We start from the raw sequence: 72089 nt of genomic DNA, 5'->3' as shown, positions 1-72089 counted from the left end.
CACATTTTTTTTAAACCATTTTTAACGGCTTAGTACCTGAGGTACAAATTCTTAACTGCTCTTGTCAATCTGGTATAATCCTGCTGCACTTAAACAGCTGTCATTGAACCACTCCTGAAGAAGAGCAAACTTGATGCAACCGTTATTGCTAACTAGGCCCATCTCCAACTTACCATTCCTCAGCAAAATAGTTGAAAAACAGTTTATTCTCAGCTTAATAACTATCTAACATCAAACAGTCTTCTAGACATGCATCAATCAGGTTTTCGGTCTCACCATAGCACAGAAGCAGCAATTATGAATGTTGTGAATGCTCAGCATATAAACACAGACTCTAAAAAAATTATCTGTGGCCCATCATATTTTAATAGAGAGATTGAAAAAGTGGGTCGGCTTATCTGGCCCGGTTCTAAACTGGATCTGATCCTACATTACAGGGAGTTCTTCTTCTGATGTAAAGTCTCGAATGTACAATTAGAGACTTTACCTCAGACAGGTGGACATCACATGTGAAGTAACCCAGTCCACTAGTTTTTAATCTCTTTATAAATATATTGTCATAATTATGATTCACAACTGTACATATCCCTATATCTCGATCATCGATCGTGTGAATGTATCAATATCATCGATACATTCACCATGTATCGATGTTATTCATGTATAGATGTCAGAGAACTTTTTGCAACTGGACAAAGATAAAACAGAAATACTCATCTTTGGTGCAAAGGCTCACAGACAGAAAATTGCAGATTGTCTCAGTTCTCTGTCTCTGGAGAGCAAGAGTGAAGCCAGAAAATCTGGGTGTAATCATAGACAGTGATCAAAATTTTTAAATCCATATCAATCAAGTCGCAATATCAGCCTTTTTGCCATCTAAAAAATATTTCAAAACTGAGGGGCTTTTAATCAAAAACAGACACTAAGAAATTATTTCATGCCTTTATAACAAGTGCTGTAATGGTCTATTCATCGGCCCCTCTAAATCAGCTGTGCACAGTTAATTCAAAATGTGGCTGCACGCGTTCTCATTGGAACTAAAAAATCTGATTATTACACCTGTTCTTGGAACGCCCTGCCTGAGGACCTGAAAGAGGCCCCTGCATTGAACACTTTTAAACGCTGGTTAAAAACCTTTCTTCTTACAACAGCTTATGCCTAGGTTATTGGTGTGTGTGTGTGGGGGGGGGGGGATTTGTATTGCACATTGAAAAATGTGCTATAGAAATAAAGTTTGACTTGACATCTTTGTCCTGAACCAAAGATGACCGCTGTCTTTTTTTTCTCTCTCTCTCTCTCTCTCTCTCTCTCTCTCTCTCTCTCTCTCTCTCTCTCTCTCTCTCTCTCTCTCTCTCTCTCTCTCTCTGCCACCCACACTGTTTGACTGTTTAATTGACAAGTGATCTCTGGGTATGCTTAGCACCAAAGTTGATGCCCCCCTTCAATTAATTACTTAATTAAAAAAAAATGTTTTAATTAGATAACATGAGAGAGAGAGAGGGGTAGACAGAGAGGGCCTGTGTCAGAGCTTATGATCCAGTCTCTAACTTATGCACGCAAAACACAATATTTAGTCAATCCATTTTCAAACAAAGAGAAATGAAACGGAAAAAATAAGAAAGGAAAAAGTAGGCTAATGATTTGATTTTTTCCTGCGTTGTCTCTCTGGAACATGTGAGGCGTTGTGTGCTGCCGCTCTAAAAGAGCCTTTGTCACTTGGTCAAAAAGCAGCTCGCACGTAGGAAAAAATTCACCATTGACAGCCAGCAGTGCCCAGCTGGACGTGTGAGAGGAAACCCATTCAGCAGTCACGCTTCCAAAGTAGAAAATGGGGGATTCCCATAAAACTGCTGGCCCTTCTGAAGCCAAACCCCCTTTTGGAAAAACACAAGGAATTCCGGAATATGAAATGTATATCTGTAGTCCAGTTACAGCTCTCAATCTTACTTAACTGGACTTTTGAATGAGTGCCCATCAGGGACCATGACATTACCATCAATTCAGGATGGAATCATTCTCCACTTACCATGTAATGCTACATGACCATATAAATATGACCAGTGCATCCATGTCAAATCACTCAATTATGACAGATGCATGGTGGGATCCTGCTTTAACTGTGCAGAGGAAGACTGTAGCGTGTAGCCTATCTATGTAGCCTATCCTATGTAGGGTTTGGCTCTCTGTGCTGGTTTTGGGACGCAGAGGGCAAATGTCACCATTTCCTGCTGTTATGGTTGAAAATTATAGGCATCACAGTCTATCACTGCATGGCAATGAAAACAGACCCTCTTCCTGCTTTCCTATGATTAGTGGAGAGGAGTGCCAACATTTTGAGAGCAAACAAGGAAGAGCCAATCAGCAGCTCCATATCAGAGTGAATGCTTATACTGGAAGGTCCTAATCTCACAGGAGGGATCAGGCACGGCAGGGAGATGGCAAAGCCATCACTGGTCAGGAGAGAAGCAATGTTAATAAAGGGAGCAAGGGGATCTTCATGTCAACAAAGATTTCCACCTTCAGTTTCATTGCGCCATAAATTAGAGGGTGGATTATAACCTCTGACACAGGAACTCTCTGTCTACCTCTCTCTTTCTCTCTCTCTCTCTCTCTCGTTATCTAATGATTTTTTTTTTAAATTCATCATTCATTTTATTTTTTGAGGGGGGGGGCATCAACTTTAGTGCTAAGCATTCTCAGAGATCACTTGTCAATCAAACAGTGTGGGTGGTGCTTGGATTCCGTTTCTGTAGGTGGCACTATTTTCTTCATCTTTGCAGCAGTGTGTGTGTGTGTGTGTGTGTGTGTGTGTGTGTGTGTGTGTGTGTGTGTGCGTGCGTGTGTGTGTGTGTGTGTGTGTGACGGGGCTTGTCCCGTTACGAGAGAGAGAGAGAGTGTGTGTGTGTGTGTGTGTGTGTGTGTGTGTCAGTGGGTGGGTGCGTGGGTGCACCAGTTTTTCCATTCTATTTCCATTGTGTTTGCCATCTTATCTTGTTTGCTTATCAGAGAGTTACTTTCAGAGAGTGTGTCTTTGTCAATGACGTGTAACGGCTGCGGCGGATGTAGCATTAGCATTCCGGCTCATGGAGTTAGCTACTACTACTATATGCAGGCAAATAGCGTTTGTGTTGAGGAAAGTAAAGTGAAAACAGCTCTTTGTGACTGATGGTACATGGAGGCTGGGTTTACCCAGGCTATGTGCTCCAGGATGGTTTACCCAGGCTATGTGCTCCAGGATGGCTTACCCAGGCTATGTGCTCCAGGATGGTTTACCCAGGCTATGTGCTATGCTGTTGAAATGATAGGAGTTTGTAAAATTGTAACAGATTGGTCTCAAATGTGGAGATTTTGACCAGAATCCTTCACATACCACCCCAAAAGCCATATTCATTGGTTAAAAGTGGGGAAAAAAGTGTTTTGGGGCTAAGTTACACTTTAAATATCACAATATTGCATATTAATCTAATTTCCTAAACATTTTTTAAACCAAATTACCCTACAGACAGAATACAATTTATTTACAGTTACTGATGAATCATGCTTGTTTATGTAGTACAATTATTAGTAAATCTATTTGAAAATACAAATGTTAATAAGATGTATGATCATCACAATATTATTAATTTATTTTCCTGAAAACAAAAAGGCATGTCCTGATAGTGTACATCTGATTTTAAAAGTATCATTATCATAAATGATACCTTTATCATTTACCAGAACATTGGAGACATGGTAGTACCGCCCTGCTACATTTTCAAAAAACAAATATATAAATAATACTACACAATAAATACAAGGCTTGAATTGACCCTGTGATCGGTGATCGTTGATATCGGTATCAGCAGATACTGCTTCCAGCGATCGATGATCGGCCCTAAAAATCCTGATCAGAGCAACTCTAATAAATCAGAGTCATGCATTTAGCAGAAGAGGTCCTCAGTAATATAGAAAGTCTGTTTTATCAGGTAATAAACATTATCAGTGCCTGATAATAACAATAAATGACACACATTATTCATCGTTAGGGGATGCAACCTCCATTCCGACAACCCCCCATTACGACAATCCTCTATTACGACATCCCCCCATTACGACATGACTCTATTACGACATGCCCGACGTGCCCCTATTACGACACATTTTAGTACTGCCATTCCGACAGTTTAGGTTAAAATACTATTTTTTAGAATAAAAACGATTACATTTCTGACACACAAAGATCAGCACCACGGATAGCCATCAGATCTGGTGGCTATCCGCTATTCACTCCATTAACGGGAGCTGTCCGCCACCGTGGTGCTGAAATCAAATCAATCGATGCTGGGAAAATCGATCACCCACAGTTTAGTCAGTGCATAATGCACATGCACGGCTACCTAATGCACTAATTCCCCGCTGCTGCTCGTGTGTATGTGTATATTTGTGAATTACCTTTTTCACAACGAAAACAAGGAAATGTAGCCTATTATATTCAAACAAAAATGTGAAAGATTAGACGACAGGGCAAATTAATTTGCTGACCTGTATGTATCTAAGACCACATTGTATCCCCCTGACTTGTAAAACAGTATCCTCCGCCTCCAAAAAACATATAGCCTACTCAGTCTGAAGTTAATTTAGCTTGGCCATTTTGCACTAATAAGCAGGTTTATGAATCAGACAAAACAGCTGGTACAAACTATGAACATATGCACACATACCGGTAGGCTACATACAAATATTAAGGTGACGTATGTGTGTGGATGTGTGGATGTGTGGAGACACACAGCGCTACTGCTAGGTGACATCTGTCCGCATGCGGGGTGGCTGTATACTCTGCGGCCCTCCATCACCATCTGCAGCGAAGTCTACTGCACTCCAGCAGGAGATGGTGTTCTTCATGAGGGGACCTCCTTGAGCTTGTGTCATTGTTTAATCTGTTAATCAACCTCCGTTCGTTGCAGGTAATGCGGATACAGGAGAACCCAGCATGTGACATCCCACTGCTATATTTTTTGTTCAAATAAACCTGGTTTCGTTTTCAACCGTGTGTTGTGAGAATCATTGAACATTATAATTTAAGGGTGTCAAATCTACATACAGAGGGTCCCAGGGAATTGATATAATTGTATAGATGTATTCCTAAGAGTACTTATTTTACTGCGTGAAGTGTGTGTGAAGTGTGCGTAAATTGTGCGTAATGTGCGCCTCAAGCATGAGCATGAGGCATGTGTGGATGTGTTTTTTCAACACAGTCTCAGAGAAAATTGTATAATACCAACGTAAAATTTAGAGAAAAAGATAGGTAGTCCTACGTGCTGAGGAGGGCATAGTTTCTATCTGTTGCGAAGACAGTGATCCCCCAAGCATGTCTTGCCGAGACAGAAACCGCTTCCCCCGCCAAGTTTGATCCAGTTGAGCCAGTGGACAGTGAAACATCGTTATTCAAGTGTGCACCAAAGACAACTTCACGCGGTGCAGCGTGTGTTTTTATCATTTCATATTTTGAGATTTATATTATTTAGCATTCATTGGTGACAGCAAAAAAAGAATTAAATTGTGCAGGGAAAATCGTGTATTTAGGCTACTGTAAATATGACAATAAACACTTTGAATCTTGAATACGTTCCATGTGCGCTTTATGTGCAGTCAAAGTCAAAATTGCGGCTGTTACGCATCGAAATCTTGCGTAAGAAAAATGCCAGTAAGAATAAAAGTAGGCATAAGTATGAGGAATAACAGGTCTGTGTCTATATGTGCTTTGCACAGTATACAGCACCCAGAAAATGTTTCAGGGCACTCAACCCAAGGTTATTATCGTTAACTAAAACTAACTAATAAACTGACACTAGGGAGGGTAAGGACATAGGCCCCTACAGTACCACACACACACACACACACACACACACACACACACACACACACACACACACATATATACTGTATATAGGGACACCACCAGGTCCAACACCATAGGAGACATCAGGAGACGTCAATCTTAACACCAACAGTGGGTAGGCCTACCATACGGCCAATACGGTGGCGCTGCTCTGCTGGCGACTCGGGCTCTAGTGCTGCAGCAATCGCACACGGCTTTTAAATTGTTTAATTGTTTTAACTATTATGTTTTACGTTTTGTGTCTTATTTTGTAACGTAAACCTTGCCAAATTGCACTATCGGGGAAGAGCAAGTTCACTCGGGACAATACTTCGCTTGTGGGTTAGTGGCGCTAGCTAAATCACCTAGCTAGCATCTCAGCTAACAGCCTACACCCTGAGAGGACAGAGCTCGGCTACTCAGGAACCCTCCATTAAGAGCCTGACGACCCAGGAAACCTCTGGATTAACGTAACGTAACGTTTCCTGGTTGCGAGAGGACAGAGCTCTGTGATTCTGGAACCCTCCTAAAGAGCCGGATGATCCGAGAATTCTCTGATGGTGTTTGGTGTGGCGGGCTAGCACTGCTAGCTACCTCCAGGATTATCCCAACCAACTGGAGGCCCGGCTAGCCTAGCCTCATCAAGCTAGCTAACGGTGGGACCCGCATCGGGGATTATCGATGCTGAGATGGCGGCATTTGTGACTTTATTTGTGTTGTTCTTGATGGTCGGCGAGCTACTGTGGAAGAGCGGGGCCGAAGCTCTCTCTACGGGCTCGGCTATGCTCCGGGTCTACCCAAGGGACGCTCTGCTCGCTCTCCGGCATAAAGGAGATACTCCGCCTGAGAATCTCCCCGAGGCCGTGAGGGGAAAGCCGACGGAAGGTGCAAATCGGAGGAAGAGAGGCAGGAGAGGAGGCGTTAGACAACGGCTCCGGCGGAGGGGTAACAGGCCCCCACTGCCTTCAATCATCCTCAGCAACGTAAGGTCGCTGCATAGTAAAATGGATGAGCTCCGGATAAACATGAGATACTGTCACGAATACAGAGACTCTAGTATTATGGTGCTGACTGAATCATGGCTTCGTGAGGACATGACTGAATCGTTGGTGGAATTGGACGGTTTTTCCTGTATACGGGCGGACAGAGAAGCCTCATCGGGAAAGTCTAGAGGTGGGGGCATATGTGTTTACATAAATAACAGTTGGTGTAAACAATATACGATTAGAGATAAGCATTGTGACCCTGACCTCGAATTTCTGTGCATCTCTATGAGACCCTTCTATTTACCTAGAGAGTTTGGTAATATAATTATGTGCGCCGCTTATGTCCCTCCTAGTGGTAATGCACAAAGAGCAGCCACTCGCCTGGCTGATTGCATTCAGGCCCAAAGCCAGCGCACGCCTGGGGCCCCTGTGTTCTTACTGGGCGATTTTAATCACTGCAAACCTGAGCTAGCACTGCCAGGGTTTTACCAGTATGTAAACTGTAGCACTAGGAATGAAAAAGTCCTGGACAAATGCTATGGGAATATTAAAAGCGCTTATAAAGCTAAGGCCCTCCCCCCCCTCTCCAACTCCGACCACTCCACCGTCCACCTGATGCCTACATACAAATCCAAGCTCAAGTCGAGCAAACCCCAGGAGAAAATTGTGCTGCAATGGTCCGAGGATAGTATCGAAACACTGAGCGGCTGTTTCCTCAGCACGGACTGGAGCATTTTTCATGAGCAGGAGCTAAATGAGGCAACTGATTCATTAACGGACTACATCAACTTCTGTATTGACAATGTTGTTGAGAAAAAAGTAATTCGCCACTATCCCAACAATAAGTCGTACATCACAAAGGAGGTAAAAACCATCATCAACAAAAAGAAACTGGCTTTCAAAAATAAGGACAGGGTTGGGGTGGCAGCTGCCCAAAAAGAACTTAACAGGATGCTGAAGAAGGCCAGAGAGAAGCATCGGGCGGCACTGGAGGAAAGTGTCAGCTCAATGGACAGTAAAGGGCTTTGGGACTTCATGAAAAGTATCACTAATATGAAGCCTAGCAGGAAGCAGATTGTTACGTTGAATGATGTGGAAAAAGCTAATGATTTAAATGATTACTTCCTCAGATTCAATACAGACTCCTCCCAGGCAGCTGGAGAGGGATTCAATATTGATACTATCACATGTCATTCCTCTGATCGTCTTATCATTGACCCTAATCAGGTTCAATCTATTTTTAGCAAAGTGAGCATGAAGAAATCTAAGGGGCCCGACGGTCTGCCAACCGTCATTCTAAAAAAATGTTCTGCTGAGCTTGCCGACGCATTGTGTCCTTTATTTCAGAGGTCAATTGATAGTCACACTGTTCCTGATCTCTGGAAAAAGTCTATTGTAATTCCAATTCCTAAGGTCTCTTGCCCATCCTCTAACAAAGATTATAGACCCATCGCTTTGACTAGCTGTGTCATGAAATGTTTTGAGAAAGTCATAGTCAACTCTCTCAGGCTGGATGTGGCACCTTACATTGACCCTTGCCAGTATGCGTACAGGGCTGGGCGCAGTACTGAGGATGCTATCGTCAGTGTGACACATCTTATAAGTAAGCACTTAGAGAGGCCTGCGGCATACGCCCGGGTCCTATTTGCTGATTTTAGCTCAGCGTTCGACACGCTTAGACCTCATGTGCTTGCTCAGAAGCTGTTAACCATGCACGTTAACCCGTTCATTGTTAAATGGTTTTACTCGCTTCTATCTATGAGACCGCAACAGGTTACGGTTAATGGCTCTCTTTCTAGCACCAAATTTAGCAGTATGGGGGTGCCTCAAGGGGGCGTGAGCTCTCCCTTCCTTTTCACTGCCTACACAAATGACTGTAGGAGAAGTCATTCAAATAATACTGTCATTAAATTCTCAGATGACACAATAATCTTGAGCCTGCTGTGTGCAGATGACTGTCCCTCAGTGTATCACAGGGAGATTTCAGCTTTTGAGGCCTGGTGTGAGGAAAACAATTTAATCCTAAACACATCTAAAACAAAAGAAATGATCTTTGATCCCAAAGCGGTCAAAGTCCACGACCCAGTGGTCATAGGAGGGAGCTGCATTGAACAAGTTAGCTCCTACAAATACTTGGGTGTAAAAATCGATAACTTGTTCAAATGGAATATACACGTTGATTATTTGTGTGGCAAATTAGCACAAAGACTCCACTTTCTCCGAAGGCTGAGACTGTTTGGAGTAAGTTCCAAGATCATGCTAACTTTCTACAATGGAGTGTTGGGTAGCCTAATAAGGTATGGCATGGAGGCATGGTTCGGCACCCTCTCTATCCAGTACAAGTCTAAAATCAACAAAATGATAAAAACTGCTATGAAGATCATAGGGCAGAGGGACTTCCCCCCCCTCCAGACCATTTACGATAAGAAAGCAGTGAATCTGGCTCTTAAAATTTTGGATGACCCCACCCACATTCTATATCCTGACTTTGAGCTACTACCTTCTGGAAGGCGCTTCAGAGCCTGTAGCTTTAAGAGTAACCGCTATAAGCGCTCCTTCCTCCCAACATCTATAGCCTTATTAAATAAACTGCCTGTCCTCCCACTAGAGGGTAGAGCTCTGTCCTCTGTGAGGTCAGAGCCCGGCTACCCAGGAACCCTCCATTAAGAGCCTGACGACCCAGGAAACCTCTGGATTAACGTTTCCTGGTCGCGAGAGGACAGAGCTCGGTGATTCTGGAACCCTCCTTAAAGAGCCGGATGATCCGAGAAATCTCTGATGGTATTGGTGTGGCATACATGGTAGCTCACTCTGAGCTCGGCTGTCCCTGCAGCCTGTCTGGTCATGTGATATTTATCTTGCCTTAGTTAGTTTTATATTCATTTTATTTCATTTTATTTCTCTTATCATTTTATCTTTTTATTTCTTTTACCCTTTACTGTGGTTTTAATGTTTTTAGTTTTAAGTAACCATGGTTTTATGATGGTTTTGGTTTGATATGCGGTTTTGGAATTGTGCAATACTTGAAGTGCAATATTTGAATTTGAATACTGAAGTGCAATATTTGGGTAGGTAGAGTTGTTAACTCGTAGCCCAGGCTGTATCATGTACTATGTTGTCCTCTTGTTTACACGCCGTTTGTCTTCAGATGTACTGTACTGTCTGTTACGTTTGTCATTGCCCTATTGCTGCTGTACAAATGCCTAAGACAAATTTCCCTTTGGGACAATAAAGTTAAACTCAACTCAACTCAACCCGATGACCTGTGACAAGCCCCGCTGGTTCGTATATGTGCTACGTGCTGAAGTACGAACTAATCATTGATAACATTTATGAGATATCACTGCTGACAAGGTTCATGTGAGGAATTATGGATGCTATAAAGAGCGCACAGCAGTGCGTAATAGTCGTGCGTAATGACAGCTCTGTCACTGTCTGCAGCGCCTTCCTCCTGTTTATTCGCCTCTCACTATAATTGGCTTCAAAATTCATTGCTTGGGGTTGTTTTTGCTGGTGATTGTTTATCTGTCCAAATTCAGTACATTTTTAACCCTTGTGTACTGTTAATAAGACTCCCTTTATGTAGGCTACTGTTAGAGGCCAAAATTGCCACTAAAACAACTGCTGTAAAAATATAACAGACAAATAATGATTCTAACTCTTTAAATTAGGAACGAGAGAGATGGAGGGTGTCTCTCTCTCTCTCTCTCTCTCTCTCTCTCTCTCTCTCTCTCTGTCTCTCTCTCTCTCTCTCTCTCTCTCTCTCCCTCTCTCTCTCTCTCTCTCCCTCTCTCTCTCTCTCTCTCTGGATCTTGCTGGAGTCCCGACGCAACTGTCTAATTTACTGCGGTCAGATTTTTGGGAGGTCGAATTTATGAGATTAAAATAATGGGGCGGATCTTTGGGTAGTCTAATTTATGAGTGGTCGAACTATTGGGAGGCCCGACTGAAAGCTATGACCCCTATAGGTTCATCACAGGTAGAATTTATCACGTGATAAGAGTCAACTATTCCCAATTAAGTTAGCCTAAGTGCCATTAGCCTAGCAGAGTCGCAGCAGACTGGATGGCATACATCCAAGTTGCTAATAGCCGTGGAGGCAAATGTCTTATATTGGAAGACTACCGCTATGTGCGAAATAAAATGAGAAACGACATAATCTACTGGCGTTGTGCCCAAACCGGGTGCAAGGTTTATCTAAAAACCAGTGCATTTGATGTGCACGAGGACGATCCGCACATCAATGTGCTCACCCAACCTGGGCAACATGGCCATGCGGTGGAGGCGGATTTAGTGGCAACCACTGCTCTGGTAGAGACAATGCTTTTGCAGGTGGCTGCCGACCCGTCCCGCCCATCCAAGAGGATATATGACCAGGTAAAGTCAAAGTGAAAAGTATTTGTATAGCACAATAACATATATAGTGGTTATTCAAAGTGCTTTAGATGGGCTAATAACAGGCTATAGGCTACATCATTTTTTTTCATACTGCTCCAAGTCGCTTTATATGAACAAGACACAAACCATGACTTTATTAAACCAGGTCCTGGCCCAGGCCCAGGATGTGGCAGCTATGCCCCCATTCGAGGCAGTGAGGTCAAGGCTGGAGCGGAAGAGGGCCAGCTTCATGCCCCCCATCCCCAGAAACCTGCAGGAGGTGGCCGTGGAGGGTGCATGGGCTGAGACATGGAGTGGCGAGGATTTCCTCTCCAAGCACCACGAAATCCATGGCTTTCTGGTGTTCGCCACAGAGGACAACATAACCAAGCTTGCCCAGTGTCGCCAGGTTAGAATCCATCCCCCATGACACTTTTTGTCAGTCCAATGAAATAGCCTTATGATTTATGGGAATATTTTGTTTGAATATTTATGTTTCAGATATATATGGATGGAACTTTTAAAACGTGCCCTAGGCCGTTTTATCAGTTTGTTACCATCCACGGCCTTTACTTGGAAAGGACAATACCATTCGTCATGGTCCTCATGTCTGGGAAGACGGAGGCTATGTACCGGGCTGTGCTGAGGCACTTACAACGGAGGGTTCAGCGTCTAACAGGACAACGGTATGTGTGTGCGCGCACGTGTGTGAGCGTGTCTGTCTGTTTGTCTGTCTATGTGTGGAGGCCTATCGGCCTGCCTGTCTGTCTGTCTGTGTGCGTTTGCACATAAACTAACAATAACCTTTTTTATTTTCTGTCTGTCTGTCTGTCTAGATGGATGCCAGATCGAGCCATTACAGACTTCGAGATGGCAATGATGCAGGCACTGCGGGCAGAGGTGCCAACAGTCCACACCTCGGGCTGCTATTTCCACTTCTGCCAAAGTCTGTGGCGCAAAGTTCAGGAGCTTGGCCTGTCAGGTAAGTGGTCATTTATTAAAAGGAAAAATGATTATTTGGTGTGATAAATAGTAGGCTATAAATAAAATAATGTATTTCTCCATCTACATTTGAGCCATAGGCCTATTTATTAGGATACTTTTAAAGCATATCCTTAAACGTGAATAATGAAAAGATTAGCAAAATGGGGTCATCGTTTTTAATTAAGAGTTTGGCCTTTAATTAACACGGTCCATAAAAATTTGATGTAGCCTGTTATAATAATATAATAATAGTAATAATAATAATAATAATAATAATAGCCTAATAATAAGTAGCCTAGTAGTAGTGTTACATAACAATAACAATATATTTTGTTATGTTTTGCCATAAATGTAGATATTATTTAAAGCAGCTACGAGCAACTTTTTCGATTGTTATTAAACAGTATAAATTTAATATCAATGCATCACATCTTACCTCTAATAGTCGACGAGACCAAAGCCGTGTGTATCTGAGATTGCTCCCTTAGGTGATTATTAAGTCTATAGTCTGTCTAAACTCGCGCCAACAGGGGGCTCTCTAGAGCGACCGGACCGGGTAACCCGGAAGTGAAACGCGGAAGTGAAACCAGGAAGTGAAACGCAGCTGCCTTTTTACGCCGTTTGCGCTGCCTAGCAACATAACATAAACAATGTGAACGCCACGCATACTCGCGGGAACATCTCTCGTTATATTCTAACAGGTTTTTTGGAAGTTATTTTGTGGTTATGGCCGAAGTGGCTGCTGCAAACCGTTTCATTTCAATTCCTGATCTGCCCTGGCTACAGACACACTAACACTGGCCGATTCACTCGGGGTTCAAGCGAGACTACTCTGCGTTGGTATCGTCGACTATTAGAGGTAAGATGTGATGCATTGATATTAAATTTATACTGTTTAATAACAATCGAAAAAGTTGCTCGTAGCTGCTTTAAGTGTATTTTAAGCTGTTTCTTATTCCTGTTAATTCTCAGTTAGTAATTTTTACTTGTTTCCTTAACTTTTGCAGCTCTGTACCGGCATGACAGGCGGATCAAGAAGTAGATCAGGAAGGCCATGGCGGTGGGCTAGCTTCCACTAGCCGTTATGCGGCAAAACTTCCGATTGATGGCCGCCTCCCGACAGACCAGGCGGCTTTTACGTGTTCACCCAGAGCTGACGGATTTCATCCAGTACATGGAGGACACCTATGTGGGGGAGAACGCCCTCTTCCCCCCAGCTGTCTGGAATGTCTTTGGCCGTGGGTCAGATAATAGGACCAACAACCGCGTGGAAGGTAACAACTTACATTTATTTACTGTAGCCTACTATTTTACTGTCGTCATGCGTCATGCTCATGCGCACTCATTCATCTAGCCTATTGATTAGGAGACCTGAGCCCGGCCCAAGCCCGTTGAAAACCTCAACAATTAAGTCCAACCCGACCATGTACCATGTGTGCGGAATGTAGTTCTTTCTTACACATTTTGTTATTATTTCAGCTTTCCATCACAGATGGAACGCGGGAATGGAGCGGCGCCACCCGTCAATCTGGTTTTTCATCCGCCGGCTCAAGGATGAGCAGCGACTGGTGGAGGCCCAGTGTGGAATAGCCGAGCGGGGGGATCCTGCACCAATACAGCGGAGGAAATGGAGGAGGCTGGAGGAGAGGCTTCAGCGGCTGCGGCGGCAGTACGGCAGAGGGACCAGGACACTGGAGGAGTATTGGGAGGCTGTCCAGTGCAACATTGTCCAGTTCGAATGAACCACCATCACCACCACCATCTCCATCATCCTCCTGTATATAATTAGTGTATTTAGTGGTTAGTATTAGTGTTAGTGTGTATAATTAGTGTTATTAGTGGTTAGTATTAGTGTTAGTGTGTATAATTAGTGTTATTAGTGGTTAGTATTAGTGTTAGTGTGTATAATTTGTGTTATTAGTGGTTAGTATTAGTGTTAGTGTGTATAATTAGTGTTATTAGTGGTTAGTATTAGTGTTAGTGTGTATAATTAGTGTTATTAGTGGTTAGTATTAGTGTTAGTGTGTATAATTAGTGTTATTAGTGGTTAGTATTAGTGTTAGTGTGTATAATTAGTGTTATTAGTGAGTATTAGTGTTAGTGTGTATTTGTGTGTGTTTTAAGTAAATACTTGTTCTATTTACCGAATTGCATTTCATTTTTTTTGTGAAATTTTATACAAACACTCATAATGCCCCCGCCCCCTCTTAATTTGCAATGGTATGCGTTGTACTCACAACTATGTCACATGAATGTTGCATTAGGTTATTCCCTGCATTACCTCCCTGTATATATTCAGGTAGCTGTCCATGGTGCTGAAGGCAGCAGATAGATAGATAGATAGATAGATAGATAGATAGATAGATAGATAGATAGATAGATAGATAGATAGAAAGAAACAGAATCGAAAGTCCAAGCAAATTGGGTCAGTGGGGATTTTGGGAGCGACTGGAGAAGGGCTTTATGTCTCACAGCAGCTGCGATCACCTTGTTTCTCAAGTTTGAGGGCTACATATAGGCCTTAGGCCTACAAAGGGGGTCTCACAGGATCACAGTAATCAAGGAACATATCAGAGCCGGGGCGGGGCACATGACCGGGCCTTTAAACCCAATAAAGCTTGATATTATATCGCTTTAACATAGCCTACATGCCCGCAACAGCGGGGCTTACAAGCATTGTAAGAGGAGAAAAATACTATTTCTTAGAATAATAATGTTTACTTGCAGCAGGGTAACAGATTTAATGTCCGCCCCGACTCAGGTGTGGGGATCTTGTCTCTCGCTGTGCTGTAGGAGCAAACCGTTTTTTGACCGCAGTAAGATTACAACTTTAAAAAATGTTTGAAAGAAAAGTAACCAAATAAATTTGTAAGATTTCGTTTCTACAAATGGTAATTTGAATTTGGAAACATGTTTTGTTGACCTTTTTGTAATAAATTATTTGAGCCAACTGTAGCCTATAGTACATAGCCTATACGCTGTTTGACACACAATCCAAAGCGTTTGATTGTCACCTTCAGCACCACGGATAGCGCTATCCGTGCGTGTGTGTGTGTGTGTGTGTGTGTGTGTCTATAAATAAATAGAATAGGACACACACACACACACACACAGTGAGAGAGAGAGAAGCAGAGAGACCACCTGGGAATAGGCTACTGTCCTTCAATTTATTTTCTTTTTATATTATGATAATAATAGTAGCCTAGTGTGTGCGTGTGTGGGGAGGGGAGAGGGTGAACGAAGCCACGTCTGTGTAGCCTATGTACTGTATGTGGTGCCCTCCCGTCTTTAATCAAAACGAGCCTCGATTGACTGGCTGCCCCTGTAAAATAAACAAATAGCCTATAGCCTATGGAAATCAGTGGTTATCAATTCAAGTCGCAGGCGAAAACTGCAATGCAACTTGTGATGATAATAGCCTAGTAGCCTAATGACATTTATATTAATTACCTCATGTCGGAATGGTGGAATGTTTGGAAATAAGGTTACATGCTGCTATTCCGACAATGGAAAAAAAATTGTCGTAATAGTGGCACGTTTGAAAAAAAATGGAAATGCCACCACTCCGACAATTAGACGTCAATGTCTAAGTAGAGGCATGTCGGAATAGCAGCATGTAACCCATGGTTAGGGGTTTCCATTAGTCTACCTCTGTCAGATGTATTGGGAACCCCTAACCACGAATAATGTGTGATGAGTCTGTCGCCTTTATTCCTTAACATTTTAATGTATTTTGATGTGCTTGTTAACAGTGGTGTTTGCAAACAACATGAAAAAAGAAAATTATTGTAAAATGACTAATTTTTATCCAAACAAGTGAAAGATAATTGTACTTGTCCGAAGGGACAAGTGCCTCAAAAAGTTAATGTCAAGCTCTGTGAGACTCCACTGAATAAATAAAGGTTAGAGAAAAAAGTGAAGACAAATCCAACTATACAGAACGACTGCTTGTTTAATTCATGTCTATTGTACGTTAGTGTCTTAATACTTCTATTTCTGAGCCCTGTCCTGTTATTTTATTCCATTTACCTCTATCTGTTTCCCTTCTTGTTTCATTCTTATATATTTTTATTTTATTACTTTTACCTCGATCATCTATTGTTCTGCCCTTTGCTCTTTCTTTTTTTAATCTCTCTTGGCTATGAAGCACTTTGTGATTTTATTTTGTTGCATTATGTATATAGCACTTTTTAAAAGTGCTACAGTATATAAATAAAGATTAGATAGCATGCAACACTTGAGCTTCTGCCTGAACAGACTCCATTCATGCTGCTTTGTTTATTGCAACCTCCTATCAAGCTGAACCTGATCATTGATGGGGTTGCTGTAATAAAAGACCAAATAAAACAAAAGTCCACTCCAAAGGAAAGACATTTTAATCTGTCAATCATCAACAACAAGGCATTTTAATCTGTCAATCATCAACAACAAACAGTTCAACATATTTGTCAATATTCTGTGTTAAATATCACAATATTACAGATTAATCTCATTTCCTAAACATTTTTTTAAACAAAATTACCCTACAGACAGAATACAATTTATTTACAGTTACTGATGAATCATGCTTGTTTATGTAGTAAAATTATTAGTAAATCTATTTTGAAAATACAAATGTATGATCATCACAATATTATTATTAATTTATTTTCCTGAAAACAAAAAGGCATATCCTGATAGTGCACGTCTGATTTTAAAAGTATGTAAAATTACCCGACTGTCCAGGAAATACTGGATCTCAAGATAGTAATGATAAAGAATTATGATGAAATTAGTTACTTAAGAAAAGTATTCCACATTATCATTTTATACATTAACTTTCATGTCATACCATATGACAATTTTATAGGCACTATACAACATTGATGAATAATTGCAGATTCCTTGTTTTTGGTAAAGTGATTAGTAAATCTACATGGTAATACAAATGTTAATATGCACACTCACATTAAGATGTACATCACAATATTACACGTTCATTTCATTAAAAAAAAAAGTCCATTACGTTTACGTTATTAGTGTTAGTGTGTATAATTAGTGTTATTAGTGGTTAGTATTAGTGTTAGTGTGTATAATTAGTGTTATTAGTGGTTAGTATTAGTGTTAGTGTGTATAATTTGTGTTATTAGTGGTTAGTATTAGTGTTAGTGTGTATAATTAGTGTTATTAGTGGTTAGTATTAGTGTTAGTGTGTATAATTAGTGTTATTAGTGGTTAGTATTAGTGTTAGTGTGTATAATTAGTGTTATTAGTGGTTAGTATTAGTGTTAGTGTGTATAATTAGTGTTATTAGTGAGTATTAGTGTTAGTGTGTATTTGTGTGTGTTTTAAGTAAATACTTGTTCTATTTACCGAATTGCATTTCATTTTTTTTGTGAAATTTTATACAAACACTCATAATGCCCCCGCCCCCTCTTAATTTGCAATGGTATGCGTTGTACTCACAACTATGTCACATGAATGTTGCATTAGGTTATTCCCTGCATTACCTCCCTGTATATATTCAGGTAGCTGTCCATGGTGCTGAAGGCAGCAGATAGATAGATAGATAGATAGATAGATAGATAGATAGATAGATAGATAGATAGATAGATAGATAGATAGAAAGAAACAGAATCGAAAGTCCAAGCAAATTGGGTCAGTGGGGATTTTGGGAGCGACTGGAGAAGGGCTTTATGTCTCACAGCAGCTGCGATCACCTTGTTTCTCAAGTTTGAGGGCTACATATAGGCCTTAGGCCTACAAAGGGGGTCTCACAGGATCACAGTAATCAAGGAACATATCAGGCGGGGCACATTAAGATGTACATCACAATATTACACGTTCATTTCATTAAAAAAAAAAGTCCATGAGCTGATCAATTGCATGTGTGATCGATTTTAAAACCATGAAAAGTAGCCTATAGAGAGAATACAACTTGTTTACAGTGACTAATGGATCACGGTTGTTTTTGTAGTGAAATTATTAGTACATGTACATCTACATGAATAAACAAATGTTAATATGCTCACATTAAGATGTTAAGGTGTGATCTATGAACAGGTTTCTAATCTAACTGCTGATAGTGTTGGTATAGTTAATGAGAAAGTTGTACTGTGGCCTCCATCTCTCAGCTTGGCTACAGTTCATGTTTGCTAGCCGGGGCAATGTCCACAGGCTGGTGGCACTGGGCCCAAGAGCAGCAAGGAGTTTATTCTCTCTCAGCAATTATTCTTATGGAGAAGGTGCTGCTTTTTGTACCCTTAAGGGGTGGCTATCGTTTTACCTTTTCACTACTTTTAATGAGGCAAACAAATTTATAGTAGGGACTAGTTTGTGAAGTGCGAGTACACGCAGTGGGGCATTTAATTTTACGTTCAACTTCTACAGTATGTGCAAGATATGTAGTACGTTCAGACTGAACGTCCCCCCCCCCCCCACACACACACACGTTTGACATTGTTATATATACATTGTGGGGAAAGAGACAAGACCCATCATCCTGGCAAGTCAAGGGAACTCTATGGGCCCTATTCTCCCACAAGCCTTCGGCGCTAAAACGGGCCTTAAACGCAAAAAAACGTGCCTTGCGCCTGTTTTGGGATGATATCAATATGGCTTTAGGCTGCCAAATGCGCTTTAGGCCGAATGGGCGTGGCACAGTCCCAGAATGGGCCAAAGTGGGCGTGTCGGCGCTAAATACCGGCGTACTGCTATCTTCCGACCTGGCGTTAATTTAGCGCCTTGCGCCTTTGAAAAGCAGGCCTATTCAGTGGGCCAGTTGCGCGGAGCGCTCCCCTCTGGCTCTCTCCCTCCCCTCTGGCTCTCTACTCTGTCACCCTTCTCTGTGTCACTCTCTCCCTCTCTCCTCACAGTCTGACAGGCACAATACCGACTGTCTCTGACTCCCTCGCTCAGAGTCCCATAGAAAAAATAAGCTGTAACTTCACTGCAATGTGAATGTCCCAACATGCATTGTGTTTCTCCATTTCGCTACTAAATAGCAACCAAATGAGCCGAAAACCTATATTAAGGGAGGATCTAAATAATGTGTAATGGTAAGACAACCTCCAATTGTAGAATATTTCAATATTGGACCAAATAAAACATCGAAATGAAAACACCACCCTATTTGAAACATATATGTCCTACTGGGGCTATAAATATCCCTTGTCGATTTAACGTGATTTAGATAAGTGACAGCGGAACGCGCTTCGGAAGCTTCTACTGTCATCTGCTATACTGTGATGTCCGCTCCAATAACTTGGCCCTACTCCACATTTAGTTTTACAATAAAAACACATTTATGCAATGACTTTACATAATGTAGGCTATATTTATGTGCATCATCCTTCCTGCAGCAGGCGAGAGAAAATGATATCTTTCTGGACAAACTTTCACCAATCTAATAGGCTATATTTTTCTAGCTGATGCGTTTAGAACATTATTTTCACTTTGATCTTGCTATAGTGTAGCGTTTTTACATGCTTGCAGTATTTCAACTGCAGTTATATTGGTTTGAGAAGCATCATAATATGGAATAATAGCCGATATATGGAGACAGACGGGATGAAGGGAGGTGGGGGGGGATCAGAGGCTTGGGTTTCGTCTGGTTTTGCTGGACCACTGGAATGGAGCTTAAAAGGCAAGCATGCGATTCGTTTATTGCACTTATCCAATGAACTGACGGTGCATAATTTTACGCTTAAAAGGCGTGGTTGTAATGGTTGAGGCTGCGTCTAGTGCCAAGACCAAGATATCAAGTGCGCTGGTCCACGCCCACTGATTTGCGCTGCGCCAGGCGCTCGGCCTAGAAACAGCGCCGATGCAACGATAGGGACCACTAAGCTTATTTTTCCCTCTCGACAGAAGGAGGCATATTTTGTAATTTACCAATGCTGTCAGACCCTGTTGGAGGCGCTTGGAGGAGCTTGGTGGATAATTAAGCTAAAAAGAATACCCATGTCTAAATTATATAAGCTCTGTTTTAGGTAGCACTAGCTATATTGCTAAAGTCGCATACAAAAATATCATTTACCAGAACATGGGGTACACGATAGTACCGCTCTGCTACATTTTCAAAAAACATCGGAAACCTAAGTTGTTCGTAAAGTACATCGTAAGAACCATCTTAAGGTTATGGTCGGGGTCCCAAAAGCTTCGTAATTAACGATCCTTTTAAGAACTTGTTGCAAATTATGAGTGCTTCTGACCACTCTTAGAAAATATATTTTGACTGCCACTGATGATTGCAGTCTACAGTAGAATGCACACAATATTTACAACCACAATTAAATATTTAGTAGACTAAAAAAACACCAAATGAAAACATTTAAAAACTAGGCTATGTGAAATGTAAGCTACCTATTTTCAGAGCATAATCAGGACTTTCATTGTTGATTGAATTAACTTCAGCAATTTGAGTTAGTGGGGAAACTGAGATAAAATACAAAATGGGTGATGTGTGGCTGTGTGTAGTTTGACGGCTGTTTAGGAAACTTTGAATAACTTTGCAACATGTTCAATCAACACAATTCATGTGTTGTCATATCTACTGTACATATACATGTATATAGTCTACATGTATTCTCTTTCTGTATTTCTTTTATCATTTTAAGAAGCCTTTTTAAAAACACATTGGCAAGGGACTTCAGATGAAAATTTGCCTCTTGGCTAAATCTGGCATATTTACAGTTATGATTGATTGATTGATTTTATTCGACAATATAAAAATAGATACACAATATGAGCTGCATGTTCAATTTTAAAACTGTCAAGGATAACACAAGAAAGCTAGTATGCTTATTTCATTGTAGTCCTTGCAATATTAATATGTACTGTCACCTTTAAAGAAATTAAACTGAAACTGAAATACCACCATCTTTGTTTCTTTGTGATTGCCTTCATTTTTTAAATCTAATCTCTAATGGTATGCTAAGCACACAAAATATTATTTCACACAAAATATATAATATTACACAAAATATTATTTTGTGTATTTTCAAGGTTTTGACAAAAAGCACATTTATGTGGAAAATAATGCAGTAAAGTAAGCCTACAGTCAACCATAAACAGAGTATTTCTAAACTGGACAGCAGGACTAACATTAGCCTACATTTACATACGGAAGGAGGAGTGCCCAATGTATGTTCTCTCCATAATTCAAATCCTTCTAAAGGCCTTCCTCCTCTGGTGTGATTGGTTGGTGTACAACACAACGTTAAGCATTGGAACATGACCAGAGATGCTTAAGGTAGGGCACTCTTAAGTGCTGTTTTGGGCATTGCAAATCTACAACCCTTTTTAAAATTGCTCAGGACACCTCCATAATAACTGAGAATGATTGTTATTGGGAATTGTGTGTTTATCTACAAAGCACTTGTCTCCTCCTCATCTGTCTGACACAGAGACACTGAAGAGTAAAAGCCACTCCCCAGCCCAACCAGAAACTCATCCAAATACTCAAACCCAAAAACAGGGTAGAGTGATTCCCTGAATGTGGAGTGGAAGGTGTGGATGTGGATCAGTGTGCCAGAGGAAACTCTGTAGAAGGACAGAGAGCCGGTAGGCCAGTCCAGATACACTGCTACTCTGCCAGAGTCAGAGGAGTGGGGGGAATGCATGGCTATTCTTACGTTATTGTGAAAGACAGAGTAACGATTATCAGAACAGACAAGACTCCAGGACATTTCATTACACCCAATCCTGGAGTCTTCACCTCTCCTGCTGATTCCTGTGTAAGTCACTCCTATATCAACCCCTCCTTCCCACTCAACCTCCCAGTAATAGCGACCAGTCAGATCATTTTTACACAGCTCATTTCTACACAGCAGCTGTTGACAGTAGACAAATCTCTCTGGGATATCCTTATATGGTTGATTCGCTAGCACAAGTGTCACTTTTCTGTTGCCTTCAGACAGGAGAAGGTTTCTGTGTGCTGTGTTTGGGTCCAATGTGAGTTCACAGGCATCTGTTGGAGAGAACAAGACACAATACGCCATCAGTTTCTGATATAATAGACCTACTCTTTTTCTTTTACAGGATAACGCTGGTGTTTTGTAATTAATTTCTTTCCCAAAATAACGAATTTGTTTTGCCACAAGTCCCGTCCTTTTTGCCATTGCCCAATGAAGCCATGATTGTCCCAGTACCCATATTATAAAACTCCATTATATATATATATATATATATATATATATATATAATGTATATATATATATATATATATATATATATATATATATGTATATATGTAAGTTAATAGCAGACACCAATTGATCCAATTTAAAGTCACTCACCATCTTCACTATTCCATGCACAAATTACACAGAATCTGGGAAATTTGGGATTCTGGCCAAAATATTGGACTGGTACTCTAAGGCCTATAACCCTCCAGCCGGAGGCAGAACTCGCCATCTTCGGCTGCTCGGTCCTCTCTGAACTTCCCTATAGCTGTGCAACAGTCTCTGACACAGGGGACAACTGTTGCCAAAAAACTCATTTAGAATTTATGGAAGTCCTCCTCTTCACCTTCTTTCCAACTGTGGTTGATGGACATGACCTCTGTTATAAGGATGGAGACACTTAGGTTCCTGAGGACCAATTCACTTGAAAAGTTTTCAAAATTTGGGACCTATTTCTAGCCTACCTCGACGAGGGGTGACGGGAGACTAGCCTGGCTGGTTTCTCATGGACCCTTTGCGTGGGATCCCAGGCACAATATCTCTCATAAGCACGTTATGTGCGGCTGGTAATCACGTAATATTGAATGTTGATAATATATGTATGTTTATTTTTCTTTTCTTGTCTTGTGTCTGACCGTTTTCATCTGTCTTGTCTGTGCATTGTTCCGAAAAATTGAAAATAATATATTGGGGAAAAAATTACCTGACTTTCAGGGGAACAGTTAATCCAGCAGCACTGCACATAAATATAAGTGTTTCTATGTTCCCTCAGCCCTGTTCCCTCAGAGCAGTACCTAACCCTAACCTAATCTACACTTTAGGGGACCCCAACTGCACCTCATGGAAAAGCCGGTTCAGATGCTGAGGGAACATACAGTAGGGCCTGGGGAACATAGGGCCTGGGGAACATAGGGCTGACGGAACATTGAGCTGAGGGAACTAAGGGATAACCCCACTGAAACAGCCTTCTTAAAGGGATAGTTCGGTTTGTTTGAAGTGGGGTCCTATCAGCTAGTTTGATACACTAACTTAATTAGGTACAGTGGTCTGCAGGCTGGGCGCAGTGTGGAACGAGAGCCGACACTCAGAGCAGCACCCAAACCAGCCTTTTCTCTGTAAGTACGGGGGGTCAACAACTAAAACGTAATTTAGCCACCTAAAACACCTAAAACAACGCCCACCTAAACAAATCAATATCTGTGTACATGCACTCTCTATTTTGACAATTTTCAGCGCTTTACTTTTCCGCAAAACAGCAGTTTCATTCGGCACTGCTTTTTCTCCCAACCGTACAACTACCGTATTCCTCCGCTAAAAGCCTGCACAGAGCCGCAGCACTGGATTACTCCGCAGTTATTTGGGGGCATTTTATTTCTCTCGGTTTGTTAGTGAAGACACAACAAATAGAATACACGAACGAAAATATGAGTGATTTTAATAGCGAGGATGATATGCCATTCACCTTGGTGACAAGAGGATGCAATTATGAACCAGAGAGAGAATACAGAAGAGGAACTTTTGCAGAGTGAACAGGCAGAGAGATGCGCCTGCTGCCTAAATGCCTGGGTGCCCTGCAGACCTTTTTCACCATTCCCAGGATAAATTGTGGAAAACGTCCCAGACCAGAGAGGCCAGGTGACTTGTTGTCTCTAAAGTAAGTCAGTGTTTTGTCTCTCTTCTTCTAAGCCTTCCTGTTTTGTAAACCGCGGCTCTGTGCTCTGTGCAGGCTTTTAGCGGAGGAATCTTCTTGGTCTTCTTCTTGGTCTTCTTGGAATGTTCTTGGTCCTCTGATCCCCAACATCAAGTCGATGTCAGAAAATGTCACACCCCAAAGAATGCTTAATGCTTAATGTCTCCTAGGCTTTGGAACAGCCTCCCCCTGAATAAACGGTTTAATACAATTATTGTATTTTACAGTACTGAATAAACTAAATACACACTTACACTTCTTCAGACCTGGTTTCATCCTCTGTTCTCCACCATGGTCCATACTTGGGGAATAAACAAAGTCAGATTAGCAGATTATCTTAGATGATGGAAACATGGACATTAATAACCTTCGATATGAATGAGTTTTCATACAGCATCAGTCGTAACAGCTGTTAGACATTAACAAATATTCCTGACATTCTCAGTGTGAGAAAATGTGTCTGAATCTCAGCAGCCTTCTAGCAGACATTGCCTCTCCATTAGAGAGCTGCAAACCCGAGGGTACCCTCGCGGGCCCCTCGGGCCTGGCCGTATCGGGCTGGGGCCGGGCTTTTTTTTTTTAATGAATTGCTCCAAGCCGCCGGGGCTGGGTTCGGGCCCGTTTCAATAAAAAAATAAAATGAAGCTGTATTACTCGCTTTATTTTACACAGCAGTGTGAGACCAAGAGGAGGAGGAGCGCACAGACACGCACACACACACCATCCCCACACACACACCCTCACTGTGACGTTAGTCTGCCACTCCAGTCCACAATCCACGTCATGATATGCTTCAGTCAGCGTGCTGTTACTGTCAGCGTAAAAAACAACAACAAAACAAGCCGCATGTGTCCGTGTCCGTGTCATCAGAGAGAAATAAGATTGATGGACATAAAACAAAGTTTGCGAGGGGAGAGTTAAACAGTCCCCACTGCAGTAGGGAAAGCTCTACTATTTCAACCTGTTAAAAACGAACCCATCTAGTCACGTCAAGTCAAGTCAAGTTTATTTATATAGCCCTAATTCACAAGTATGTCAGAGGGCTTCACAGAGAATATGTCTAGCTAATTCTAGCTGACACAACAGTAGCAAATTACAGAATGAAGATAAACAATTGATAGAGAAATATAGAAAATATAGAAATATAGTATAGAGCAGAGAGGAGAGCAGGGGGAATGTGAGAGAGTGATGGGGTGGGGAGGGAATGGGAAATGTTGGAGAGTATAGGAGGTGGGGAAGGAGCAAGAGGAGAGAGCAGGAGAGGGGAAGGGGGGGGAGCGGGGGGGGGGGTGTGGGGGAGAGGAGAGCAGGGGGAGGGAGGAGGTGGGGAGAGACCATACATTGCATGACTCTAATGTGACGTTATTCAATGCAGCTATAAATGGTAAGTCGGCTGTTTTAATTTTGATATGCTTGAGTGACATAATGTTTTAGTTCGTGGGCATTGTTGCTGTTGGCAATTAAACGATCTAGCATTCTCTTTCGCGAGACAATGGGCCCTATTCTCCCACAGGCCTTCGGCGCTAAAACGGGCCTTAAACGCAAAAAAACGTGCCTTGCGCCTGTTTTGGGACGATATCAATATGGCTTTACGCTGCCAAATGCGCTTTAGGCCGAATGGGCGTGGCGCAGTCCCAGAATGGGCCAAAGTGGGCGTGTCGGCGCTAAATACCGGCGTACTGCTATCTTCCGAGCTGGCGTACATTTAGCGCTTTGCGCCTTTGAAAAGCAGGCCTATTCAGTGCGCCAGTGTCAAGGAGTGCTCTTCTGCCTCTCCCCTGTCACCCTTCTCTGTCTCTCTCTGAAACCAGGCCTATTCAGTGCGCCAGTGCTCTTCTGCCTCTTCTCTGTCACCCTTCTCTCTCTCTCTCTGACTCCCTCGCTCAGACAGACACAACACATAGCAGCACCCAGCTTCCCATAGGAAATAGCAGTTGTAAGTTTACTGCCTGTGAATGTCCCTGTCCCAGCATGCAATTGGGTCCTCCATTTCGCTACTAAATAGCAACCAAATGAGCCGAAATAGATATAAAAGGTAGATCTAAAATAATGTGTAATGGTAAGACAACCTGCAATTGTAGAACATTTCAATATTGGACCAAATAAAACATCGAAATGAAACACCACCCTATGTGAAACATATATGTCCTCTTGAGCCTATATATACCCTGTGTGGATTTAACGCGATTTAGACAGCGGAACGCGCTTTGGAAGCTTCTACTGTCATCTGCTATACTGTGATGTCCGCTCCAATAACTTGGCCCTACTCCACATTTAGTTTTACAATAAAAACACATTTATGCAATGACTTTACATAATGTAGGCTATATTTATGTGCATCATCCTTCCTGCAGCAGGCGAGAGAAAATGATATCTTTCTGGACAAACTTTCACCAATCTAATAGGCTATATTTTTCTAGCTGATGCATTTAGAACATTATTTTCACTTTGATCTTGCTATAGTGTAGCGTATTTACATGCTTGCATTATTGAAACTGCAGTTAGATTGGTTTGAGAAGCATAATAATATGGAATAATAGCCTATAATGCAGACAGACAGACTGGATGAAGGGAGGGGGGGGGGGGTGCAGAGCGTTTGGCTTTCGTCTGGTTTTGCGGGATCACTGGAATTGGAGCTAAAAAGGCAAGCATGCGATTCGTTTATTGCAGTTATCCAATGAGCATGACGGTGCATAATTTTACGCTTAAAAGGCATGGTTGTAATGCTTTAGGCTGCGTGTAGCGCCAGCACGACGATATCAAGTGCGCTGGTCCACGCCCACTGATTTGGGCTGCGCCAGGCGCTCGGCCTAGAAACAGCGCCGATGCAACGATAGGGACCAATATGTCTGGATTCTGATAGGCCACGGTAGCGTGTGTGAGAGGGGGAGATAGAGAGATAGAGAGAAAGCTGCGGTGGTTGTCTTTATAGGCAACACCAAGGATCGCGGAACCGCCCGGGCCACACGGGCCCGGGCCCGGGTACATTTCAGTTCCCCCCCCCCCCCCCCCCAAAAAAAAAAAAAAAAAAATAGATTTTTTTTTTTTTACAATTAAACCTCATTAACTTATTACACTCGACTGGTTGTTTTTCAGATGTGATGTGAATCTAAAGTGAACTAAACAAGTCAGATCCACTATAAATGTTTTTCAGTAGATGCTGTGATGTAGCCACAAGAAAGGTGCAATATTAATGTTTTTCAGGAGATGGCGATGTTGCTAGCTATAGGTTCTAAACAAGAAATATGGTTCAAATGTTTACAGTAGTTTTCCTTTCTTGCTGCACTACAATGTTACAATGCTGTGAGACAGGCCCGGCGTTGGAGGGGGGCCTGACCGGGCCGGGCCCCCCCATTCCCTAAACTGCCCCCCCCCCCCCCCCCATTCTTTTTTTTTTTTTTTTTTTGTGTGCTAAAAACGTTTTTCCGTTTTTCTGTTTTAAAGTTTAAAACGGAATCTGGCTGTCATTAGGCATTGATTAACTGAATGCTATTGCTAACTGTTACTTTGAACCTCCATTTGCAATGATTCTGGCTGGATATTAACTATTGTAAATTTGTCACAATGAATGCAATTTGTGCACAATGTGTAAATACATTTAATATTAATTGTTTAGGCCTAATTATTTGTAAAGTCACAACACATTAGAGATGTGTGTAGTTCTTCATAGATTTAGCCTCTTCATTTTGCTCTCAAATGCACCAGGTTGACGAATTTTACTTTAAAATGTACAAAATCTTCTTCCGGGGGAGAATTCCCCCGGACCCCCCTTGGGTAGCTTGGCCCCCCCAAGCTAGGGGCAGGCCCCCTCTGTAATTTGGTTCTGGAGCTGGGCCTGCTGTGAGACGGAGCTAAACACAAAAGATGCAATATTAATAGTTTTTCATGAGATACTCAGTATTTAATACTAATACTAATAATAGAAATGGAGAAGATACTGAATAATGACATCACAACAGTATAATCCTAATGTTAATTAAAAATTAAATATTCTTCTAAATATGGATAAAAGTCCAAAAAACATAAAATTTTCTTCGATGCTGCCGAGATTCCATTCCTTACAGCACCCCCTACTTAATAATAGTTCCAGCGCGGCTGCGAAAATATGGTGGCGCATTGTGTCAAGTGTACTGGCTCGGGGAACGGTCCGGCCCCCGGTCCCTTAGGTTTCTGACAATGTGGCCCCCTGAACAATTTAGTTGAATAGCCCTGCTGTAAAACGCAGTCGCACTCATATTCTGGTTTATTTCAAGAAAAACATTTTGGCTCGTTGAAATTAATTGGCTCGTAACTTTAAAATCTACAGTAGCAGCCATATTGGCTGGTGATAAAAAAAAGTTGAATCTCAAACCCTGCAGTGAGAGCAGGTGGTGACATAGGAGTGAGTGAGAAAAGGAGCAAATATGATTGTTAAGACTGAACATCACAACCGTCTAATCCTAATGTTAATTTAAAATGAGATATTCCTATATGAATCTGGCTTCAAACGACCAAAATCTTTATATGATGATAATAATAATAATCAATGATGGTGGTTCACAGACGTGTGTGTGTGTGGGGGGGGGGCGCGACACGCCCCCCCCCCGACACGCCCCCCGCCCCCCCCAAGTTCAGATGCGTTCCGCTATCCCTGGGCAACACAGTCTAGCAACGTTTTGGACCAACGAGTTCAGCAGCGCAGCAGCATGCACAGAGAGGGAGAGAGAGATGTGTCGTCATATCATGATATTTGACGTCGGGCCTCGCGGCGGGCTGGGGCCGATTCATTTCATAACTCCTCGGGGCCGGGCCGGGCACGGGCAAAGTTTCAGGCCCGCGCAGCTCTCTACTCTCCATACCTGAGTTTCTTCAGTCTCCAGTCTTTCTCCTCCAGTCCAGCAGAGAGCAGCTTCTCTCCTGAAGCCCCTGGATGATTGTAGCTCAGGTCCAGCTCTCTCAGATGGGAGGGGTTGGATGTCAGAGCTGAGGCCAGAGAGGTACAGCCTTCCTCTGTGATCAGACAGCCTGACAACCTACACACACACAAAAAAATTGCTAAATAGTCATTGATACATTTTCTGAGCTGCTATTCAAGGACACAGTGGGCATGGAGCCTTTTCCAGCATGAATTGGGTAGAAGGCAGGTAAAGACCCTGGACAGGCTGCAAGGCCATCACAGGTTTAAAACAGTCAATAACACTTGTATGCACGCCTATTGGCAATGTAGATTCTCAAATCCAACCGGCTTTCATAATGTTGGACTGTGGAAGGAAATCAAAGCACCTGAAGATAATCCACACAGGAGAAAATACCATGGACCTTACTGTGAGGTGTTTAACCACTGAGTCACTGTCCTGCCCTCAAAGGAATCAGTAAACTTGGCTTTTGATCTTGTCTTTCCCCCCCAGAAAGAATGCGAGCTGCTGCACATTGTACACGTTGGAGACAATTAAGTCTTTTGACTGATGCACAGAGGATGGCAGGAGTCTGAGCGAGAAGACATAACATTACCTTACCTTACAACATTTATCTAACTTCTATTCTATTCTATTCTATTGTTTTTTATGGTCTCTATGTTTATAATTCCCTATCTGAGTTTGAGCAACTGTAGCATGACAAACAATTTCACTCTGGGATCAATAAAGTTATTCTGATTCTGACTCATGGTTGACTTCCGGATTACAAAATAATAAAAGCTATCTAATTTCATGTTATCCTGCTTATCTAAGTTCAAGTAATTAGACCAAAGTTTCTTGCAACTGGCTTTATATTGGCAAACAGAGTATCTAATTAATGGTGAATCAATTTAATAACATTAGGTAGGCTGAAGAGGACTATTTCTGATTTGGTGTCATTTAGTTGTCTTGAATTCTGCAACATCCAATACTTAATATCTGTGAGGCAGTTTTTGAGCGTCAATAGGTTTTTACAGGCAAATATAATGTCAACTTAACAGTGAATGTGCTTCTTATGTGAATATTGGTAAATTCAAGTAGAAGCAGATAAATGGAGAATAATTTCAGGCCTGGAATTGAACTATGCAGGAACCCAGTGACTGCAGAGAATGAAGATGAGTTATCTATCTTGACTGGAAACATGCTAGTGGAAAAATAGATGCTGCTACAACTTCAGAGAAAGTTTTGCATGGAGTCATGGGAGTCACCATTCTGGCTAGCTTATTGAACTACTCCAGAAGGTATAAAGAGATGCAACCCCTCCCACCAAATATCTGACAGAGACATGACCATGTCACTGTAGCTGGAGACTCAGTGGTGACAATAAATCTGTCTGAAACCGACAAGTTTCCACAGTCTTTTGAAGCACTAAAATAATGACTGACTGAGGCCAAATCTAGAACAAAGACAAGTGTTAGATAAATGTTGGAGCTGATCCTGCACCTAATTAAAAACAGAAAAGAATATTGTGCAAGAGTGTTCCTGATAGTGGTTTAGCCTGCATCCAATTGAGAGCAGTAGCAACTCAGTTTTGTTGAACTTTTGATGTTAGTCAGCATGGTGCCAGCAAGGTTATATTTTGCTTAAAAAAACAATATTCTGGGGCATATACTTTTTGTAATTTCTCTAACATTGAGGGCTACTGACCGGAGAGTTTCCAGTCTACAGTGTGGACTCTTCAGTCCATCAGACAGCTGCTTCACTCCTGAATCATGTAGGTCGTTGTTACTCAGGTCCAGCTGTTTCAGACTAGAGGATTGGGAGCTGAGAAGTGATGATATCTCCTTGCAGCATTTCTCTGTGAGATTGTTTTGATTAAGCCTTACAAAATGGATAGAATCAAAACAGAAGACACAAGATGTAAGAATAGTGTTCAAAAATCAGTTTAATTAAAGATTGGATTTAATTTGCTAAAACAAACCAATCATTAAATAAAATGAGCAACACCTGAGAATTTCCAGTTTACAGTGTGGTGGATTCCGCAGCAGCAGCTTCACTCCCGCATCCTGCAGGTCGTTGTTACTCAGGTCCAGCTCTATCAGAGTAGAGGACTCCCTGAGAACTGAGGCAAGGCCATCACAGCTTCTCTCTGACAGCTGACAGCCACTCAGCCTGAATGTGAATTAGTGATAAAGATAAACAAGATGTTTCAGATTTTCCATTTTCTCCTGTATGCAAAAATACATGTAATATATTCAAAAGAGGGCAGCACAGCAAAATAACATAATGACTCCTCCTTAAGGGAGTGTCAGTGCTCCTGGTTGTGAATACCCCCTGCAACCACAAGTCTTATGGGATGGCTATATGTTGGCCCTATGGTATTCCAGCACACCTGATCCAATGAAGGGCTTGATGCTCATTAGTTAAGTAGTAGCAACATATCTAGCTGAAAAGAAAGTGTATATGTATATGGATCAGTTGTGCAAGAGTACATTTGGGGAAAGAAATGCAGGATCAGGAGGGGTGTTAAAGGTTTGGATTAGACGGTTTTCACCAGAGCGCAACCCCACAGCACTTCCTTTTTCTCAGCATTCGGCAAACTGCAGAAATATTCACTCGACATCGTTACTTTTGTTTTCGCTGCTCAGCTGTATAGACGGTTTTCACGGAATGGTCAGTCCTGCACTTGAATTTTAATTTTAATTTTATGTCCATAGCAAACACTGCAACAGGAAGTGAGCGGGGGTTCAATTTAGAACGGTTTTGTTGTCAAATTAAAACCGTCTATACAAAATATCAAATATCTTCTTCTCTTAGTTAAAATTGGCTAAGTGGGTGGTGTCTGTGGCGGTGGTGTTGTTGACAGTGAGTCATGATTGTGATGTCATCAGTGATGTCACTTGAGCAATTGTGATGTCATCAGTGATGTCACTTGAGCAATTGTGATGTCATCAGTGACGTAATCAGTGATGTCACTCGAGCAATTGTTGTGAAGTCATCAATGATGTCACATGAGCAAGGTGTCTGTCAGTCATCATTTTTGGGAGCTCGCAGAGCGGGCGATTTCCATAACTGCAACCATGGTGCATCATCTCCAGTCTCCACCCTAGGAATTCCTAGTATTTTAAAATACTAGGCATTCTCGTGCTATGCCAGCTCGATTCCTATCCTCGCCGGCTGCACGGCCTCGCCCAACCTGCAGCTCGTCAAGCTTGCCCTGCAGCTTGCATACGCACGCCCGCCCTGCAGCACGACTGCTCTGTGGGCTCACTTTCTCCCTCGCCCGCCCTGCAGCTTGTCCGCTGTGCAGGCTCACTTGCTCTTATGACATCACTGATGATGCCACAATGCCTATGACATCATCAGTGATGTCACAATGCACAATTGCTCAAGTGACATCACTGATAACATCACTTCCAGTTGGGTGTTGGGTGACACTTCTTCTTGATGATGATGATGATGATGATATTGTAGCCTAGTGGGGTGACGTAGCGGATACACCACTAGTGTGGGCACTGATGTAGCGGGTGGGCTGATCCAGCCGGAGGAGAGTCTGTGATTAGGTGAATAAGAAGCACCTGTTGGCGTTCCGCGGCTGCTGGGCGCTTGTTGTTTGCCTCGACGGAGGACTGGAGTCTCGTATGCACTGCTGGGGTAATCTATACATTCAGGCCAGCGAGGCTGCGACAGGCTGGTGGGCTATTGCTGCTTTATGTCGGGTAAGTCTCTGCTGGACGTCAATGTGGGGTAGTTGTCTAGTAGTACGGACAGTAGCTTAATGAAACGATTTTGTTCTAGGAGCGCGAGCCCCAGTGTCGAGGAGGTGTCGTTCATAACGAGTGGCCGACCACAAACGTGTGTGACATGCTGAGGGACCACCCGTGCAAGGTACATGTGTGGCTTGTATTTCGGGGGGGGGGGGGGGGGGGGGGGGGTGGTTTGCTGTGTTCTGTATTTTGTATGTTGGTTGACCGAGGCTCCATGATTGTGTTTATAGGGGCTTCTTGCGCGTGCGTGAGCACCGTGTGCGCGAGCACCGTGTGCGCAGTGGGGGGGATCTGAGCAGGGTATCGGCTGTGTAGCTGGTGGGTTGAGTTGTATTTTCTCATATTGTGTTTATATTTTCTTTCTGTTTGGGTTTTGTGGGGAAGTAAGTGTTTGGAATTAATTATGTTTGTGTTTCATTTGGGTTGCAGCTAGTGAGCCACTGCCTTGGCTGGTTATGATTTATTTTGTCACTGATACATTAGTTTGATTTATTTATATAACTTACTGTAAGTCCACCATCTTACTGAGCCCTTAAACATAATTATTGTTGCTGCGTGCTATCATGACGTGGTGATATATGCAACAAGTGTCAACCAACCTGTGCTGTGTGGTGCTATGAGCTGTTTTAATTAAAACATATATATATTTTTGTCGAAAATAAAGATTCCTATTTTAATATTAAGCTGCTTCCTGGTGTGTGTGCCTTAACGGCGTTGGAACCTGTGACTGTGGTCTCTAGGTGCCACAATATGATAGCAAAAATGGCTGTTTTCATGTCCCACGCTGGCGTTACGTGGCCATTTAAGAATTAGCTTTACAGTTTTTGCAGTTCTGCAGTCTTTGGACTTCATAATTGGCCATAGGTTGCAGTGTACAAAATTTCCTCCTCACTTGGGCAACACATTTCGGTGAAAGTTGCAAAGCCGTAGCATGTATGCCTGATTTTTATGAATTTTCAAAGTTTTTAACTTTAGACAGTCGCTGTAGCGCCACCATCAAGACTATTGGTGCCAAATTCACGTCAACGAATTTTCGCATGGGACTGGTGGACCTTTGTGCAAAGTTTGGTTTATTTTCATACATGGGAAGTCCAACTTCCCGGGAGAATAATAATAATATTGGCAAATACAATAAGTGGCCGTGCTGCTTTGCTTCCCGGCCACTAATTACAATACATATATTCCAATTGCATATATTTATTATATGTATATTGCATAATTATAAGCATAGAGAAAGGCAGGAAAGATTGGGAGACAGAAGGGCAATGACATGGGACAAAGGTCCCAGGACAGATTTGAACCCAGGCCATTGTGGTGCCCTGGGTTTGTAGGTGCCATCAGTGGTGGATGAGTTGAGTTCCCTCCCCTTCCCTCCACTGATATGTGAAGCGCTTTGAGTGTCTTGAAAAGCGCTATATCAGGGGTTCCCAACCTTTTTTGGCTTGTGACCCTACTTTGACGTCGCAAAAATCTAGAGACCCGCGACATTCAAATTCCGGTACACCATCGATAATGTCATCAGTGACATCATCAGTGATGTCACATAGTATGCTTTTTTCCTGCAGAATTCTGAATTTAATCTGAGAATTCCGACTTTAATCTCAGAATCCCGAATTAAAGTTATAGGTCCCTATCGTTGCATCGGCCTAGTTTCTACGCCGAGCGCCTGGCGCAGTGGGCGTGGACCAGCGCACTTGATATCTTGGTCTTGGCGCTAGACGCAGCCTACAGCATTACAACCACGCCTTTTAAGCGTAAAATTATGCACCGTCATGCTCATTGGATAAGTGCAATAAACGAATCGCACGCTTGCCTCTTTAGCTCCAATTCCAGTGATCCCGCAAAACCTGACGAAAGCCAAACGCTCTGCCCCCCCCCCCCCCCCCCTCCCTTCATCCAGTCTGTCTGTCTGCATTATAGGCTATTATTCCATATTATTATGCTTCTCAAACCAATCTAACTGCAGTTTCAATACTGCAAGCATGTAAATACGCTACACTATAGCAAGATCAAAGTGAAAATAATGTTCTAAATGCATCAGCTAGAAAAATATAGCCTATTAGATTGGTGAAAGTTTGTCCAGAAAGATATCATTTTCTCTCGCCTGCTGCAGGAAGGATGATGCACATAAATATAGCCTACATTATGTAAAGTCATTGCATAAATGTGTTTTTATTGTAAAACTAAATGTGGAGTAGGGCCAAGTTATTGGAGCGGACATCACAGTAGCCTATAGCAGATGACAGTAGAAGCTTCCGAAGCGCGTTCCGCTGTCACTTATCTAAATCACATTAAATCGACAAGGGATATTTATAGCCCCAGTAGGACATATATGTTTCACATAGGGTGGTGTATTCATTTCGATGTTTCATTTGGTCCAATATTGAAATGTGTACAATTGCAGGTTGTGTTACCATTACACATTCATTTAGATCAACCTTTTATATCTATTTCGCCTCATTTGGTTGCTATTTAGTAGCGAAATGGAGAAGCACAATGCATGCTGGGACAGGCCAGACAATTTACAACTTATTTTTCCTATATGGGAAGTGTGTTGTGCCTGTCTAAGCGAGGGAGTCAGAGAGAGAGAGAGAAGGGTGACAGAGAAGAGGCAGAAGAGCACTGGCGCACTGAATAGGCCTGGTTTCAGAGAGAGACAGAGAAGGGTGACAGGGGAGAGGCAGAAGAGCACTGGCGCACTGAATAGGCCTGGTTTTCAAAGGCGCAAATCGCTAAATTTACGGCAGGTGCGAAGATATCAGTACGCCGAGATTTAAGGCCGACACGCCCACTTTGGCCCATTCTGGGACTGCGCCACGCCCATTCGGCCTAAAGCGCATTTGGCAGCGTAAAGCCATATTGATATAGTCCCAAAACAGGCGCAAGGCACGTTTTTTTGCGTTTAAGGCCCGTTTTAGCGCCGAAGGCTTGTGGGAGAATAGGGCCCATAATCTCAAAGATTTGCATGGAAAACAATTAAGAGTCACTCACAATGTTGATTGAGGCTATGGTCTATTGATGGAAGCCTTTGCAGTATATAGTGGCATTATGTGACATTAGTAATGTCACATAATGCAACACTGTTTGGATGTCACCTGCAATTATCACTTATTGCCATAGGTGTCACCCAAGAGAACTAAACTGAAATCTAAGATATTATCACTTTAAACTTGGAACTTAAAGGAGGACTTACCCCCTAGATATGTATCAGAACAGTGATTTGAAAATACCTATGGAAAAAACCAAGAAATGACATATGCTCTTGTCTATACTATACTCTTTGGCTGTGTTCAAGTCAGGATTTTTTTTCGGAAATCGACACCATTACAGTTTGCCTACCGCCTCAAAAATAATTTATTTGAGAGGGGCAATATCTTTATAAATATCAACAACTAGCCAACGCTGGTGGTCTGTATGGAAACAGCGTTGCTTTACTCATTCATGGCCAGTTTAGGACTGCCAATATTTAGCACAGGCCAAAGATTTTCATAATTGTTGGTCATCTTTCAAGACCCACAGTAAATTATCTATTAGCACCAAAGTGATTTGCAATACCTCAAAATGAAGATGTACGTCTCTGGGTTCACCAGAAGGAAAAAAAAGTGCGCTTTTAGCGTGTTCTGTACTCTACTTATAGCCATTTATATACACCCTGTTTTCACCAAAAAGGTCTCTCTGAGAAGAGAAATTGCAGAAAATTGCATTTTTGTAAAGGACACTATCTCAGGCAGAACTCGCTCTCAATTATTTTATTTTGAACTGTATTGACATCAGACATGTAAATATTATTCGTTATGACACAAATGACAAAAAAAAAATATATATATATATATATATATACATGAAGTGCTTTTTTTACATTCAACAATACAGTTTACTCAGTGTGAGTGAGTGTGAATGTGTGTGTGTGTGCGCGCGGGGCCCATGTGTGTCTCTTTACATTACATTACATTTCGTCATTTAGCAGACCTAAATGACCGTCCTGACCTCATTCTGAGATGTGGGCTCACAATCGGCTCCTCATCTGAAATAAAAGCAACATATCCTCAGTAAACTATATAATCACATTTAGTACAGAGACAGTGTAGTGTACTAGTGTCTCAGTAAACTATACGATCATAGAATGCAGAGATCAGTGTAGTCTCTCTCACACACACACACACACACACACACACACACACACACACACTCCTTACCGCGAGATCATCCGGGTCCTGTCGCATTGGAGTCCAGTCTTCCTCGCCCTCACATGGAAAGTGGCCGTGCTGCTTGGCTCTGTGTGAAAGCAATTTCTGTGGCGAGGCTGCTGTTCTCCTCCTCACAAAGTTGTGACTCTGTCTTGTCTCTTTCGGGCTGGCACACAGGAACGGGGTCCAGGGACCAGGATCGATCATGTTGGTCACGGGTTTGACTACCGCGAACAACTGATCCATGTCCGCTGCCCTGCAGCAAGGCGACCAGTTCGTGCAGCGCGCCTAGGGGCGTTTCAATGGCGTTTCTCCTCTCTGCACAAGGAAGCGTTTCTCCGTTTTCTGTTCTTTCCTCCTGCTCAATTTCAAAACAACAGCTGCAGTATGTGTTTGTTCACGTGTTGTCGGCTTTGTCTTTGAGGCCAGGGACCTGATACCATGTCACAGGCTGGGGAAGTCTTTGAACTACGCGCTGCACTAATAAAAACTAAAACACGTCAAACACGTCTTTGGCTGGGAGGCACATTCCTGATAACACGTTAAAGACGTCTTTGGCCATGAATGAGTTAAAATGGTTGAAAGTTATATAAATTTGGTAATTCAGTGGCGAACTAGAAATTTTATTATTTTTCTCCATGTGTGTGTATGTGGCGTCTGTACCTATCGCTAGAGCAAAGTGAGGCGAGGCTCGTTACTGCAGCACACCGCACAATAGGACAAACCCCCCGCTCTGGGGTAACACAATGCGAGATTTCTCCACGTCATTCCCTCGTCCAACTTGCCATGAAGTCCCTTTTTAATTTTAGTTTGGGGGCTTTTCGTGATTCTTGTTAACACGTTCACTGCCAATGCCGAGTTGACTCGTCCCAAAAAATCCAACGGTTGACTGCCATTGACGAGTCAAGTCGTCAAAAAAAAAAAAAAAAAAATTTGACGGTGGGACGTGGATCAACGCCCCCCACGTCTCCTATAAAAATATGGGAGCCACCGAACGTGTACAACCCATTCCACCGACCCACTAAGTGGCGACAGTGCTCTCCAGACTAGAAAAAGCCGAGCCAAAACTGCAGGGGAACGCGCGAGGAAACCATTCTCATACTGTAAAATGGATTGGCGAAAACGCTTTTTTTTTTTTTTCATTAAAGCCCTCTGGAGCCTGATACTAAGTGAGGTTTTTCCATCTTGCCTAGTTGTATAGGCTTTGGAGATGCACCAGATGCACGCGCTAAACCCACCGTGACGTCAGGATGTACCAAATATCCCATTCATTTGAGGGCACAAAAAAGCAGTGTTCCACCCTTAGAGGGCCCTTATGCCAGGTATGCTGCTGAAAAATGATACAAATGGTAAAATGGCAACGGTTTGGTGTCAAATGTGGAAATTCTGACCAGGATTCTTCACACATCACCCCCAAAGTCATATATATTGGTTAAAAGCTGAAAAAAAGTGTTTTGTAGGTAAGTTCTCCTTTAAAAACAAATCTCAAGTGACCCAAATCATCTTCAGTAGTATTAATTTGTGTCTGGTGTATATAAAAATATATATATCACCCGACCCTATTTTAATTCCAGGCGACCCCAGTTCCGGTCACGACCCTAAGGTTGGGGACCACTGCGCTATATAAATCCAATCAATTATTATTATTATTAGGGCTGTCAAACGATTCATTTTCTTAATCGCGATTAATCGTGCGATTAACTATAATTAATCGCGATTAATCGCATCTTTGTATCGCATGTTTAAAATGCTATTATTTTGCATTGCAAAGCATTTTTAATTAGATATTAATAATTATTACCAGTGTGTCGTGATTGGGAATCAAATGAATGCAAATAAATGTACTTTGTGATCTTGAATTTTAGATTTATTTTCAATTCAATAGAAGTGCAATGTAGACAGGAGGTCACAAAATGTCTACAAAATGCATCTTGAATAGAAAATAAATGCACAATAATTGTAAACACTCCAGAACGCTCCAGAACCGATACTTCCGGTGGCGGCACTGTGAAGCAGTCGAAACCCAAAATGACACAGCCGAAGAAGGCTGTGTCTGAGCTAAAAACTTTGGCACTTCCATGTGAATAATGGCTCAGTATTGGAAATTGTGTATTGATAACGTGTATATTGCGTGAAGCCATTGGAGCCGACCTCCCAGTGGTTAGAGGACCCGCACATCCGAGACTCTGAAGGAAGAATGAGCGATGAGTCTCGTGCTAGCTAGCTGGCTGCTAGCTGGCCGCTAGCTACTTTGAGGTGATGGCTCGCCTCAAACTCGATGTACTTCGGTGATATTTTAATTCCGTTTTACACAAGGTGCAAACTACGGCTCTTGACTTATCCACTGTGCCATTTGGGAAGTAAAACGAGCCAAGCGTATTGCTGTCGTTCTCTTCCATGCCTCTGCCTGCACAAGCAGGAGACAGGAAACCGAACGGCTTGACTACAAGGACGGGTGCGCGAAGGGACAAAATAGCGACATGCGATTAACGCGATTAAAAAAAATAACGCATTATGATCGGCGCGCGTTAACGCGCGATTAACGCGTTAACGCTGACAGCCCTAATTATTATTATTATTATTATTATTATTGTGATTAAATGATATGCATCTTAGCCAACTAAGCAACCAGGAAGGCCTGTGTCAATTTATGTACATATACAGTTATAGACAGTTTTCACTGAATTGTCACTCCTGTCCTATCTGTTATGTCAGTTTGTCCTATTGTACTAGCAAACACTGCAACAGGAAGTGGGCTGGGGTTGTGTTGTTGAATTGAAACCGTCTATATATCGACTTACAGGGAAATATTAGAAGCTTTAACCACTGGCAGCAGCCTCAGAAGAACCTCCTCTGAAGCAGAGTATTTCTTCAGGTCAAAGATGTCCAGCTTCTCTTCTGATGTCAGTAAGATGAAAGCCAGAGCCGACCACTGAGCAGGGGAGAATTTGACTGTGGAGAGACTTCTTCCCTCGTCCAGGTACTTTTGGACCTCCACCAAAAGAGAACCATCATTCAGCTCATTCAGACAGTGGAACAGATTGATGCTTTTCTCTGGAGTTGGATTCTTCTTGATCTTCTTCTTGATGTACTGGACTGTATCCTGATTGGCGTGTAATCTTCTTCCTGTCTGTTTCAGCAGGCCTCGTAGGAGCTCCTGATTGGTCTCCAGTGACAGACCCAGGAGGAAGCGGAGGAACAAGTCCAGTTGTCCACTCTCACTCTTCAAGGCCTTGTCCACAGCACTCTCCCGTTGTCCACTCTTCCAGGCCTTGTCCACAGCACTCTGGTAAAGGTATTTTACTCCTGATTTGTCTCTGAATAGTGTAGGCCACCTGGAGGCTTCTGACAGCAGATTGGCACCAGAGTCGTTGAATTTGACGATGACATGAACAGCAGCCATAAACTCCTGAATGCTCGAGTGGATAAAGCAGAACTGCTTGACTTTGAGCCCACGCTCCACTTTAAAGCTCTTCTGTGTGAACACTCCTGAGTACACTGAGACTTTTTTGATATCAATTTTACATTCTTCCAGGTCGTTTTCAGAGAACAGGTTGCCTTTCTCCAGCCGCCCAAAAGCCAGTTCTCCCAGAGAGCGAATCATCTCCACGCACTCTGTATTGCAGAAAGGATCCGCTTCCTCATCAGTCCCGTGATACTTGGCATTCCCCTGTTTGGCGTGAGCAATCAGGAAGTGGATGTACATCCCAGTCAAGGTCTTGGGCAGGTCTCCGCTCTTCTTGGTTTTCAACACATGCTCCAGAATTGTAGCAGTCATGCAACAGAAGACTGGAATTTCGCACATCATGTGGAGACTTCGTGAAATCTTGATGTTGGAGATGATTTTGCTGGCCAGCTCCTCATCTCTGAATCTCTTCCTGACATACTCCTCCTTCTGTCCGTCAGTGAAGCCTCTCACCTCTGTCACCATGTCAACACACCGTCGAGGGATCTTATTGGCTGCTGCAGGTTGTGTGGTTATCCAGAGGCGAGCTTTGGGAAGCAGTTTCCCGCTGATGAGGTTTGTCAGCAGAACTTCCACTGAGGTCTTCTCATTGACATCAGTCAGGGTCTTGTTGTTCCGGAAGTCCAGATTAACTCGACACTCGTCCAGACCATCAAGGATGAACACAACCTGGGGATTGTCAAAACTGCTGATTCCTGCTTCTGTGGTCTGAGGAAAGAAGTGACGAAGAAGTTCCAGCAAGCTGTACTGTTTCCCTTCCTGCATTAAAGCATTCAGCTCTTGGAAATTGAATGGAAATATGAACGGTATATCCTGGTTGGCTTTGTCTTCAGCCCAGTCCAGAGTGAACCTCTGTGTTAAGGCTGTTTTCCCAATGCCAGTCACTCCCTTTGTCATCAATCTTCTGGTTGATTCGTCTTTAAATATGTCTTCATATTTGATTGTGTTTTCTGGTCTCACTGGTTTCCTGGATGATGTTTCAATCTGTGTGACTTCATGTTCATTGTTGGCCTCTCCAGTGTCTTCGTCTGTGATGTGGAGCTCTGTGTTGATCTGAGGAAGTGTTGATTTTCCTGATGTTGCAGTAACCTCAAACATAGGCTGTGACTTCTCCTTCAGGATGGATTTCAGTTGAAGCTTGCACTCCGCAAGAATGGATAAAACCTCTGAATAAAAAAAAATATCAATGAGAGGATGCTACAGTAAATATAAGTCATATTTCTAGGTAAATATACAATTCCCAATGCCATGGTATCTATTCAGCTCATTACTGCTTAGTAGAGTACAATCAAGTCCTGTTCAAAGTATCTGCTCAGTATTCTGGTTCCCATGTCATCTCCATTGTAATTGTCACTTAAAAGGGTGTCTGACCCAAAACATCTGTGCAGCAAATCAACATACATAAAGTTAGTTAGAGACTCGTTAGAGACAAACACTCAGGGGTACCTGGCCCTGCAACCCTACAGTTTCAATGAGATAGGACAAGATAAACCTATTTTCTGACTGCCTGTCTTGGCTGCCTGAGATTCATCTTGAGGGAGAGGGGGAAGGTAAAGTGACAAAATGCAATGCTTTTTGTCACTCCACGCCATTTTGCTGGGGGTAGATCTGCCTGCCACTAACTGTTATGTCATAACTTACCTGCAGGTGTCTTCAACAGATCAATCCTGTTGATCTTCCTCAAAATCTTCTTGGTCAGCTGCAGAGTGTGTTCGCTGTAGCTCTGTGTCATCAGATCCACTACTTTATCCCTCTTTGCCTTCTCTAGTTTGCTCTTTGGGATGGCTCGTAAGCCTTGCAGGATGTCAGGCTGCTGCAGGTACCATTTGAACTTATTGAAGTCATCCTTTTCCAAATCCTCAAACATTGCCAAGAGATCTCCAGGCGTTGCCATCGTTCCCTGCTAAAATCAGAGGAAATCTTTGAATTGAAACAACATTTTACTATTTATCCCCCAACATATCGGCCTGAATGTTAGAACATACTTGAATGAATGAATTGAATACATTGGAATAAATTCCAAGCGGTGTTGTGTTGTGTTGTTCAGATTTCAAAGTAATTGGTACTTTTTTTCCAATATTTTATTTTGCAATTTTCAGAACATGGAGAACAAAAACAGGCTCAGACAAAAACAAACAAACAAACAAAAGCATATATCATCAACATTCCAATGTTACAGCGTGGTGCTACCAGCTGTGTCAAGTGCTTATGTGCTTGTAAGAGATGTGCATGGGATCCCACACAAGGGGTCCATGAAAGGTAAACCGGGGCGAGTTACTTGTCGCTTTTAACCTCGTCTAAGTAGGCTTGAAACGGGTCCCAGATCGTTGAGAATTTCTTAAGTGAATTGGTCCTGAGGAACCGGAGTCTTTCCATACATATAACCGAGACCATGTCCATCAGCCACAGCTGAAAAGAAGGTGGAGGGGGGGACTTCCACTCCTTCAGAATGAGTCTCTTGGCTGTTGTATGGCCGTAGAGAGGAGCAGAGAGGATTCTGAGCAGCCAAAGATTGCGATTTCCGCCTCCGGCTCAAGGGTAATTTTGTATGCCTTAGAGCAGGGGTTCCCAACCTTTTTTGTGCCAATTGGACCGGTAGATACATGGAAAAAGAAGTCGCAGACCGGTTGTCAATTTGAATGGTTCTAGTTATATATTTACTCACCAGGTGGTGACAAAGGGTAAATAACAGCCTTTTGTGTTGTATTGTATGTAGCCTACAGTATTTATGTTTTTGTTTCCACTACAAACATAAATAAACGTCAACTTGAAACTATGTTTCAACTACCACACACAGCCTATAATATTATAGCCTATGTTTATAAAATAATTTGACCGGGCTCGCGACCCGGTACCAAATGCGTTGCGACCCGGTACCGGTCCGCGGCCCAATGGTTGGGGACCACTGCCTTAGAGTACCAGAATCCAGATAGTGAAGGACAAAACCAAAAAGTGGCAAGGGAAGAAGATCTGCCTGTGGAGTGGACTGTGGATGATTTCAACAGGTTTCATCGATAACATATGTATTGTTCATGTTGCTGAGATACTAAATGAACACTTACAATTAACTTTTTCTTTGCTTATTTTCCATTTGTGCACTTCTACTGTAGTTTATAAGTCATCATCTGTAAATATATCCATACAGTACAGCTGTCCTGTAATTTGACAACAACAAAGCTATATGGAGCATATGTAGGCTTTCTCCTAAATTTTAGACACTTTATTGTATTTTAAATATTACAATTTCTGTAATGTAAATCAGGGTTCCTACACATTTTCAATTAAAAAAGTCCATCCTTTTCCAGACCGATTTGTTTTGAATATTTTACCCCTGCTAAATCTCCAATCTATTCAAGACATTACATGGTAATTATCAAATTCGTTTGTAATACTTTTTACTGCCTGCCTTAAAAAAAAAAAGCATTTAAAGGCTGCACAATATAGATGTATTCTGCTGGGGCCTGGGGTCCAAACGTCAGTCTTGCTGCTGTGGAAGACAGACATTGAGACACCACTCATTAGTTGAAGTGCATCACATGCAGCAATAACAAAAACAGTAATTACTTTCGGTTATGGGGTTTTCAACTACAACAACCACAAAGAAACAGCAGGAAAAGCAAACAGCACTAAGGAGGTCTTGTGGTGTGTGTGTGTGTGTGTGTGTGTGTGTGTGTGTGTGTGTGTGTGTGTGTGTGTGTGTGTGTGTGTGTGTGTTATCCTTGAAAGATGAAAGATGATCGAAATTGTAATCTCTAGAAGTGGGCAATTCACTCAGAAACATGGGCTGTACTTATAATGAAGTGGTGACACCAAGTTTCACATGCAATATAGTTTCTTACCAGCAACATGACAAACAATTGTGTCAGTAAGACCACCACCATCAAACGCAGACATTGTCAAAATAATACATCTGGATATTTGAGCATTGTTTACTGGTGATTTGCTAATGTTAGCCAATGTAAAAAGAATAACTTTGCACAAACCTTACATCCAAGAGCTGTTTCATCGGGAGGGCTTTCTTCCTCTGTGGCGTATCGTGTGGTCTCTCTCATACTGTAACTAGGAAAGGGTAAAGTTACCTAGCATAGCATCGATAGTCTCGACTCAGCCGTCTCGCGCAGTGCTATAGTGGTAAAAATAATACATTGGGTAAACTATACATTTCTAAGCAGCTTTCTCGCGCGTCGCACCATTATAAAAAGGTGGATAAACTTCAGTCGCAAGAGAACAACTGAAACTGAATATATCACTGTAATATCATTGTATTATTATCATTGTTGTTGTTTATTTTGTGTACTGGTGTGGACTAGCTACTTGTACTGGTGTGTTATACAGTATATAGAACCTTTTGAGGGTTTCTATGTAACAAGCTATAGAACCCATAAAGGTTCTATATAGAATTACTTTTTCTAAGAGTATGGAGTATAAATAATTATGCCTAAGTCAATCACAGGTTCACATGTTTAGTTATCTTTCCCAGAATAGCCTACAGAGAGAGACTTTTGACTTTTGATGTTCCTTTAATGAACAGTCAACTTATCTTTAAAAAACCGAGCGACCTAACAAAGCCAAAACCTAAACAAACTCAATTGCCTCGCCACCCACAGGCACACACACGCACGCACGCACGCACGCACGCACGCACACACACACACACACACACACACACACACACACACACACACACACACACACACACACACACACACACACACAGAGCAGGGATTAAAAAACATGCCAACAAACCCCACAGATGCACAGAAAGCCAGGTTAACAAAACCACACTACTCACACTCAAATACAAATGTCCAGCCCCTCCTCCCCCACAGTGCAGACTGCCCCCCTCAGCCCCCAAACACTGATGAAAGCCTCCACATCATTATTCATCATTACATAGTACATGTACTAGTGCTGCACGATTTGGGGTAAAGGTGCGATTAGCGATTATGGTGGACAATATTGCGATTGCGATTGTGATTGCGATATAATAAACAAGAGGTATCTAGGGACGTGCCGGCATGAGTTTTTGACGGTATGATAACCTTGGACAAAAATACCACGGTTTCACGTATCACAGACTAAAATACATGAAATATGTTACAATTTGAAATATATTAAAACTAATTAAATAAAACAATTTGAAATAAAATTATCTTTACAAAAAAATAAAACATTTTGAGACATTTGCCTGTCCCAAACATGTAAAAAAAAGAAACACCAGAAAAATAGAAACTGCACTGTGTTACAGCACATAGAAGATGGCTCAGACTGGCAAAGTTAGTTACATGTCTGTCGAGTAGTACAATGATACACCCCGTTTATTTATTTTGTAGCGACAGATGGCCTTAAACGCCACACTCACGTGACCCTTCTTGAGAGAGAGGTAACGTGCATATTTCTGCATACTTTATCGAGGGACCATGAAGGCGTCATGTGACAGGCTAACGCTAGTTGAAGCCTGGAGGTGCTGCTGCTGGCAGCTGCGACCATGGCTGCGACAGTGTTTTGCTATCAACCTTGTTAATCTCGCTATATTCTTCATCACAGCGGGTCATTACCCACTGTGCACTTAATCGTGCACTAGTTCTGCATAAGCACCTCCAGCTCTCTCCTTATTTTACTGACGTTCTCAGTAATCACACGGCTGTTTACATGCGTTTCTGAACGGCTAGCTAGTTGTTAGCATAGCTCGCTGTTAGCGATCATGGATGTTCTCTCTCTCCCTCTCGGTAAGATGTAACTTTGCTGCGCATAATATTACTTGTTTGCGGGAGTGCATGGGAGAAGCCTCCCGCTAGTGTTGATGCCCAGTGTGATGGCAGAGAAACGTGTGTTTGCTGCGTCGCGTGTAACGTTAGAGGACACACACACACACTCAAAAAGACGTGAAAAAATAATAATAATCGCACACTTTTGCGGTTATGTAATCGCACGTGCTGACATCGCGATTGCGATTGCGATTAGATTAATCGTGCAGCACTAACATGTACTCAATCCTGAGACGAGCTGTGACCATCCCCCTGACCATAGCCACAGGATCAGTGGGCCCAGCACCTCTCACCTTGTTCCTGCGTGTTAGCCAAATGGCTAGCTTAGCCTGCCCAAACAAGAAGTTCATCAAAGTGCACACCTGTTTCCTTCTGAGTGAATACACAGGCCCCAAAATGAAAACTTCAACACTGAAAAACTCACCCAGCTTCACACACAAACCATTCAGAACAGTAAAAACATGTACCAAACGGCGGCATCCATGAAAAACATGTACAACAGTTTCATTGGCATCACAGAAACAACATTCACTGCCGACCCCTGGAGTAACCCGGGCTAGGAACCTATTGGTCGCCAGGGTGCCATGAAGCACCCTCCACTGTAAATCACCAGACCTTTTAGGGAGAGGAAGCTTGTAGAGCACTCTCCACCTAAACTTTACAGGGCTCTGGTCCTCTATCACATCCTCCCACTGATGCTCCCTGACCTCCTGTAAGGCCCCCAGGTTCTTCACCTTAACACAGGCTGCATACAGAGCCTTGCTGCCAGCCTGTCTGAACCTCCCCAGGCTCGGAGTGGAGAAACACAGCAGCCTCCCTGCAGCATCCTGCCAACCCCCATCCTCAGCAGATACCTCCAGTTCTGGAAACGCTGGAGTCCCGTCCCCCTGTGGCACATTAAAGCAGTCCCGCACATTGTCCGGCAAGTTCCTCAGGACCTCCCTCAAGAAGCCCTCTACCAGTCTCAGGGAGGTCACCCCTGCCTGCTGTGCCAGCTCATGGGGGGATTTCCACCCCCCTCCCCCCGGAGACCACAGGTGGCCCAGCTTGGTTATTCCCCTGGCCGTGAAGCGGTGTCTCAGCATGGCAGAACATGTAGACCCCAGTGGCAGCAAAGGGTTGTGGAAGATGGGCTCCTCCCACAGCCATGGCCCCGGCACTACACCTCCCCCTCGTGTAGGCCTCAGCAGTCTCCAGGCTCTCAGAACAGAAGTGTAGAATCCTGAGAGCCCCGCTGTGTTCAGACCGTCCTGCTCTATCAGGAATAACTGGCGGTCCAGACCTAGACCACCAGCCTTCCGCAGCAGCGCACACGCCGGTTCCCCCCAACAGACACCAGCATGGTACAGCAGTCTTTGTGCCGCCTGGAGCCGAGAAGCTGCCACTCTGCTCTCCATATGTATCAGCCCTTGTCCCCCCTCCTGGACAGGCAGGTAGAGAACAGTGGCCCTCAACCAGTGATGGCCCGACCAGAAAAAATCCACAAGCTTCCTCTGGATTTCGGCCAGTAGGCCTCCAGGGGGATTGAGCACAGCCAGCTTATGCCACAGGGAGGACGCTACCAAGTTATTAATGACCAGCACCCTACCCCTGTAGGACATAAAAGGCAATAACCACTTCCACTTAGAAAGTCTGGCATCGATAGCCTGTAGCCTCTCCTCCCAGTTCTGTGCTACATACCCCTCCGAGCCCAGGTACACCCCCAACAGTTTCACACCTGTGTGACACTGCAGGCCCCCAGTTAGTGGTGGAGGCACCCCCCCTCCCACCGCCCACACTGCAGAGCCTCACTTTTACCCTAGTTAACCCTGGCAGAAGAAGCCCTCTGATAAGTACGGATGGAGGCAGTCCTCCACTGCGCTAGTGTCCCGCCCATCCCTGACGAGCACGGTCAGGTCGTCAGCATAGGCTGAGAGACAGACCGGCAGGCTAAAACCTAGCTGAGGTGCACAGACTCCCTGCAGCCTTCTCCTTAACAGACAGAGCAGAGGCTCTATGGCTAAAGTGTAGAGCTGGCCTGAAAGTGGGCAGCCCTGGCGAATACTTCTACCTACCTGCACCAGCCTGCTGAGGCCCAATCACCCACCTTGACAAGACATGAAACATTATTATACAACATTTTTACCATTGTACAGAAATGTGGCCCAAAACCAAAACTCTGCAGCACTTTAAACAGATACCCATGGTCAACTCTGTCAAAGGCTTTCTCCTGGTCTAGGGAGATAAGCCCAAAGTCCAGGTTGCAATGTTAAATCCAGCATGTCCCTTATTAGGCACAGATTGTCCGACATCGAGCGCTCAGGCACACCGTACGATTGATCCTGGTGTACCACAGACGCAATACACAAGTTCAGTCTGTTAGTGAGGCATTTGGCAACCACCTTATAGTCTGCGGTGAGCAGTGCCACGGGCCTCCAATTTTTTAGACTTGGGCAGGAGAGCCAGAACTGCACGTCGGCAGCTCAGCGGCAGCTCCCCAGCCCGAACGCATTCACACACCGCGCTATAAAAGTCCTGGCCGATAATGACCCAGAAGGCCTTATAAAAATCCACAGGCAAGCCATCAGCACCCGGGGCGCGGCCCGGAGTCATTTGGGCAACTGCCTTAGTCAGTTCAGCAAAGCTAAGCGGAGCATCCAAATCAGTCCTTTCTGAAGGTGAGAATTGAGGGAGGTCCTCCAACAACACATCAGTACATACAGAGTCACATACATCAGCACCATACAACTCAGAATAAAAATGCACAGCCTCATCTCACATTTCCCCAACCACTAGAGCTGTCGCGATTACTCGAGTACCTCGAATAACTCGAATAATTAAATTGATCGAGGCCAAAATGATTCGCCTCGACACGGCATTTAGAGAGACTGTTTCTTACGGACGCTTACTGGTGTGGCACAGCGCTCTTCCTGTGTAAACACGTGAGGACACAGACAGACCAGAGAGCAGCTATAGCGACTAGCGAGCGGACCCCGCAAAATGGAACGAGGCGACGGTGAAAGCAGACAGGAGGAGCCGGGAAGGGAGGAAGAACCAGGGCCGAAAAAGCGACCGAAACTATCTAAAGTGTGGGATCATTTCACGCTGAAAAAGGACACGAATTCAGTGGTGTGCAAGTACTGTAAGGCGATACTTGCATTTCACAACAGTACGTCGTCAATGCTGCAGCACCTGAACCGTAAACACCCAGTCTACACATCCACCAGCGCATCTACTTCGAGCGGAGCAAGGTAACGTTAACGTAACGTTAACTATACACAACGCTAATGTGTATGCTAATGATTGCTACTTGATATTAAGACTAGTAGTAGTTGTGCTGCTGGCTTGCCACGTTGCCAATATGACTATTAGTAAGTGCATTCACGCTGCATTTTTTTGATGTGGCTAGCTAGATGTGGCTAGCTCAACCTAACGTTAACCTAACGTTAGCGGCTAATTTAACAGCGTTGTGTGTGTGTGTGTGTGTGTGTGTGTGTGTGTGTGTGTGTGTGTGTGTGTGTGTGTGTGTGACTGTGTGTGTGATCACACTAGCCTGTTGGTGTGTGAGAGAGAGTGAGTGTGTGTGTGTGAGAGAGAAAGAGTGTGTATGTGGAGAATGTACATACATTTACACACCCTAGACCGGTCGACTCTTCTCATGATGATTGCAAACAACTATTTAATTGGTGCATTTTAGGCTCCAATTATTACACCACCTGACCTGTTATCTTGCTATTCTGATATTTGTGTCAATAATAGGCAACAGGTCTAGGGTGTGTAAATGCGCATTCTCCAGTTTTGTTATGAACTTACCTAATAAATATCAATATTAATTATTATTTCACCTCTTTTTCAGCGGATCACAGCGTACAATGGACAGCTTTATAAGGACGGGTCCATCATGTTCAAGTGAACAAGCAGCTGAGTTCAGCAATAGCATTTTGAATATGATTGTGACAGACATGCGCCCTCTGTCCATGGTGGAAGATAAAGGATTCAGAAAGATGATTGCGAGTTTCAACCCGAACTACACACTTCCCTCAAGGACCTTCTTTACCAATAAGATGGAGAAAAAGTATGAGGAGGTCAAAGGCAAGTTGATCGAGAGGCTTAAGACGCCAAACATGATGGCACTCACTACTGACATTTGGACAAGTGTAGCGACAGAGGCCTATATGGGGGTGACGTGTCACTTTCTGAGAGAGGATTGGGAAATGGAGTCCCACTGCCTTACAACCATGCCCCTTGAAGAGAGACACACAGGTGCACATATTGCAGAGTGGATTGAAGAGGTTATTGCCAAATTCGAAATTCCACCAGAGAAGATCAAAGCTGTTGTCCATGACAACGCGTCCAATGTCATATCAGCTGTGGCCATTCTGGGGAAAAAACATGGATGGGCATCAGTGCGATGTGCAGGTCACACCCTAAACTTGGTGGTGCAGGCTGGTCTCAAGAGCAACCCAGCTATCTCCAAGACTGTGGGTGCTTCAAGATCCCTTGTCGAACACTTCAAGAGAAGTGAACTGGCATGCACCAAGCTAAAGGCTAAGCAGAAGCAAATGGGCTCAGGGCACTCCAGTGATGAAAAAATGCTGGTGCAAGATGTAAGTACTCGCTGGAACTCTACTCATAAAATGTTATCCAGGCTGGTGGATCAAAGGTGGCCAGTGGCTGCTACACTCTCCGACCCAGCAGTGACACAGAGAGGGAAGCACTACCTTGACCTCAAGAACGAACAGTGGGACCTGATTGGGGAGCTGAGCGAGGGCCTTCAGCCATTTGTTGGAGCTACCGAGTTTCTGAGTGGTGAAAAATATGTTACTATCTCTGTTCTTCCAAAGATGGTGCAAGGTCTTACGAAATCCATCAAGAGTATTGCTTTTGAGACTACACCAGTAAAGGCATTCCAGGCTCATGTGGTAGAAGAGATCGCAACACGATGGGAAACAAACCAAGAACTATTTAAGTTTAACCCTGAATCGCCAAACACCATCCTGCTCGCTGCTGCTCTGGACCCCAGGTATAGAAAACTGAAGATCTTGCCTGATGACGTAGTCTTCAAGGTCCAAAGCACAGTGCAAACCATGGCACTTGCTGCCAAAAGGGAACAAAGGGCTCCGCCCTCCGGCACAACACAAGAAGACGGCGACACAGGGGCACGTGCCACTGCCAAGGATGCACCATCCTTCCTCGATAACATACTGGGATCAGACTCCAGCACCAGTGATGAAGAGGATGAGCAGCAGCAGTTACACCAAGCTGTGCAGAAGGAGGTCTTGATGTATTTTGGAGAACGTGCCCTGGCCAAAAAGGAGGATCCGCTGTTATGGTGGAAAACAAACGCAGCACGGTATCCAACGCTGGCAATGCTGGCAAAGTCCCTCTTGTGCATTCCAGCAACATCTACGCCATCAGAGCGCCTGTTTTCTGCAGCAGGAATCATTGCATCAAAGCGCAGGGCAAGCCTCAGTGCTGAGCATGTCGATATGCTCACGTTTCTTCATTGCAACCACGCATTACTTTAAAAGGTTACACCAGAGAGTGTTGTGAGGGACTTGGATTTTTTTTTTTCAATATTTTATATATCAAAAAATCAGCCCTCAAAGTCTTGGGACTTGACTTGGACTTGAGCTGAAGAAGACACTAGTTTAATACACACCAGTATGTGTAGAGACATTTATTTTTATTTATTTTATTTTTTAGGCACTGTTTAGCAAGGCAAGGCCCAGATTACGTCACTCACCGCGCTCAAATGTACAAGTCTTTAACAGTGTCAAATTTTTATCTTGTTCAGGTACACTGTAGTGGTGAAGGGCTAAAGGAAGTAGGCAGTGAAGGAGAGAGGAAGTGAAGTGGTGAAGGGCTAAAGGAAGTAGGCAGTGAAGGAGAGAGGAAGTGAAGTGGTGAAGGGTTAAAGGAAGTAGGCAGTGAAGGAGAGAGGAAGTGAAGTGGTGAAGGGTTAAAGGAAGTAGGCAGTGAAGGAGAGAGGAAGTGAAGTGGTGATGGGCTAAAGGAAGTAGGCAGTGAAGGAGAGAGGAAGTGAAGTGGTGAAGGGTTAAAGGAAGTAGGCAGTGAAGGAGAGAGGAAGTGAAGTGGTGAAGGGCTAAAGAAAGTAGGCAGTGAAGGAGAGAGAGTGTTGTGAGGGACTTGGATTTTTTTTTTTTTCAATATTTTATATATAAAAAAATCAGCCCTCAAAGTCTTGGGACTTGACTTGGACTTGAGCTGAAGAAGACACTAGTTTAATACACACCAGTATGTGTAGAGACATTTATTTTTATTTATTTTATTTTTTAGGCACTGCTTAGCAAGGCAAGGCCCAGATTACGTCACCTCGCTCAATAATGACAGAAAAAAGAAAAAAAAGCACTGGTTCATGTTAAAAACTAAAGCAGTAAATAAATATGTGCAATTACCTTCCTTGAGTTAATAAATACAGTTTTCTACAATTTAACTTGGTTGTGGTTTCCCCCTTTTTGCATGCAAGTTTGAAAGTGTTCCAATATAAACCACTAATGTGTGTACTCTTCCATTTTCCTTTGTTGTGAAGCTATCATACAGCGACCAGCGTGCTTGTGCACAGTTTACTGACATCACATTACAGGATTTCTGGGTCTTAAAGTTCAAATGTTTCAGTTATCTCCCGCTGCCATTTGGAAGCAGCAATGTGTGAAGTTGCCTCATGCAGCTGTAAGGTAAATGAACGATGTAAACTAGCTAGTAAGCCATTCATTCATATTATTTAACGGTTGCTGTACACTGGAAGAACTCAAACGTCAGGTTGAAAAGATGACACTGCCAGTTCTATGCAATTTAAAAATAAAAATGTTTTTTCTAAGAAAGAAACTAATGTAGTTGTTTATTTGAAGAGATTTATCTTATTTTTTGGTGTATATTTACGATAAGCCTTTGAAAACACAAAAAAGGGTTTTATCCGATTACTCGATTAATCGATGGATTATTCGGTAGAATACTCGATTACTAAAAGAATCGATAGTTGCAGCTCTACCAACCACACATGTCACATGACCATTAGGCAGGCGCAGACAGCGCATTTGCTTCTCCTCGCTTATCTTTTTCTCCAGCCCAAAGAAAAAGGAGCTAGGGGCGTCCATCTCCCGCAACATGGTGACCCTAGCTCTCACGAGCACACCTTTGGCCCTGTCAAGGAGGAAGACACCCAAATCTCTGCGCAGCTCCGACAAGTTCTCCTGTAGCCCGCCAGCATTACTGCCCACTAACTCAACCTCCACCTCTCTGATACTGTGCTCTAGTCTTTTGAGCACCCTCCTGGACTCCGCCGAGGACAGAGCAGTATATTGCTGGCAAAAGTTTCTTACATGAGCGTTACCAGCATCCCACCACTGACTCAGAGACTCAAACCCTCCTTTCTCCTGCATCCACCTGCATCCAAAACTCCTGGAAGCTGGAACAAAAAGCTGTGTCTTTCAATAGCTTTACATTAAACTTCCAATAGGCAGACCTGCGTGACCCGGCCGAAATAGCCAGATGTGCAGTAATTAGATGGTGATCTGAATAACTAACGGGGCAGATCTCTGCTTTACATAGCCCATTACTTTGGTGGAGTAGAATATATAGTCGGTCAAGAACAGAGAGAGAGAGAGAGAGAGAGAGAGAGAGAGAGAGAGAGAGAGAGAGAGAGAGAGAGAGAGAGAGAGAGAGAGAGAGAGAGAGAGAGAGAGAGAGAGAGAGAGAGAGAGAGAGAGAGAGGCATATTTGCTTTATAATACCTTCAAGTCACACCTTGACTTAATTTGATTAGAGGGAAATCTCGTTTATGAAATTACGTAAGTGATTCACCCTTGTTACATAATACTAGCATCCATTTCCCCCACACATTTTTATCCAAGCGGTGTTCAGATCACCAAGTGTGCTCAGGTCACCAAATGCGCATCGCTGGCACTGCATTCAAACTGGATAATTTCATTTACTTCTGATATTGTACCTCAGACACACAGCTACTCGGCTACTCGGCTAGCCTCTGGGTAGTTGTTTGAGGGGAAGCGCTGCCGCTGTCTGGGCGGGCGGGTGTAGAGAGTCTGAGGAGCTGGGCTCCTGCTGCCTTGGTCGGAGAGGAGCGGGGCTCCGGCTGCCTTGGTTGGAGAGGCAGCTTGTCAAAGACAACGAGCTTACCGGTGTTTGGCCGCGCTCTCCCTGGGAGGCGACGCATCACTGGCAAGGCGGAGGCGAGTAGGTTCCCGAGTAGGTGGGATACGGTTGGCTAAATTTTTTCTTTTCTTATTAGTGTGTGAAGTGCTCTTTCAACAACAGAGTTCACTCAAACTCACCCAATAATAAGTGCATAAACAATCTTATCAAGGTGAGTAAACAGTTTACTACAGCACTGGTCTCACGTCAAGACATCCATGGTCGAGACTAACATTACTTAGTTCGCTTTCTGCTAATGGAGCACAGCTAACGTTACTACTGTATAAAGGTCTCTGCTATTAGCTACTGAGCTAACAGCAAGCTTGCTTCCGAAGCTTGCAGCTCGCAACATTAGATAATGCAAGCTAACGTTGCTAGCCCCAGACCCGAGCCCAGAGAGAGTATAAGCTAACATTAGCTACCAGCTAAAAAAAACACCAACCAACCTTACTGATGCAAACAATTATCCGTACAACTAACATTACTTCAGAGTAAAATTATAGCATAACTTATCTGTCCAGAAGCAACAAAGCCAGTTTTCCTGGCTGCTTTTGTTGTGTAGACGGCAGTCCCTGTGCCGGGACGCTATTGTTGTTTACTGCTCTCTGAGCTCGATGCACGTTCATGAGACAGCCAGGCTGCCTCTTGTGCCGTTTTGCCTTCTGATTGGATCAAATGCGGTGTCAACCCCAAAATCTTTCTAAGCTCATTCTAGAGCATTAAGGCACTATGGTAATACTGCACGACCAGATAGCATACAATAGTGTTTCCTAAGGGACTATAGAGCCGTTTTAGACCTATTTTAACACAAAAACCTTGCTGAATGTAACTTTAATTTTGTTAGGGATTGTGTTCCACTCCAATGTTGTTCCTCAAATTCAACTCAAATTGACGCCACTGCACACTAGACATGCAGCGCTCACAATGGAGCATGGATGGTGAGAGGTGACAGAACTCTTGAACAATGAGTGTGTTTACATGCACACAATAAGCTGATAACCGAGAATAATCAGGTAACTGGCAATAATCAGATTTTTGCATTTACGAGCACTTTAGTAAATAGCAGGAACTCACCTTAAAGTGCGTGAATGGACATTGAGACTGGGCCATGCGCTGAATATGATTCAACAGAAAGCTACAGTAGGTGTCTTCATCAGATTTCTCATCATCCAAAAACGGCCTTTGTCCGAAAAAGCATATCGGACTATGTTCTTTGCATGACCACTTGAATAATCTGGTAACACCAGAGGTGTCCAAACTTTTTTGAATGGGGGCCAGATTAGATCATGTGAAATAAAAAATCACATACAACACAATTGTACTCTAAGGATTTTGTTTACCATCTGAAAACCGGGACTGCCCCCTAGTCCGACACCTCACGAGTCCGACACCTTACGAGTCCGAAAAATGATACATTGGACAGAGTCTCAATAGTCCGACAGCTCGTTAACCCGACAACGAAAATCTCACTAATCTGACAGCTCGTTACTCCGAAAACAATGTGCTCTTGACTGCTGCGCAAAAGGCTAATTTCTCTGCTGGTTTTCTCTCCTTCTTTCTCTCTCACTCCCCTCTCTCATGAACGGTAACTGTCTGCCTTTCCGAAGCCCTGCCACTCCGAACGTTAACTGCCATTATTCGGACTGGCGGTCGTTCACCTTAGAAGCCGCAATGCCGACCTTAGGTTTAGGCGTGGGGGTGGGAAAGGTTAGGTTTTGGGTTAGGGTCTGGGGGAGGTTAGGTTTAGGCATGGGGGGAGGTTAGGTTTGGCGTGGGGGCTGGGAGAGGTTAGTGAAAAAGCGGGAATATAGACCCCCTTTCTGCGTGCCGATATTTCTGAGTGGCAGAACGTCGGAGTGGCAGCACGTCGGAGTGGCAGCATGTAACCCTCATGAACATAATGTAGTAAACCTGCTGTGGGAGGAGATGTTTGGGGGGAGGCGTTGCAGACAGGGCCCAGGACTTTTCGTTCTCCAGCCTTTTGTCCAGCGTCCAGCCCGCCGGCGTGCGCTATCAGCACCGCCAACCGGGGTCATCTCGCTATTCCGAAGTGTCGGCATTCCGATCATTGACTTCTATGCTTTCGGAGAGGCGGCCCTTTTTATCTCCAAAAAATGTTTCGCCATTGCGAAAGATATTAGGTCCGCCATTCCGACATAGCATCTTGAGTTATTTAGCCTACAGGGGTGGGAGAGGTTAGGTTTAGGGTTAGGTTCTGGGAGAGGTTAGGTTTAGGCGTGGGGGGTGGGAGAGGTTAGGTTTAGGGTTAGGGTTTGGGGGAGGTTAGGTTTAGACGTGGGGGCTGGGAGAGGTTAGCTCCAGCCGGTCCCCCGGGTTAGGGTTAGGGTTCTTTCGCAATGGCGAGACAGATCTCCATTCCGACAATTTTGTCGGAATGCCGGTATTTCGGAGTCCGAAAGCCATTGTTTACGGCGCGGAGTCGGATGGTGCCATAAGCATCCCGGTGTCTCGCCAGCTGGGCGAGTTAAGTTTTAACCCTTATTTCATTCATGTTAAATTAAATGTTCCGTGCGTCATTCCCTCCCTGCCCCTGTATGTCGTGCATAAAAGGAGAGGAAGAAGAGTCGGAGGTTTTACTGTGGGCGGCCAACTTACCTGTGGGTAGGGCCTACTGTAGGAGTCATCTCTCTGTCCCAGTTTAATGTGTGTGACCCTAGCATTTTGGGGCATGCTTTGCGTGCCATCCTTTCATGTGTGCTCTCCTGTGCGTAATCCTATTACTGTTTGATCTATCTGTGCTTGTAGTGGTTCGCCTAATCAGTTTCTAGTGGTTTGCATTGAGACAGGGGGATAGACCTTCAGTGACATTTGGAACCCCGTAATTCACCTGTGATTCCCTCCATGTATTTTAGCCTTGTTTGTATTAACAAAAAATAAAGCTGTAGCCTATCTATTTTCCATATTGCTGTGTTGTGTGTTGTTTGGTCTCTGACAGAGCCCTTTCCAGGCTGGTTTATTACAATAATGTTTTTGATCATACAATAATTCCAGTAGGCTACTGCACTGCTATAGGCAGGGTTATATTAGTATTATTATTATTATTATTATTATTATTAGTATTAGTATCTGTCTTATTATTGCTTATTGCTACTTGCAATTTGCTAATGCTACTGCATTACTGCATGTACTGTTTTTATCTTTTAATTGTATGTTTTTTATTGATATTGTAAGGTGACCTTGAGTGTCGTGAAAGGTGCCATCACGTGTGTGTGTGTGTGTGTGTGTGTGTGTGTGTGTGTGTGTGTGTGTGTGTGTGTGTGGAGGGGGAGAGAGAGCGAGTGTGTGTATTAAATCACAAACCGGCAAGGTCTGCGCTGTGCGCTCTCACCACCCTGTCTCCCTCAGGGAAGAGATACAGGGTCCCAAGAGCACGCACAAATCGCTTGAGGGACAGTTTCTTCTCACAGGCCACGAGACTCCTTAACATATACAAATAGTGTAGTAGCCGTACTGTACCGCACTGTAGATGCTACCATTATGAATGACTAATGTTCAATCGTATGTTTAATTAGGTATACGCTATTTGCACCTAACAGAATGTTATTATGTTTAATTATGTTTAAAGTATGTTCATGCCATTTGCACTATGGGCAGTGAATACGCCACTGTCTGTGACGTGTCTTACTGCTCTATTGCTCGTTGCCTCTTGTTTTTTATTTATATATCTTTTATTTTTCGCACTATGTTGTAACAGAGCCTACAGCACAAGAATTTCACACGTGATACTTGTACTACGGAGTGACAATAAAAATCTTGAATCTTGAATCTCTCCACGTGTGCATCCAAGTGGAAATGGGACCAGCGCAGCCATGCAGTTTCCAAGTTTCTACAGTGAAATCATCAGGAATACAGGATTTTCTTCAGCGATCGATCATTTAGGGGAACATTATTAGTGCTGCTGCCACCTGTGAGAGTAACATGACTCTGATAATGAACTCTGATCATTTGTTATGACTGTTATTGAAGATCATGATCAGTCAAATGGATAATACAGTAGATTGTAGTCTAGTAGGAACGGGGGTCCCCGTGCACCCGAAAGATATATTTTTCTAACATAGATTTTTGTACTCCTCAAGGTGTCTAATAAACACATTTTGTTGTTACCCCGTTCAAATAGTGTCCAAATAGTGTCCCCGTTTGGCGGCCATCTTTGCAGGCATATTGCGATGTCTGATGAAAATGGTTAAGGGTCATAACTTTTGAACTAGACATCATACAGAGACAAATGACACCACTTTTCTGTATAATTTTTGCATGAGGAATTGATTGAGAGGGTTGTTTTCATGATTTTAAACAAAAAAAAAAGAAGGAAAAAGTGTCTAATTTACACTCAAAATCTTGCAAAAGAAATATATCTACATATTAGTCCATGAGCCAGAAGGGTTGGGAATAATGCTCATATTGATTTTTGGCATGGTATACATCTCTAGAGTTAGAAAATATGTGATAGCATTGCACCAATGGTAGCTAAATGTGTGTCACTCGATTTATAACACCATCCAAAACATAATAGTTGCGGGACTTAGGGACATTTGAGGCTAAGTTCATGCAAAACAAGTCTAAAAGCACCAGATTTTGCCCAGAATTAGCCCAGGGCATGCTCTAACAATTGAGCCAGAGTGCCCGAGCCGGTGCCCCCGAGGTCACCATGGCGGCCAAATCCAATATGACCACTGTCCGAAAAAGCTTTTGGCTATAACTTTTGAAAGAGATGAGCTAGAAATACAGACTTGGTGTCTATCTTATGTTTTTTTTTACCATTAGAAAGGTGTTGGAATGCTTATCTTTACTAGGGAAGATGTGTGTGGACCCCTAATCTGCATATTTCCAAGATGGCGGCTACCTGAATATGAGTTTGACCATAACTGTTGATGCTTTTAGTAAACTCTGTGTCCATTTTATGGTTTTTGAGTTTTACAAACACATTGTAATACTCAGATTTATGATTGAATCTATAGCACTCTACTTTGCATAGTAAGTAGGCTACCAATATGGCCGCTAACCCATTCTTTTTAGATACACTTTCACCCAGATTGAGTGTAGAGTTGTAAGAATAAGTTACCATCAAATTGGTGGAAACAAACAATCTACAGTATGTATCTTACAGATTTTATTGAAACAATTAGACAAATAGAGTAGAATCCATTCCCATTGATACAGGTAATAGCCATTCTGTGCATCAATGCTCTCCATAAATGTGAAATGCTATCAATACTGATCAAAGGTGTTTAGAATTTGAACAAAATATTACAATATCAGAAACAAAAACAACAGAACAAAACATATATTGGTGCCTATATGTACAAGTGAGTAGTAGCCTACGTATGTCCATGGGTTGAATTGAGTTAGAAGTGCTCAGTCCTTTTGATTTTGATTTTGCATAAAAGATTTCAGATGACAAGTGGGTTTTGTTTATATCCTTATATCCACAGCCAGGTTACTCAAATATTGTTGTCTTGACCTCATTGTTGGTACAGGCACTCTTGCATCCACATTGAAGTGCCACAGGCTCCAGCTTTACAGCATTCACAGCACCCACTACATGCCTTTTTGCAGACACAGCAGAGAATGATGGCTCAGGCTTTACTGGCATCTGAAAGATGGGTCCAGTAAGGTTCCAAAGTCTTGGTCATGGAGTCCCAGTACCAGCCCCACGTACTGAACTCTGGATATTTTGCTGGACAGAGGTTGCCTGATTCCAGTAGAAGCTGGCATGCAGCAGTGCCCATTTGACATGCTGAATCAGTCCATCTTGGGTGGGAGGCAAGTTCTCAAGGGACTTGGTACCATTTGAGAAAAGCTGATGTCTGGCCTCATCTACTTGGCTGGAGACACAGCTCTTGCTGGACATGCCAACAACCATAATGCTTCCAGTCTTTGGACATGGACATCTGAGTTGATCAGTTCAGGCTCCAAGGTGAAGGCGTCCATGGTCTCAGTGAGATCCGATGTTGCTTCCCAAGCTGCCCATGCATTCCTTTTCCCATAGCCCTGGAAGGCTGATGTAGTATCACATCCTTTTAGCACATGGAAGAGATGTAATGCCAGTGACCTCTGGGGACCAAGAACACTGCAGATTTTGTGAACATACATGTCCTTTCCACATGTGAAGCTGATCCAGTGCTCTGTGAGGCCCAATGTGTAGAAGAAGCATATTGCAAGTATTACAACATCACTGTCGGATGTATGGATCCTGAGTTTCTATGGATACTGGCCGCAGCATGTGCCAGGTGCTATAAATCATTCTACTGTAGTGACTGCTTCAGGATGGTTACAAGGCTGAAGTGCAGATATGTCATATTCAGATCTGTTGGAGAGTATAACATCCTTCTTGGTAGAAAGGAGGAGTTCATCCCAAAACCCTGGTCGCCCTCACCTTGGGGTTGTCATGTACAGCAAAAGCTGTGGCTCCAGCCAAGTAGATGATGCTAGACATTGGCTTTTTTCAAATGCATCAAGATAACCTGCCTCCCACCCAAGATGCACTGATTCAGCATGTCAAATGGGCACTGCTGCATGCCAGCTTCTACTGGAATCAGGCAACGTCTGTCCAGCAAAATATCTAACACAAAGTACCAGTACTTGGTGCTGGTACTGGGACTCCATGACCAAGACTTTGGAACCTTACTGGACCCATCTTTCAGATGCCAGTAAAGCCTGAGCCATCATTCTCTGCTGCGTCTGCAAAAAGTCATGTAGTGGGTGCTGTGACTGTTGTAAAGCTGGAGCCTGTGGCACCTCAATGTGGATGCAAGAGTGCCTGTACCAACAATGAGGTCAGGACAACAATATTTGAGTAATCTGGCTGTGGATATAAGGATATAAACAAAACCCACTTGTCATCTGAAATCTTTTATGCAAAATCAGTCACCCTGCTAAATCAAAAGGACTGAGCACTTCTAACTCAATTCAACCCATGGACATAAGTAGGCTACTACTCACTTGTACATATAGGCACCAATATATGTTTTGTTCTGTTGTTTTTGTTTCTGATATTGTAATATTTTGTTCAAATTCTAAACACCTTTGATCAGTATTGATAGCATTTCACATTTATGGAGAGCATTGATGCACAGACTGGCTATTACCTGTATCAATGGGAATGGATTCTACTCTATTTGTCTAATTGTTTCAATAAAATCTGTAAGATACATACTGTAGATTGTTTGTTTCCACCAATTTGATGGTAACTTATTCTTACAACTCTACACTCAATCTGGGTGAAAGTGTATCTAAAAAGAATGGGTTAGCGGCCATATTGGTAGCCTACTTACTATGCAAAGTAGAGTGCTATAGATTCAATCATAAATCTGAGTATTACAATGTGTTTGTAAAACTCAAAAACCATAAAATGGACACAGAGTTTACTAAAAGCATCAACAGTTATGGTCAAACTCATATTCAGGTAGCCGCCATCTTGGAAATATGCAGATTAGGGGTCCACACACATCTTCCCTAGTAAAGATAAGCATTCCAACACCTTTCTAATGGTAAAAAAAAACATAAGATAGACACCAAGTCTGTATTTCTAGCTCAAAAATCTAGCTTGCCAAAAATCAATATGAGCATTCCCAACCCTTCTGGCCCATGGACTAATATGTAGGTAGATTTCTTTTGCAAGATTTTGAGAGAAAATTATACACTTTTTTCAAATGTGTTTGAGTTTTACTATACCAAACCTGTTAAAATCATGAAAACAACCCTCTCAATAAATTCCTCATGCCATAATCATAATGGTAAATGGTAAATGGCCTGCATTTATATAGCGCTTTTATCCAAAGCGCTTTACAATCAGTAGATATTCTACATTCACCCATTCATACACCAATGGCGGCAGGCTGCCACGCAGGGTGCCTACACACCATCGGGAGCAAGGAGGGTTAAGTGTCTTGCCCAAGGACACAACAACAGCAGCTGGGAGGGAGCGGGGATCGAACCGCCAACCCTTGCGTCATTGGCCAACCCGCTCTACCTCCTGAGCTAAAGCCGCCCCTGTATTATTTTATGTATTTATTTTTATGTATTTATTTTCTGTAATCATACAGAAAATGGTGTCATTTGTCTCTGTATGACGTCTAGTTCAAAAGTTATGACCCTTATCAATTTCATCAGACATCACAATATGCCCGCAAAGATGGCCACCAAACAGACCCATGGGACACTATTTCAACGGGGTAACAACACAATGTGCTTATTAGACACCTTGAGGAGTACAAAAATCTATGTTAGAAAAATATATCTTTCGGGTGCACGGGGACCCCCGTTCCTACTAGACTATTGGTTGTGAGGATGATATGAAGCGCAGGCTGTGTGACGCAGGGAGCATTATGCACAGGTGAGGTAGCCTATATTACAGGCATTTTTCAGCAGCTAAGATTGTCCTTAACTCATTGAGTGCCAATGACGACTATAGTCGTCAATTCAAATAGTAACGTAGAGTGCCAATGACGACTAAAGTCGTCAATTGCGTTTTTTGACGGTGGGACGTGGATCAAAGCCTGATACATCTCCTGTAAAAATTTGGGGCATGTTGAATGTGTATAACCTATTTTACGGACCCATTAGGTGGCGACAGTGCTCTCCAGATTAGAGAAAGGTGAGGAAAAACAGCAGAAGAAGCCCCGTGATGAAACGGAAACCGCATCGGTATGCATCAATATGCATGAAGCATAACGTTAGCTGTGCCTGCAGCAGCCAATCTGCTCCCACAATTGAGCCCCTCCGTGTCCGCTGTGATAGCCCCTCCACATGATTAGTTGTGGAGTTGTTATTATTCTCAACTGGAAGCGCTGGGAGCCGGTGACAAATACACGCGGAACGCTGTGAAAAAGCTGGGTTTTCAGTGCAGAGCAAACGCAGCAGAGAGCCACCAGAGCCACACCCACGAAGGAGGGGTTTGCAGTAGAGGGGGGTGGGGCACGCAGGGCAGCATACAACACCGACCCAGACAGCAGGCTCGATGGATAGATTGGCAAGCTAGAATATCTGATGCCCACCAGCAGTAAATCAAGACCAGCAAGAAAGTGTAGGGTCTGCGCACGCAGGGGCCAGCGCTGCTGGTTGCAGCTAAAAAAGATTATTTTGCCAAACAAAATTCCTTTGTTTTCGCAGTTTTATTGAAGGAAATTATTTTTGAGGTGTCACTACATCAGAAAATATTAGCTTCAGAGTCAGTGATGTGCTTGAAATGCTTAATTTCACAAAAGGCTGATTATCTCAGCTTCTAATTTGAAACGTCTGCTTTTGCTGAAAACAACCTATCTTCTCCGGCTGATAACTAAAGAACGAAAAATGATATCAATAAACTTTTTTTTGCTGATGATACAATAGAGTCTCATCGTTCTTTGGGCATGTTCGGTGTTTACATAGTAATATCACACAATATTCTGTGGGCCTCGAGAAATCACTGAAAACGCTCTGAAAGGGCTGGCACTGGGAGCATCCGTCTTCCAAAAGTGGCTGGCACTCAATGAGTTAAGCTGTAGGAGCACAAACACATTTATTTTAGATATATCACAAACAACTCAGTACAGTAGCTGCACTATCCGTCATGTGGTTTAAAACAGGTCGCAGCAGCAAATTATGTTATTATTCTTGACAATTTGGCAGCGCTCCGAAAGACACAATAGGCCTATAGGCTACGACATAACGTCCTTTTCCTTCCAGCCTGTTCTAACTGGAGTGCGTTTCCATATTATATCGTACAGTGTGAGGATATGAATAATAACGCATCGGATCATTAATTAAACAGCCGTGTCATCAGGCCATTATATAGGCTATAGCCAGCAGTGCAGTGCCATGCAGTAGCCTACTGGAATTAGTGAATGATCAAAAACATTATGTTCATGAGAGAGAGAGAGGGGAAGGGAGAGGGAGGGAGGGGTGAAAGAGAAAGAAGAGAAAACCAGCAGAGAAATTAGCCATTTTGTAGGCTTCAGTCTAGACTGAATGAGAACAGCGACTTGCGCTGCTGCATGTCAGAGCGCATTACTTTCAGACTAACGAGCTGTCGGATTAGTGAGACGTCTGTCCAATGCATAATTTGTCGGACTAGTGAGGTGTCGGACTAGTGCCATGGCACCCTGAAAACATTCTGCCTGCGTTGTTCCTACTTGGTGCTTGTCTACAAACTGTATGATAGTGCTGTCATCATTAGGTGAACAGAAAAAATGTGAACTTGAACTTGCTTGATTAACCAATACTGTGCAGAGGGCCACATATAGTATATTTTGAGAGACAAGCCGAGGGCCACTTAATATTGGTCAAAGGGCCACATCTGGCCCCCGGGCCGGACTTTGGACATGCCTGATTGGTAACACCATAAATCAGATCGGTTTATTAGTGTGCATCTAAACACACTTAACACACAGAGGACTGCATTGAAAAGAGTTTTGGGATCTGGGGCTGTTCATAAAACATTCTCGGCTGTATCCCTGGACACCACCGTTTCTAGCTGCACCACGAGACAATTTATTGCATTATTCGCGACATCGTTTCCAACATTCTAAAACAATATCTACCTATTATTCACTACTTATATTACTGAATGATCTGCACAAACATCCAACAATCTTTTTTTTTTTATATCTTTCAATTTTCAAGCCAAGTTTTTATACATCCACAAATTAGCCTGTTTCTGCACAGCTATTTAGAATCAAGGTCACAATGCAACAAAGAAAGCACTCACGTTTTTAATCCACATACTAACTGAGGCGGAAAGGCTGTCTTCTTGATTTAGTTCAACATCGTTCTTTGTTCTACACAGAGATCCAATTACAATCCATCCTCAATGCATCTTGGCTGCATTCACATAATGCTTTTTTATGTGGTGAAGCAATACGGCAAACTCACCACTAGAGATGTATGTAATGCCAGGTTGAGAAAAACTGGCTCAATTCACCCCACTCTCCCATTAGTTCTGTCAATCTTCCCCTATAATCCAATTTGATTTTCAGTGCTTTATTATTTTAATATTCGATTTTTATTTTTAAAAAAATAATGATTTTTTAATGTTTAATGTTGATTTAGGACAGCACACATTAATCAACATTTCTGTAAATGTGCCAGTGTTAGCCAGCTGGCTCGTTTTCAACTGTAGCCCTTGTGGCAAGATGTATAAGAAACCTACAAATCAATCAAACCTACAAAATCCATAAGATTTACAATCAAGACAGTAAGACGCCATAAAGACACCAACAACAAGAGAACAAAAATTCACAAAACCAAATCGCAGCTATGCAGAGCAACAGGAAACAGTTAAACATCATTACTATAAAAAGGGGGTCATCCCTATGTTCCCCGGGTCCTATGTTCCCTGGGTCCTATGTTCCCCGCTTTTCCAAAATAGGGTCCTATGTTCCCCGCTATGTTCCCTGGGAGAGGTTAGGTTTTGGGTTAGGGTCTGGGGGAGGTTAGGTTTAGGCGTGGCGGGTGGGAGAGGTTAGGTTTTGGGTTAGGGTCTGGGGGAGGTTAGGTTTAGGGTTAGTGAAAAACGGGGAATATAGAACCCGGGGAACATAGAACCCGGGGAACATAGACATGATCCCATAAAAAGCCATGCACAGTAGCAAGAGACAACAGAACAATACATAAAAACAGCCACAGCAAACACCCATACCGCAAATATAGCCATGCAATAGGGCTGTGAATCTTCACTGGCCTCACGATTCGATTCGATTACGATTCAGAGGGCTACGATTCGATTCGAGTACGATCATCGATGCATCTCGATGCATCTTAAATCGATGCATCACTTTTTTCCGCAATACATGATTTATTTTTTCTCACTTTCTTTTTTCTCACTGTGTGGCTACTTTTAAAATAAAAGTGCATTTGGAATTGCATTGTATTATGATCCATAATTAAAATAAACAACTGCATGTACTTCCATTATATTTTATTTGATTATTTAAAAAAAATATATATATATTTTTTTTTAATAATCGATTTTTGACATTTGTGAATCGATGCAGAATCGTGCACGTCCGCATCGCGATGCATCTTATAATCGATTATTTTTGACACCCCTACCATGCAATCAACATAAAACAACACACACAAGCAATAATGACCATAAACATGCATGCAAGCTGCAGATTTGTCGCATTACAGAATAAAAACCCAGTAAAGCCCCATAAAAAATCGGAAATCGAGGAGGGTTGTGGGTGAGTTGAGGGTCTTCAATTATTTAATGCGGGAGTGATTCATTAATATGCACTACCTTAATACCGGGCAATTAACACAGATTATGTGTTTTTAGCAAGATCGTTATCAGACTGTTGAATGCCAATGCGATTCACTTGTGCCATAAGGCTGTATTGATGCTATTGAATGCTCCTATATTGCCTATCATTCTTTTGCATGGAAAAGGGGGCCAGGGTCGTCACATGAATTGCGTTTTGTCACTTTACATGGCGACAGTAAGGATGGCGTTATCAGACCTATAGCCAGACTCAGAAAACTTTAATAGTTGATGAACTATGTTACAAAATGATTTGTTTTCACATGCTGGTTGGCCAAGGTGAGACAGTTGAGATTCGCCATATTAAAATAATAATAACAATAATAATAATAATAATGCTAATAATAATAATCAGATTTTATTAATACTTTTTGAAATCAAATAATATTCTAATCTTGAAGTTCGTTCCAACAGCCCTAACGCACATATGTCATGCAGTACTACAGTAGCCTATAATGTAGTCCCAGATAGTTTAAGGCCTACAGTACAATACAAACATGTGTAATGTTTCCTGGATCCTTACCTGGTGAAGTCACTTCCAGATCAAATCAAAGAGACGTTCTACCTACACCTCTAGAAGCATTGAGAGAATGTTCTGCTTATTCTCCTTCATCAGTCCTGGTGTCTCTGTCCATCTGGTCTGAGGCTGCTGTCACCCTTAACTTATATCAAAATCTAGACACATTGGTAAAACATTAAACCAGTCTAATATGGTCAGAAACCTCTTATTGGACAGTTTTATTGTGTCGATCAAATGGTGTACTTTAACCACATCATCTACAGCAGGGGTAATCAAACTTTTTATTTTTTTTATTGACCATCCACTTATAAAGTTCAAAGGTCAAACTGCCAGTAAAATCCAGCCCATCAAAGAGTGCAATCTAACCACCTCATCAGTGCACTTTGTCCTCTGACCTCATTCAAACATGAAAGTAAAAGAAAATAAATATCCTCTAATGCCAACTCTTATCGATTCACTGTCGCCCAAAATAATCGAGTTCTGGGCTGGATTATCCATATTATGGCATTGGACAAATGCGCAGGGGAACCGGCCAATAGAAATGCTTTGGGGCACACCAGATGATCCAATCGCTGCATGGAATGCCACCCTCTCTCTCTATACTATTCCTCTCTCTTTCTCCCCCTCTCCTCCACTCCGTTCCTCTCTCATGTCATCAAGGCTCTGACCAAAACAAACGCTGAATTTGGAGAGGCGTTTTGCACTGAAGTAATTTAGGTTAACTAATCCAATGCTACCTGCTTTTGATCTGCTTCTCTTCCTCGCTCCTTCCCTCTCCCTCTTTACATGTCCTCCTGACGCTACACTTGCAAAATTTGAGTTAAACACTAATGATTCTTCGTGATTAAGATTTGAATTAAATGAATTACGTTTCATTCTTTAAACTGTCTAGACTCGTATAGTTCAACGTGTCAGTGAACGATTAGCACAGTGGTAGAATATGGGAGACCTGTATTCAAATACCGGGTGGTTAAGAGATTTTTTATGTTGCATAATTGTTAATCTGGACATATTTTATGTATAAAGCTGCTGAATGAACTTCATCATGATGTAATTTTGCTTGATGGGATAGCTTGGTACATATTTAGAACCCTCAAAAGGTTCTATATAAGACACAAAAGAAATTCACAGGTCACGAGCACACTCAAAATGGGAGTAAAAACTCACTGGGTGCAGGGCAAGCAAACAGTTCAGTAAGTCGAGAAAAGCCAGCACTCCAAATGTCCTTTCATAGGATTTAATAGTTCCTCAAACCGGGCAGCAGCAACGAACGTTTCAGCCAAAGACCTTCCTCAGCGTTGTGCTGTGTCAGGCAAAAAAAGACAGCTAAATACAATCATGCCGGAAGTACAATCAATTATTAAATAAAACATACTACACAATATGACCCAGAAGGAAGGATCTGATTGTAAAGAAGCAGTTAGAAAAACATTTAGAATAATACATTTACAATAATCACAAGTACAAGAAAAAGTTGTATAAACAATTATACAATTATAGCATCCAAGACGGAAGTACTTCAAAATAAGGCTCTGTGTAAAGAACCTCAATATACCACAACATAGACCTACTATGAATCACCTCATTCAATGGAAAGGAATTGCATTCAAATGCCCCCATCGAATGGAGAGGAGTTGTACAATCTCTACAACCCAGTTTCCCTGGGGTTGTAGAGATTACTTGCAAAACCCATTTAATGGGTAGGATTCAGGGGTTGTACAGATTACTTGCAAAACCTCATTTAATGGATAGGATTCTCCATTGGCTCTTCTCTCAACCACCCTGCCCACCTCTGCAGGCATGGGGAGGGTCTGCTTGGACCCCTGTGTCCTTAGGTTTAGGCATGGGGGATGGGAGAGGTTAGGGTTAGGGGTGGGAGAGGTTAGGTTTAGGCATGGGGGTGGGAGAGGTTAGGTTTAGGCATGGGGGGTGGGAGAGGTTAGGTTTAGGGTTAGGGGTGGGAGAGGTTAGGTTTAGGCATGGGGGGTGGGAGAGGTTAGGTTTAGGCATGGGGGTGGGAGAGGTTAGGTTTAGGGTTAGGGGTGGGAGAGGTTAGGTTTAGGCATGGGGGGTGGGAGAGGTTAGGTTCAGGGTTAGGGGTGGGAGAGGTTAGGTTTAGGCATGGGGGTGGGAGAGGTTAGGTTTAGGCATGGGGGTGGGAGAGGTTAGGGTCTGGGTTAGGATTAGGCATGGGGCATGGGAGAGGCTTGGAGGGGTCTCCAGAGACGACCCCCGAGGGTCTCGAACCCTCCGTTCGGCCCCCAGACCTTCCGTTCGGCCCGCAGACCCCCCGAAGCGACCCCAGGACCTCCACAGGGTCCTGCGGCCCACCCACGCCTCGGAGACCCCAGGTTTATCCATTGAATGGGGTTTTGCAAGTAATCTCTACAACCCAGAGAAACTGGGTTGTAGAGCTGTCCATTGAATGGGGTTTTGCAAGTAATCTCTACAACCCAGAGAAACTGGGTTGTAGAGCTGTCCATTGAATGGGGTTTTGCAAGTAATCTCTACAACCCAGAGAAACTGGGTTGTAGAGATTGTACAACTCCACCCCATCGAATGGGGACATTTTGAAGCAATTCCTTTCCATTGAATGAGGTGATTCATAGTAGATCGGGTGCCCAACCAGGGCTGGAAGCACAATTACTGTAAAAGAGGTTGGTCAACCATACTTGTAGTAAAACAGATAACTATTGTTCTCAGTACAATAGATAGGATCGTAGATACATTGGGAATATATCAGTGGAAAGAGTAGAACAATTATAGAATAGAAAATATAATTTTAAAAAGGAGTTTTAAAGAAAACAGCTAAGTAGTAGCTCCTCATTGAGGCCTTTAGGGTGTTCTGTTTGCAGGACGTGAATCCAAAAGACCTCTTTAAACTCCTTAATTTAATATAATTTAACCCTCTATTTGTAAATTCACTATAGGATTGTGTGATCATCTACAATTAGAACCAAACACTATGCACATTGTAGAACTGCTGTCACCCTTAACTTATATCAACATCTATTGAGAGAGATTAACTTTATTGTCACTTCATGGTACAAGTATCACGAGCGAAATTCTGCTTGGTTCGCTCTCTAGACACATCGGTAAAACATTAAACCAGTCCTATATTCAGAAACCAAGTCAGGACAGTTTTATTGTGTCGATCAAATGGTGTACTTTAACCACATCATCTACAGCAGGGGTAATCAAACCTTCTTATTTTTTTATTGACCATCCACTTATAAAGTTCAAAGGTCAAACAATGCCAGTAAAATCCAGCCCATCAAAGAGTGCAATCTAACCACCTCATCAGTGCACTTTGTCCTCTGACCTCATTCAAACATGAAAGTAAAAGAAAATAAATGTCCTCTAATGCCAACTCTTATCGATTCACTATCTCCCAAAATAATCGAGTTCTAGGCTGGATTATCCATATTATGGCATTGGACAAACGGTGCTGCGTCTATGTCCTGACACACTGCAGTGCCGACAGTCCGCAATGCTGATAGCCCACAAGCAGAACCAGCTGAGCGAGGCGGTGTGAAGCGTGTCGGGGCACCGGCTGGAGCTAACCTCTCCCAGCCCCCACGCCTCAACCTAACCTCTCCCACCCCTCATGCCTAAACCTAACCTCCCGCAGACCCTAAACCTAACCTCTCCCACCCCCCACGCCTAAACCTAACGTTGGCATTGCGGGCTGTCGGCACTGCGGGTGGTCAGCATAGCGGGTGGACGCCGGACAAACGCGCAGGGGAACCGGCCATTAGAAATGCTTTAGGGCACACCAGATGATCCAAGCACTGCATGGAATACCACCCTCTCTCTCTATACTATTCCTCTCTCTTTCTCCTCCACTCTGTTCCTCTCTCATGTCATCAAGGCTCTGACCAAAACAAACGCTGAATTTGGAGAGGCGTTTTGCACTGTGGTGAAGTAATTTAGGTTCACTAATCCAATGCTACCTGCTTTTGATCTGCTTCTCTTCCTCGCTCCTTCCCTCTCCCTCTTTACACGTCCTCCTGACGCTACACTTGCAAAATCAATGATTCTTCATGATTAAGGTTTGAATTAAATGAATTACGTTTCGTTCTTTAAACTGTCTAGACTCGTATAGTTCAACGTGTCAGTGAACGATTAGCACAGTGGTAGAATATGGGAGACCTGGATTCAAATACCGGGTGGTTAAGAGTTTTTTTATGTTGCATAATTGTTAATCTGGACATATTTTATGTATAAAGCTGCTGAATGAACTTCATCATTACGTCATTTTGCTTGATGGGATAGCTTGGTACATATTTAGAACCCTCAAAAGGTTCTATATAAGACACAAAAGAAATTCATAGGTCGGGAGCACACTCAAAATGGAGTAAAAACTCATTGGGTGCAGGGCAAGCAAAGAGTTCAGTAAAGGTGCGTTCACACCGAGATATTTATTTTTCGCTCTGTCGCTTGATTCAACCCTTTGGAATCGCTCTGTCGCTCTGTTTAAATCGCTCATCAACAGGCACACGAAATGACGGACATGTGGGGGATATAACGTTACGCAATGTCATGCTGTTTGTCCACTACGAGCCACCGTCATTGTTTACAAGCTAAAGCCTATCAGCGTGCTCCTAATGCGAGCTCCATTCCGGTAGGACAGACTTCACTTCATGTCAGCTGTCAGCCTGTCAATCAGCTGTCAATGCGGTTTGTTGCCACACAATAAACCAGCGGTTTGTTCCAAGCCAGTGTGATCCTTGACTCGCTCTCACACGGCAGCCAATCAGTGTTGAGCGGCGAGCGACTGATGCCAGCGTATTTTTGCTCGAGTTGGGATATTTCATCTCGGGCGACGAGCGTATTTTCTCCCTATCGCTCTGTCTCTGCCGCTCGGACGCCCAGCGATTTTTCTCCCAGGCGAATATACGCTCAATCGCTCGTTTGCATTGACTTTGTATGTAAACTCCACGCCAGCGAAAAACTTTAATAGGTCGGTGTGAACGCACCTTAAGTCGAGCAAAGCCAGCACTCCAAATGTCCTTTCATAGGATTTAATAGTTCCTC

At 43.1% G+C, this 72089-nt stretch overlaps 1 protein-coding gene across 1 annotated transcript; it reads right to left on the bottom strand.

The window, feature by feature from the left end:
• Nucleotides 1–22143: 22143 nt before the first annotated feature.
• On the bottom strand, nt 22144–42245 carry LOC310788613 (NLR family CARD domain-containing protein 3-like; the record flags this gene model as incomplete). Its single annotated transcript, XM_083650141.1, has 5 exons — nt 22144–22153; nt 30639–30812; nt 30939–31103; nt 39870–41517; nt 41993–42245. 5 exons carry the CDS (start codon nt 42243–42245, stop codon nt 22144–22146), a joined length of 2250 nt encoding a protein of 749 aa, XP_083506267.1.
• Between the last annotated feature and the right edge of the window lie 29844 nt (nt 42246–72089).

Source organism: Poromitra crassiceps, assembly GCF_964638095.1.
Source record: "Poromitra crassiceps genome assembly, chromosome: 13".
Classification (NCBI taxonomy): domain Eukaryota; kingdom Metazoa; phylum Chordata; class Actinopteri; order Beryciformes; family Melamphaidae; genus Poromitra; species Poromitra crassiceps.
This window is presented reverse-complemented; position numbering and strand designations above follow the sequence as displayed.